The 68,013-nt window shown below is 61.6% G+C and overlaps 1 protein-coding gene across 14 annotated transcripts; it reads right to left on the bottom strand.

Moving 5' to 3' along the window:
- Positions 1–12,389: 12,389 nt before the first annotated feature.
- Positions 12,390–60,488, bottom strand: PMEPA1 (prostate transmembrane protein, androgen induced 1). 14 transcript variants are annotated; one of them, XM_089306967.1, is made up of 5 exons: positions 47,640–47,957; positions 47,108–47,260; positions 19,018–19,172; positions 16,178–16,231; positions 12,390–15,983 (listed from the first exon to the last, which is right to left on the bottom strand). In XM_089306967.1, exons 3-5 carry the CDS (start codon positions 19,129–19,131, stop codon positions 15,441–15,443), a joined length of 711 nt encoding a protein of 236 aa, XP_089163093.1. In that variant the 5' UTR covers positions 19,132–19,172; positions 47,108–47,260; positions 47,640–47,957; the 3' UTR covers positions 12,390–15,440. The 14 variants fall into 14 exon arrangements, with proteins under 14 accessions (XP_089163093.1, XP_069907488.1, XP_069907484.1 ...); XM_070051387.2 differs by having other exon boundaries at positions 12,390–16,019; positions 47,640–47,939; XM_070051383.2 differs by lacking the exons at positions 47,108–47,260; positions 47,640–47,957 and adding an exon at positions 60,471–60,488 and having other exon boundaries at positions 12,390–16,019.
- Between the last annotated feature and the right edge of the window lie 7,525 nt (positions 60,489–68,013).

The following is a 68,013-nucleotide window of genomic DNA, read 5'->3' as shown; positions in this document are numbered from 1 at the left end:
GGGAAACTGGAAGAAACTCCTGGCTCCTGGCTCCTGGCTTCAGCCTGACCCAGCCCTGGCCATTGCAGCCATTTGGAGACTTAACCAGCAGATGGAAGATCTCTCTCTCTCTCTGTAACTCTGCCTTTCAAATAAATCATTTTTATAAAGTATTTAAGCAAGGATCATTATGTAATCCAGTAACCAATTCCCCCTTAAGGGTGTATCCGAGAGGGCTGAAAAATGTGCGTGCAAAGCCTGACGTGAATGCTCACGGCGTACGATGCATCGAAGCCAGCAGCTGGAACCGCCCAAATGTCCAGCGGCTATGAGCGGATGGATGAGCAGAAGGCGATGTGGCCACAATGGGATCCTTGTCAGGAACCACAGGAAAGAGTGAAGCACGGGTTCATGCTACCACACGCATGGACCCTACAGCACTCCACGCTAAGTGAAACAGGGCAAATACAAAAGACCACAGACCACGTGACTCCCCTGGCCTGAAATGTCCAGCACAGGCAAATCTGGGAGACAGAAAGTAGATGGGTGGGGGCCCCTGCTGTGGCGCAGTGGGTTAAAACCCTGGCCTGAACCCGGAATCCCATATAGGCACCGGTTCTAGTCCTGGCTGCTCCTCTTCCAGTCCAGCTCTCTCTGTGGCCTGGAAAAGCAGTAGAAGACGGCCCAAGTCCTTGGGCCCCTGCACCTGCGTGGGAGGCCCAGAAGAAACTCCTGGCTCCTGGCTTCAGATCAGCACAGCTCCGGCCGTTGCGGCCATTTGGGGAGTGAACCAGTGGATGGAAGAGCTCTCTCTCTCTCTCTCTCTACCTCTCTCTGTGACTCTGTCTTTCAGATAAATAAAATAAATCTTTTTTTTTTTTTTGACAGGTAGAGTGGACAGTGAGAGAGAGAGACAGAGAGAAAGGTCTTCCTTTGCCGTTGGTTCACCCTCCAATGGCCGCCGGCGCACCGCGTTGATCCGATGGCAGGAGCCAGGTGCTTCTCCTGGTCTCCCATGGGGTGCAGGCCCAAGCACTTGGGCCATCCTCTACTGCACTCCCTGGCCACAGCAAAGAGCTGGCCTGGAAGAGGGGCAACCGGGACAGAATCCGGCGCCCCGACCGGGACTAGCACCCGGTGTGCAGGCACCACAGGTGGAGGATTAGCCTAGTGAGCCGCGGCGCTGGCCCAAATAAAATAAATCTTAAAAAAACAAAGTAGATGGGCAGTGGCAAGGGGCATGGAAAAGGAGGAAAAGAAGGGTGACTGCTACGGGAAGGGGCCGCACTCTGCAGGGATGAGACGTCTGGGAGGATCGTGGCGGCGGTTGTACAATCTTAGTTAGAGGCGAGCACCTGTAACACAGGGGTGTTTCACGATAGGGGAGCAGGCTCTCAATTTTTAGATTTTGAAATAAGGGCAGATGCAAGAGAATTTCCACGCTCAGCTCTGCTGTGCAAACAGCCTGGAAGCCAGAACGCTTGTCCTCCCGTGAGAAAAGCCTGGGCCTTCGCCCCATCAGGGAAGAGCCACAGGGCAGGCAGCTGCTCGAAGTCCACCGGGGGACAGAGCCCGTGTCGCTGTAGGGACGGGGACTCCCACCTGAGAGCCACTGCGGGGAAGCAGAGGCAGCATGGAAGCGGACCCGGGGGCGCCGTCCCTGGGGACCACACCCACCCAGGTCGGTGCAGTGAAGAACTGGGCAGTGGCCGCGGGAGAGGAGGAGCGGGCACCGGGGGGGACCCCTCTCATTCTCCAGGGGCCGAGCCCCCCCCCCAGACTCTCAGCTGAGGGGAGAGCGAAGGGAGCCGCAGGACCCTCGGGAGGGCCACCACTGCGCTGGGGCGGCTGGGGCGGCGGCAGTGGTGCTGAGCTGGAGGAGGACACAGTCTCTGTGGGAGAGGCCAGAGTGACAGGAGCCAGGAACTCCATCCGGGTCTCCCTCGTGGGTGGCAGGGGCCCAGGCACTTGAGCCGGCTCAGGTTATCAGGCAGCTGAAGCAGAAGTGGAGCGCCGGGATTGGAACTGGTGCCAGTGTGGGGTGCTGGCACCACAGGCGGGGTCTCTGTCTTCACACCACAACGCCAGCCCCTCCTCCATCCCTCTAACCTGGTTGCTAACCAAAAATCATCACACACATGCTAAAAAGTAAGTGAGAACATAGCCCGAAGAGACAGAGCGAGCAGCGGAACCGGGCTCAGCTGTGACACCGACTTTGGAATTATCGGACGGGAAATTGCAATAACCATGGTTGGTTTGTTAAATCCTCTAATGGGGGATAAAAAAGGGGAGAATGTTCTAGAACGGATGGGCGTGTGAGCCGAGCTGGAAACGCTCAGACAGACCCAAAAGGAGGGGCCAGAAACAAACAAACAAAACCGCCTTGTCGGGAGCTGGCGCTTGGCACTGTGGGTAGAGCACCCCGGGCGCTCCACTCCCCATCCAGCTCTCTGCTGTGGCCTGGGAAAGCAGCAGAATTTGGCCCCAGTGCTTGGGCCCCTGCACCCACGTGGGAGACCTGGAATAAGCTCCTGGCTCCTGGCTTCGGATCGGCCCAGCTCCGGCCGTTGTGGCCATTTGGGGACTGAACCAGTGGAGGGAAGATTCTCTCTCTCTCTCTCTCTCTCTCTCTCTCTCTCTCTCTCTCTCTCTTTGCCTCTGCCTCTCTGTAACTCTGCCTTTCGAATAAATAAATAAATCTTTAAAACAAAACTCTTGTACCTGAAATAAACAGTGTCTTTGACGGGCCCATCAGTGGACGGGACACAGCGGAGAGGGAGGTTAAGGCTGGAAACGCATCAACAGAAAATTCCCTCCTGAAAAGGCAGAAAGGGGAGGAAGCAGAGCAGACCCTCCGATCACCGGGGGCAGGAGGGACCACAGGCAGTGGATCACCGGGGGCAGGAGGGACCACAGGCACTGGGGATCCCAGGCGGGCATGGGCGAGAAAACAGACCGCAGGTGATGGGCTGGGAGTGACAGGCGCCAACTCTGGGACTCTGGAAGCTGAAGAACATTGAGCGGGATGATTGCCCCCGACAGATCATAGTCGAATGTGGAAAAACATCAGGGAAGAGATGAGCTTGAAAGAAGCCAGAGGAGGGGCCGGCACTGCGGCGCAGCGGGTGAACGCCCTGGCCTGAAGCGCCGGCATCCCATAAGGGCACTGGTTCGAGACCCGGCTGCTCCACTTCCGATCCAGCTCTCTGCTGTGGCCTGGGAGTGCAGTGGAGGATGGCCCAGGTGCTTGGGCCCTGCACCCCATGGGAGACCAGGAGAAGCTCCCGGCTCCTGGCTTTGGATCAGCGCAGCTCTGGCCATTGCAGCCAATTGGGGAGTGAACCAACAGATGGAAGACCTCTCTCTCTCTCTCTCTCTCTCTCTGTGTGTAACTGTTTCAAATAAGTAAATAAGTAAATTTAAAAAAAAAGAAAGAAGCCAGAGGGGGCAGCGCCCCCCTCCCTGTAGAGGGTAAGACTTCACCAGACTTCTCCGGAGGGAACTTTCCAGCGAGAAGAGGGTGGGAGGAAGTAATTAAAGTGCCAGGAGAGCTACCAACCTGGAATTCTATTTTCTTTCTTTTTTCAAGAGTTACTTATTTATTTGAAAGTCAGAGAGAGGCAGAGAAAGAGAGGGGTCTTCCTGGGCCAGGCCAAAGCTTCCAGGAGCCAGGAACTTCCTCCCAGTCCCCCACGCGGGTGACAGGGCCCAAGGGCTTGGGCCACCTGCTGCTGCTGTCCCGGGCCATGAGCAGGGAGCTGGATCGGAAGTGCAGCAGCCGGGACACGAACCGGAGCCCACGTGGGATGCCGGCATCACCTGCTACCCCTTGCAACTTTCTTTTGAGCTAACATTTTCTTCAAATGTGAAGAAGTAAAGACTTTCCCAAATAAACAGAAACTGCAGCAGTTATGGCCAAGCTACTCTGGGAGAATTCTTAAAGGAGTTCTTCAGAGAGAAGGCGGTTCCGCAAGCCAGCAACGCAGATCCACAGAGGCCGGGAGCGCTGGAGACAGAGAGGGTGGAACACAGCGCTGAAGTTTTCTTCCTGTAATTGGTCTGATGGGCAATCGTTCGAAATGACAGTGGAGACAATGGGCTTGGTTGATTATAACTGTGTCAGCCGCACGACACGGGGCAGGGGATGGGAATGGGATTCTCCGTGTCGTGGACTGCAGGTTTTGTCTTCCCCCACGTCCTAACCCCCAGGGCAGTCCTGTCTGGGAATGACGTCTTTGGGAGGTGATTAGGGTTAGATTAGGTCAAGGGGCGGGGCCTTCATGATGGAATTGGTGGCCCAGTAAGAAGAGAGAGAGGCGTGTCTCTGTCTCCTCCCACCCTCTGCCCTCCCCCAGAGCACACCCTAAGGTAAGTGCAGGTAAAGACAGAGCAGGAGGCCGGCGCCGGCGCCGCGGCTCACTAGGCTAATCCTCCGCCTTGTGTTCTAGTCCCGGTTGGGGCGCCGGATTCTGTCCCGGTTGCCCCTCTTCTAGGCCAGCTCTCTGCTGTGGCCTGCCGGGAGTGCAGTGGAGGATGGCCCAAGTGCTTGGGTCCTGCACCCCATGGGAGACCAGGAGAAGCACCTGGCTCCTGCCTTTGGATAGGCGCGGTGCGCCGGCTGCAGCGCACCGGCCGCGGCGGCCATTGGAGGGTGAACCAATGGCAAAGGAAGACCTTTCTCTCTGTCTCTCTGTCTCTCACTGTCCACTCTGCCTGTCAAAAAAGGCAAAAAAAAAAAAAAAAAAAAAAAAAAAAAAAAGAGCAGGAAGCTGACCATCTGCAATCCAAGAGAGAGCCCTCCCTCCCCAGGAGTGTAAGGAGGAAGCACCTTGACCCTGCCCCCCACCCTGAGAAAGCGTTTCTGGTGGGTCAGCCCCGTCCACGCTGTCTTGCAGCAGCAGCCTGACACTGCTAGAAGATCCATCAGTGTTCGTGCAGCAGGGCAGCGTTTTTAGAAACTGGACTAAGAATAAATGTAAATGATCTTGCAAACTCCAAGATTTTAGGACAAGCACTAGCATTTTTAAAAGAAGAGAAAGTGGCATCATGCATAGTGCTCAACTTAAACCAGAGCAGTCAGAAAGAGAGAGAGCAGACACACAAAGTAAAGACCAGCTACGAAGAGAGAGAGAGAGCAGGGGCCGGCGCCGGGGCGTGCTGGGCCAAGCCTCCACCTGCAGCGCCGCATCCCACATGGGCGCCAGTTCAAGTCCCGGCTGCTCCACTTCCAATCCAGCTCCCTGCTGTGGCCTGGGAAAGCAGTGGGAGATGGCCCAAGTCCTTGGGCCCCTGCACCCGTGTGGGAGACCTGGAAGAAACTCCTGGCTCCTGGCTTTGGATCAACTCAGCTCTGGCTATTGTGGCCATCTGGGGAGTGAACCAGCAGATGGAAGACCTCTCTCTCTCTAACTCTGCTTCTCAAATAAATTAATAAATCTTTAAAAAAAGAGAGAGTGAAAAAAAACAGTCATAAACATGGTGTCTGTTAGCCCAACTATACCCATAGCCACTTTAAATGTGAATAGTCTAAATATATCAAACAAAACAGCATGCAGGAATAGCCTTTTTGTTTTTTTCTGTTCTTGTTGCTGTTTGCTTTTTTTAAAGATTTATTTATTTGAAAGACAGAGTTATAGAGAGAGGTAGAGCCAGAAACAGAGGTCTTCCATCCACTGGTTCACTCCTTCGACGGCCACAACAGCTGGAGCTGCGCCCATCTGAAGCCAGGAGCCAGGAGCCAGGAGCTTCTTCTGGGTCTCCCACGTGGCTGCAGGGGCCCAAGGACTTGGGCCATCCTCCACTGCTTTCCCAGGCCACAGCAGAGAGCTGGATCAGAAATGGAGCAGCTGGGACTCAAATTGGCACCCATTTGGGATGCCGGCACTGTAGGCAGCAGCTCCTGCACCTGCCACAGTGCTGGCCCCAGGAATAGGTTTTTTGAATCAGCCTATTATATAGTATCTCTGCAAACCCCCTCTAGACTTAGAATCCACACAGGTTGTGAGCAGACTAACAAAGATGGACCATGCTTGCACTAATTAAGAGAAGGACGGGGCCAATACATTAATCTCAGAAAAGCAGACTTCAAAACAAGGCAAGATACCAGGGACAGACAGGCACTGCACACTGATGACAGGAGTGACTTCCCCAGAAGATGTGATAATAATAATAATCCTAAATTTGTATGCACCCAAGACAGCATCAAAATACACAGGGCATGGACCGGCACTGTGGTATAGCAGATTAAAGCCGCCTCCTGCAGTCCCGGCATCCCATATGGGCGCCGGTTCTAGTCTCGGCTGCTCCATTTCTGATCCAGCTCTCTGCTGTGGCCTGGGAAAGCAGTGGAAGATGGCCCAAGTCCTTGGGCCCCTGCACCCACATGGGAGACCTGGAAGAAGCTCCTGGCTCCTGGCTTGGGATCAGTGCAGCTCTGACCGTCACAGCTACCTGGGGAGTGAACCAGCGGATGGAAGACCTCTCTCTCTCTCTCTCTCTCTCTCTCTCTCTCTTTCTCTCTGCCTCTCCTTCTTTCTCCGTGTAACTCTGACTTTCAAGTAAAATAAATGCATCTTTAAAAAAATACACAGGGCAAAAAACTGATAGAGGTGTAACGAGAACTAGAGAACTCACTCCTGCAGTGGAAGTCTTCAAGGCCTTTCTGCAGGAATTTGTAGATCAAAGAGGTAGAAGCCAGCAAGGACTGAGTTGAGCTGAACTGCGCTATCAACGCCTTTGAAGGTATCGACATCTGTAGGAGACCCCACCCAATAGCAGCCGATCACACTCTCTGTTCAAGTCCATCTGGACGTTCTAGGCCCTGAAACACATCTTAACACATTCAAAATAATAGAAATCATACAACGCGTGGCCTTAGGCCACAGTAGAATTACACTAAACCAATCAAAGGAAGACAGTTGGAAACATCTCCAAATACCTGGACATAAACCACTCACTCCTAAATAACCAGTCAAAGAAGAAATGACAAGGACAGTTAGAAAATACATTCATGAGGGTGAAATCAGACAAAACCCCACACACTCACGCTTGTGGGGCGCAGTTACAGCAGTGCTGAGATCGAGCTTCGTCGCGGTAAAATGATCAGAAAAGAAGAAAAACCTGAAGGCTATGTCACACCGAAGGAAGCTAGAAAAAGAAGGGTAGTTTACACCTAAAACAAACAGATAGAAAGAAATTAAGAACATAGCAGAACCTAATAAAAATAAAAATATGCAGTAAAGAAAATCAACAAAACCAAAATCTGGCTCACATAATCCTTCAGTGAAGTTGACAGCCTTCAGCTAGGCTAAGCAAGCAAGAAAGAGAGAAGACATGAACTACCAGTGTCAGAGATCAAAGAGGAGAAAGGCGCTGTGGCGTAGCGGGCGAAGCCACCGTTCGCAGTGCCGGCATCCCTTATGGGCACGGGTTCGAGTCCCGGCTGCTCCTCTTCCAATCCAGCTCTCTGCTATGGCCTGGGAAAGCAGTGGAAGATGCCCGAGTCCTTGGGCCCCTGCACCCATGTGGGGAATTGGAAGGAAGTTCCTGGCTCCTGGAAGTTTTGGCCTGGCCCAGCCCTTTGTGGCTATCTGGGGAGTGAACCAGAGGATGGAAGACCTCTCTCTCTCTCTCTCTCTCTCTCTCTCTCTGCCTCTCTGTACCTTTTTCTTTCAAATAAATAAATCTTTAAATAGTAATAATAATTACAATAAGGAAGCTAAAAAAACTCTATGCCCGTGAATTTGATAATGTAGAGGAAATAGATGAATTCCTGAGATACATAAACTACAAAGACTCACATGATAGCAGGTGATCTGAATGCTTGTATCATGAAGGTAACCAATTATTAATTAATAACTTCCAATAACTTTCTTTAAGCATCAGGCCCAGATTGGGGAGTTGGGTGGGTGGGGGAGAGAGAGAGAGAGAGAGAGAGAGAGAGAGAAAGAGAAAGAGAGAGAGTTTCCATGCATTGTTTAACAACTAAAATGCCTGCAAAGGCCCCAGGACCAGGCCAGAGTCAAAGCTGGGTGTTAGAAGTCCAATCGGGTTTCCCACGTGGTGGCAGGAACCCAGTTACTTGAGTGATCACCCTGCGTCTCCAGGCCTGCAATGGTGGAGAGCTGGAGTCGGGAACCGGACTCAGGCGCTCGCTGGGCTACATGCCCACTCCCCAGGTGGATTCAACCAAAGACTCGAGGGAGAAATGATACCAATTCTCCAGGAACTCCAGAAAACAATCTGAAAAAACACCAGCCCACTCTATAAGGCTATGGTTAACCTATTACCAAAACCACAATGGAAAAAAAAAGACATTACAGGAACTAAAAGCTACAAGAAAGTATCTTTCATAAACATAGATGCAAAAATCTTCAACAAAATAATAGCAAATTAAGCCCAACTATAAATATATACACATATCTATCTATATCTATATCTATATCTATATCTATCTATCATCAAGAATTATATGGGGCCAGCGCTGTGGCATAGCAGGTAAAGCTGCTGCCTGCAGGGCCAGCATCCCATTTGGACACCGATTCGAGTCCCGGCTGCTCCACTTCCGATCCAGCTCTCTGCTGTGGCCTGGGAAAGCAGTGGAAGTAGCCTCAAGTCCTTGGGCCCCTGCACTCACATGGGAAACCTGGGAGAAGCTCCTGGCTCCTGGCTTTGGATTGGCACAGCTCTGGCTGTTGTGGCCATCTGGGGAGTGAACCAGCAGATGGTAGACCTCTCTCTCTCTCTCTCTCTCTCTCTCGCTCTCTCTGCCTCTGCCTCTATGTAACTCTGTCTTTCAAATAAATAAATAAATAAATAAATATTTAAAAAAAATTGGGGCCAGTGCTGTGGTGTAGGGGGTAAAGCTGCTGCCTGCAGTGCCAGCATCCCATATGGGTGCCAGTTCTAGTCCTGGCTGCTCCACTTCTGATCCAGCTCTCCACTATGGCCTGAGAAAGCAGTAGAAGATGGCCCAAGTCCTTGGGCCCCTGCACCCGTGTGAGAGATCCGGAAGAAGCTCCTGGCTTTGGATCTGCACAGCTCCAGCTGTTGCGGCCAATTGGGGAGTGAACAAGTGGATGGAAGACCTCTGTCTATGTCTCTATCTCTCTCTGTAACTCTGTCTTTCAAATAAATAAATAAATAAATCTTTAAAAAAAAAAGACAGTTGTGTGCCTCCTGAAACTGTCTTTAAAAAGTAAAATAAATAAATTAAAAAATAAAAAAAAAGTCTTGCAGCATGTGCAGGGTCAGCTACTCCAGGTGCACAGGGACGGTTGACCACGTCAACAGTCCAGCACCCAGATGAGCAGGCTGAAGCTGAGTCAGGACCAGGGCAGCGGTGCAGGACGTGTTTGACAGACCCATTCCTGACTCCCGATCAAAGGCAGTGGCGTGAAGGTGCAGTAGCCTGAGTGTTTGCGTTCTACCAAGTTCTCAGGTGAAAATCCTGGCCCTCCAGGCGCAGTGTTGGGAGGCCGGGCTGCGGGAGGTGATCAGTCCCAGGGCAGGGCCCGGGGGCTGTGGTTAGCACCCTCCAACCTGACGAAGAACGTTCTTGCAGAACCTGCCGGCCAGCATCGCGCCCCGTGACGGGAAGCTGCCTGCTCTCCCCTGAGAGAAACAAGCGGGGCCCCTCTCCCTGCACCAGTCCACAGCACACTCCACGCCCCGAGGGCTGCCGCGCCCCAAGCTATGAACAGGCGATGAAGTGCACACACATACAGAGAGCAAACAAACAAGACTGCTTCTGTTTACAGATGACGTGATTGTCCATGGAGAAAACCCCAAGAATCAGCGAAAACTCCGGGAACTAGCAAGTGATTTTAGTACTATAGTGTTGGGGCCGGCGCTGTGGCATAGAAGGTTAAGCACCAGCACCTCATATGGGCACCGGTTCGAGTCCCAGCTGCTCCACTTCCGGCTCCCTGCTAATGCGCCCGGGAAGGCAGTGGAGGATGACCCAAGCCCTTGGGCCCCTGCACCCACGTGGGAGACCTGGAAGACGCTCCAGGCAAGGACCTGGCCAGCCGTCGCCATTGTGGTCATTTGGGGACTGAATCGGTATATGGAAGATCTCTCTCTGTCTCTGTCTCTCTGTCTCTCTGCCTTTCAAAAAAGTAAAAATCTTAAAAAGAGATAAATTTCAAAAAGATGAAAATTAAGGAAAGTAAGCCAGTAGGTAAAAGGCAATTGTTTCTCTACATACCCAGTAACCCACAATGCGATCCTGAGAAAAACCCAGACGTGCCCCTTAGAGGGAGATTCTACAAGCTACCTGAGCGGCCTTTCTGCAGACTGTCAAGGTCATCAAAAGGGAGGGCCCCCGGGGGGGGGGGGTCCCTGGCCCGAGGACTTGTGGCAGATGCCGCATTAGGGCTCCTGGGCGTGCTCCCGGGACAGAAAGTGGGACCAGCTAAGGCGGCGTGAGTGAAGCTGAGGTAGGTGACCAGGTGTCCATGTGGGCTCCACTGTAACAAGCACATCCTACTCGCGTAGGTGGTATGATGGGCAGCCCTGGGTATGCAGAAATCAGTCTTCCCAATTTTCCCATAAACATAGAATTGTTCTGAAAATACAGATTTACTTATTTGAAAGGCAGAGTTACAGGGGGAGAGAGAGAGAGAGAGAGAGAGAGAGAGAGGTCTTTCACCTGCTGGTTCACTCCACAAAATGGATTCAATGACCAGGGCTGTGCCAGGCCAAGAACCAGGAATCTCGTCCAGGTCTCCCACGTGGGTGCAGGGCCCAGCACGTGGGCCATCTTCTGCTGCTCTCCCAGGTGCGTTGGCAGGGAGCTGGATCGGAAGTGGAGCAGCCGGGATATGTACCGGTGCTCCTATGGGACGCTGGAGCTGCAGGGGGCAGTGCAACCCCTGTGCCACCCCCACCCCCCTCGCCGTCCTGCTTTGCAGTGACCCGCATGGGACACACACTCCGCAGCCCACCAGGCCTTGTAGTGTGCACGTCTGAGTGTGCTGAGTGAGGCCCGGGCAGGCTTGGGATCCGAGTGTGTTCTCTGCTGGCAGAGGCTATCTGCATCTCGGGACTCAAGATCCAGCCCTGTGCAAAGCCCCCGCACACTGCTGGGGGCCGCCCGGGACTGCGGGAGCACCGAGGCCTGGGCCCGAGGCCTGGGGTCTCCCAGCACCCCGCATGCTCACAAGGATGAGAGCAGAGAAGGCGGGGGCCGCCCCGCATGAGGAGCTGCCGGCTTCGGGCGGGACGTAGCGCCTCACTTGGTGCAGTGGGTGCTCGCTGTCCTCCCCGGCTGACGCTGTGCCTGCTGGAGCCATCCTGGTGCAGGGGGCTCCCTTCTGCTGGGAACGGCTCTGCTCTGCCCTGACCACCGGGGGTAGGTGGGCCTGTCTCTGGGTCCAGCCCAGGGCTGCAAGGGGGCGCTTGGTTACGGTCAGGACACCCTGCAGGGCCCCTGCGTTATCTCAGGAGACACCAGGAGCACCCCTGCGGACCCCACTCCAGGCAGGCGGCTGAGGCTCTGCCAGCGCTGTGACCCAGGGAGAGGCGGGCTCCGGGGCACGGGCACACAGCTGGGGCCCCTGCTCCCACCAGCGAGGGGATGGCTCTCCCGGCCCCGTGTCACCCAGGATCCTCACCACCACGGAGGGGGAGGGAAGGCAGATGGGTGCCAAGCTCTGCCCCCCCCCAGGGGGCCACTGTGGAGCCTGAGCCGTTTCCAGGGCTCCACGACTCGGAGCCTGGGAGACCCCGGGGTCGAGGCCAAATGGCCACTGTTCCTGGGGGCGGCTTTCGCGGTGGCTCGCTTAAGCAGAATGGACCAGAAACCAGCGATGATTCCCTGTAGTGGGTGCTGGGGGACCCCAGCCCCAAGCCCCTTCGGATCCCCTCCTGCAGCTCCCACGGCCGCTGCTGCTGAGGGTCTGGCATCTGGGGGTCCACGCGGGGGCTTCCTGATTCCTGGACCGCTCACGGCTCCACTCCTAAGCAGCAAGAGCCGGGGGAATGCGGGGGCCCCTCTCACAGGTGCAAGGTACAGAGCCCCCCGCCCTGGGATCCGGTGTGGCTGGGAATTTACCTGGAGCCGCCCCCCTGGTCAGCTTCGACCCCTGCTTTGCCCCCCGCCCGGACTCCCTCAGCCACCCCCGGAGCCCCCCATCCCCCAACACAAGCCTGGTTTCAGGTTCACTTCTGGGGGAACCCCTGAGAAGGGAGGAGGAGCCAAGGTGAACAATGTGGTCCCAAGCAGGAAAGGGAGGAGATGTTTGCAAACCCTGCTGATCCCGCAGCCACCTGCTGGGCCCCCAGTGCGGGAGGCACTGAAACAGAGAGGCCCACGGGACTCCTCAGGGCTGCACAGCCGCTCAGGAAATGCATCCTGGGGTTGAGGCCGAGCAGAGGGGAGGGGCAACACAGCCAAGGAAGACGCCTGGTTCCAAAGAATTGTAAAATTTATTGGGTAAGTATTGCAGCTTTTCAGAAGTCATCATTGCCACTAACGATTACTGATACAACAAGCAATTCCTTCAGGCCTGGAGGCGGGCCTCCACGTACAGCGTCTGGGCCAGCCGCACACGGTTAAGGTGAACACAGCGCGGGAGACGGGCGGGGAAGCGTGGCCCCAGGGCGGGAGACAGGGCGGGGAAGCGTGGCCCCAGGGCCGGACGCAGCCTGGGCGCCGGGCGCCACCTCGGCGAGGTTCCCTGAAACACACAGCACAACGCGACTTCTTTCCTTATCGGCGGGTGCTCGGCGGTTCTGTTAGCTCGGCGTCGAACACAAGGAAAACATTTCTCTGAAAAGGTGCAATTCGTGTTCCGCGTGCCCCTCCCTGCGGAACGAGCTGCAAGGACAGGGAGCGGAGCTGGTCCTCACCCCGCCCTGCTGGGGAGAGGCCGCTGTGGATTTTGCAAAAACCCTGGGCTTTGGGGAACCTGGGCGGTGCTAGAGCGATCGGCTAAGTCTGCGGGCTCAGATCCAGGCTTTGAAGGGGAAAGGAAGAAACGTGGTGACTGACATGCGGGAGAGACTGACAAACGGGGGAGGGGAGAGAAAGCTCTGGAGCCTGGGTGAGCAGCGTCCCCCCAAACCAGTCTGGTCCCCCTCAAACCAGCCACTTCCAAGGACCCCACTGAACTGAGTGCAAGGTGGGGCCTCCCAAGAGGCACTGCAAAGACACAGACAGGACAACGACATCAAGGAACCGGGCGGCAGAGACCCCAGGGCTCTGGGTCCCACAGGGCAGCCAGGAGCTTGGCTCTGGCAGCGGCCCCCCACTCTGATCTGGGGGAATCGGCCCAGTCTTTGACGAGCGCCGCTCCCCTCCTACGCTTCTGCACCTGTCACGCAGTGGGCAGGGGTCTCAGGGGCACCAGACCACAGCCCTGCCCGTCACAGGGGCGGCTGTGCCCTCAAGCCAGCTGAGGCCAGCCCCCTTTCCGCCTCCCCCTCTCCACTCAGAGCAAAGCAAGCCAAGACGGCCACCCGCCGAGACCACCCCCCCCAATCCAGCTCAAGGGTGCCACTCATGCAAAGGAGCCTCACTTGTGGGCTTCCGGCCCAAGTGAGAGTGATCCAGGGTCCCTGACAAAAAGGGCCAGGAGGGGGCCTCTCGCCAAGCTGGGCACAATCCACTGCTGGGATGGGAGGGACACAGGGCGACAGGGAACAGCGGGCGTCCCTGCTGACCACGGGAAGGGATGCCAGTGCGGACGAGCAGGGCACCGGCCAGAAGTCCCTGCCCGAGACAAGGGGCCAGGGCCGCCTCAGTAAGGCACGGAGACGCTGGCCAGGAAGGAAAGACGGTGCACACCTCGCCGAGCGCTGCCCCACACCTCTCCCGACAAACCCAATGGGCTTCTGCGCACCGCTCCTGAGAGGAGAAGCACGCCCAGGCTGCCGAGCGCAGGGAGAGGCAGCCGCTGTGCAGGCACGAGGCCTCTGCCGGGGAGTGCAGGGGCACCCGCGACCCACGCGCCGCCGACTGCCACCTTCAACACCTGGGGACGTCTGTGGATAGAGCTCAAAGGGTCAGAACTCCAACACTGGGTTTCAAGTAATAAAAAAGCTGCTTTGCGACAACAGGTGCACCTCCTGCCTCATCTCTCCCGTGTTAGCCCACGTCAGCGTTCGGCCCCACGTGGGGAGACCCCTCCAGGGCACGGCGGGGGTGTCAGCGAGTCTGCAGTGGGCAGCAGAGACCCCAGGCCCGGGTCCTGGTCCCTGGCAGAGCCCAAGTGCCCTCGCGCGCACTCTCCTCCTGTCCTGACTCCTGCGTTCCCACCTGCCGGCCACCAGCCGGGGCTCCTGCCAACCCCGCAGGTCCTCAGGAACAAAACGCCAGGGAAACACGAAGCCACCAACGCCTCCGGGATGGCCGTCTCCACGGAGCTGCACAAGGCAGGAGCGCCTTTCCTTTGGGTCCTCGGCGTGCCGGCTTCTCGCGTGAGGACAGATACGTAAGGGGACAGACAGGGACGAGGTTAAACCTCGCCACCTCGCCAGCGCACGGCACCGACCCCGGCGGGCTGGACAGCCACCGGAGCGTTGCCAAGCCTCAGCCGCTGCCCTCTGGTGCGCCCCTGCCCCTGCCCTGCGTGGACCCTCATGGTTAAAAAAAGAGCAGGAAAGTAACTAGGACGCCTTCAACAACTGTTTATTTCATCTGGAGACACGCAGAAGCACCCCCTGGAACCGGGCACCCCACAACTTTCCTCCAAGGCCCAGAGCGGGGAAACGTATCCCTTCGGGAGGGAATGTGTGGCGTGGGGACCCCCGGACAGGGCATCGGTCGGGCGGCCCGGCGGCCCTCGGGATCCTGCCCGCTCCGCACCCCGGGGGCCAGCTCGCCCTCTGCCTGGCCTCTGAAACTCCAACATCTCTCCCTTAAAGTCTCAACAGACACAGTAGAAGTTGTCATCCAAAAAGCACTGACACATTTATATTAAAAAATAGTGCAAAATCTCAACATTTATATAAATAACTCTAGACCCCTGCTTTGTAACTGCTTAACACGGTAATACACGCTTCCCGAGTTGGCACTCAAAATTGCCTTTTTTTCCCCTCTTCTAGTTCAGAAAACAACTTTAATAGGACTCTTCTAATACAAAAATACTCCTGCCCTCGCACGTACAGCTCCTCTTATTTTATATATATTTATATATAATATTGCAGATTTTTAAAGGTTTTGTGCAAATACATCTTCAAAGTTAAGTGAAATAAACAAAAGGAAACAAGCATTCGCGCACGCAGCGTGGCTAGAAACACAAAGTTCTACTGCAGGTTTTCTCTTTTGCCTTCAAGACACAGCTCGACAAAGGAACGTGGGGGTTTTTTGTTGTTTTTGTTTTTTGCAAGCTTTCTCAGCTTGTGCATTCAGACCAGACAGAACACGGAGTATTTATACAGCGGGAGGCGGGAGGGGGCGCAGGCTGCGGTCCCCGCCCCTCGCTGCCCCCCTAGGCCCGCCCCCAGCTCCGGGGCTGCTAGAGGGGGTGCCCCTTCTGTTTATCCTTCTCCTTGCTCCAGACAGCCGCGCTCTGCAGGGGGGCGAGGTGCGTGTGCTGCAGCCGGGTCCCCTCCAGCAAGGGGGGCGGCCCACTGCTCTGCTGGTGCTGGAAGGAGCCGGGGTAGTGGCCGATGACCTCGCTGTAGGTGGGCGGCGGCCCCTCCATGCGCCCGCCGCTGCCGTAGCACGTGGCGCTGATGCCCGAGTTACTGCTGGGGGGGCAGGGGCCGCCCAGCAGGGCGCTGTCCATCAGGTCGCTGTCGAAGACGGTTCTGTTGGGGGGCGCACGCACCGACTCCCGGTTCAGCTCCAGCTGCTGCTCGGGGTCCCGCAGCTGGAGGGTGCAGGGGCCCTGGTAGGGCGGGGGCTCCTCGCCGTCCGACAGGGAGATGGTGGGCGGCAGGTCGATGTCGTGCTGCAGGTACGGGTAGGTGGGCTGGAAGCGGTGGAAGCGGCCCCGCTGCTCGAAGGGCGGCACGGCCAGGCGGTCAGCGGGCCGGGCCGGGGCGTAGACCTGCGGCTGGGGGCGGGGCAGGGCAGAGGCTGAGACCCTGCTCTGGGAGAGAGGGCAGCAGGGTGGGTGGCGTGTGGAAGAGGGGCAGGGACGTGGCCCCGCTGCCAGCCCGCTCCCACCCGTCCAGGGCAGCCAGGCCCGAGCTCGCAGCAGCCACAACTCCGACAAGGGAAGGGGGCCGGGCAGGCGCTGGCTCTCACCTCCGGGATTCCGCCTCCTGACACGGTGCTCTCCGAGGGCCAGAGGCAGCCTTCCTGTGTGGGAGGGAACAGGGACAGGCAGGTCAGTGCCATGCGCAGAGGGCCAGAGCTGCGGGGTTTCGCCCAGGAGTCGGCTCTCGGGCCCGCCCTGGCCTGGTCAGTTTCTCGAGGGCTGCGACCGCCTCCTTGCACTTGCCCTTGCCGAAACATGCACGCGACGCGTGGGTCCCCCCGGACGCTCGGCACCTTGGAACAAACCCTCCACCAGCGCCCATCGGCCTCCTGGCTTCGGCCACCTGCCTGCCGTGTGGCCTGGGGCCAGCCACTGAGCTCTGAGGCCCTCGACGTGCGTGCGAGCTTTGGCTAAGGCTGCCCGGCCGCTCCACTCCACTGCAGGCCTCCCTCCGCCTGACCGCACCCCCCAGGGCCTGCTGCCACCAGACAGCGACCACATTTCACCTGCGATCATCCTGTCCTTATTTATGTGCCTGTGCGGTATGAGCCAGCGATTACTCACGTCCCAGTTTATGACCAAGCAACGTCTCGCTCCCAGCCAGCGAGGCACTCGGTACCACTTCTGTCGCAAACTCTGGGGCGGGCACAGGGCCAGAGTCGCCACCTCACGAGGCTCAGGTCCTCTGCCCTGAGACTCCGCAGGGCCCTGCGGCTCCCTCCAGGAAAGCCGCATCCCCACGCTAGCACCGGCTGCTAAGTCGCCCCAGGTGTTTCTGGGAACAGCCCTGGGCCTAGGACAAGGGATGTCATTGAGTTTTACGGCTTCACTGGGATATAAACTCACACCTTCCAAGTACACAGCCTGATTACGTTTGGGCAAATGCCTATATTAAGAACCCGTCACTGGGGCTGGCACTGTGGTACAGCAGGTTAAGCCACCGTCTGCAACACCTGCATCCCATGAGGACGCTGGTTCAAGTCCCGGCTGCTCCACTTCCAGTCCAGCTTCCTGCTAATGGCCTGGGAAAGCAGTGGAGGACGGCCCAAGTGCCTGGGTGCCTGGGCCCCTGCACCCACGTGGGACCCCGGAAGAAGCTCCTGGCTTCAGCTTGGCCCAGCCCTAGCTGCTGCAGCCGTCCGGGGAGTGAATCAGCAGATGGAAATCTCTCTCTCTAATTCTTTAAAATACATCTATTTTTTTAAAAAAATAACTGTCATCACCACCAACATAATGAACGTATCTCTCGGCCCCAGAGCACATCTCACCCGCAGCCCTGGCCGAACTGCCAGAGGGCGGCAATTTCCCTTAGGGCCAGTAGGGGGCTCTGCAGCTCCCAGAACTGTTCCATGCCCCATGCGTTTGCCAGGTTGAGGTCAGGGGGGAGTCTAATCTAGGGAACAGCCTTGACATCGTTTAAGCTGCAAACGTCAGACCCCGGGGTCACTCCTGACAGCCCCCCTCCCCTCTAGATTCTCCCTCCAGTGCGCAGCTCAAGTGCACACAGCTCCCCCTGCATCTCGGCCAGAGCCGCCCAGACCATGGGCTGCAGACTCTGTCCCAGGAGGGCTGGGGCTGGACGGGGCTGGCCACACTGCCACCCTAACCCAGGAGGGACCTCCACCTGCACGAGAGACTAACAAGGCTCCCGCTTAGCAGCCGGCATCCCAGGGAAGGGCTCTCGCGGCCCCAGGTCACCAGGCAGCCCCAGCGGGAATCCTGCAGGTGCCACCCACAGGGGCAGCTTCCCCCTCCTCGACTGCGTGGGCACTGTCCCCACTGTCCCCCTCACAGCCTGACTGCCCCTCCTCCTTGTGCAGAGCCCCACGCCGAGGCGCACAGGGGCCAGACGGACAGCGGAGCGCGCGCTCCTGGGCTGCCAACTTCTCCCATGCGCCACACGCCTTCCTCCTCTGTAGCACAGGACGGGCTGTGACGGTGCCGGGGCCTCGGGCAGGTGCCCGTCCCAGCCTCTGCTCCGAAACGTGGGGAGTGCCCGAATGCAGCCCGACCGGCGACAGCACCAGCAAGCAAGCCCCGGACGAGCCCCGGGCTGGAGCAGCAGCAGAGTTTCAGGGGTCTCCAAACGGGCCTGGCCTCGGCTGCCCAGGCTCCTGCCGTAGGCACCACAGCGGACGCCCTCGGCCCAGTGACCCAGGCCTGACGCGAGCAGAGATGCCCCCACCCTGCTGGGCGCAGGCCCCCTGGCGCAGGCTGGGGCTGACACTCTGAGCCCGACTCGCCTCTGCCCAGGGGCTCGGGTGCCACTGCCGCCCCCAGGCATCCCCCAGAGCCAGGCGCCCACCAGGCACCGGCCGCTCGGTCACCACCCTCCCTGCACCCGGCGAAGGAACTGCGGTGACCGCGTGGCCGCCCCCCAGCACTGTCATCCTTAAGTCCCCTTCTCCAGCCCCACGCAGCAAGCGCCTGTCTGTGCCGTCACGGGCCCAGGGCGCAAGGCAGTGCCGGGCACACACTCAGGACACAGGACGCAGCATACAGCAAACGACACACACAGAACACACACACAGGACACAGCACAGGGCACACACAGAGCACACACACACAGAGCACACATAAGACACACAGCACACGCATAAGACACAGCACACAGAGCACACACACAGGACACAGCATAGGACACACACAGGACATACACACAGCACAGGGCACACACAGGACATACACACAGCACAAACAGAGCACACACACAGCACACAGCATAGGACACACACAGGACACAGGACGCAGCACACACACACAGAGCACACACACAGGACACAACACAGGGCACACACAGGACATACACACAGCACAAACAGCACAGAGCACACACACAGTACACACATAGCACATTCCCCCCGCTCTGCTCCGTTCCAGGCCTTACCGAGGCGAGGGTGTCGCCCCTCCGGCGGGCCTGGCTGTGCCGGCTGATGAGCGAGTGCGGTGACAGCCGGTAGTGGTTCAGCAGGCACGTGATCACCACCACCACCACCATCATCACCACCACGATGATGAGGATCTGCACGAACTCCAGCTCCGCTGTGGGGAGAAGGACGCGTGAGACGCGGGCGCAACGCAGGGCTTCACCCCTGCCCCACCCCAGGGGTCACAGAGGGGCACGTGAGACGCGGGCGCAACGCTGGGCTTCACCCCTGCCCCAGGGGGTCACAGAGGGGTGCAATGCAGGGCTTCCCCTCTGCCCCACCCCAGGGGGTCACAGAGGGGCGCAACACTGGACTTCACCCCTGCCCCAGGGGGTCATAGAGGGGCGTGTGAGACGTGGAGCGCAATGATGGGCTGCTGGGCTTCTCCCCTGCCCGTGTGGACAGGCAACGCTGGAGCCTGGCACATACATGTGGATGCACGGACACAAACCAACACACACACATGAGCTAAAGCTGCAGCACGCACACGGCACACCCCGCAGACCCACGAACACCAGGCATGCCACACACACACACACACACACACACACACACAGCTCCACCCCCAGGGACGCGGGGTGGGGAGGGCCGCACTGCCCTCGCCGATTCGGGAACGAGACCGTGCAGACGGCTGCAGACACTGCCCCTCTCGTGGCCTGGGCTCGGCTTGTTTTTCTCCTCGAAGGCAGAAAAACCCTCAAGTGCTGGAAAAGGAAGAGGGTTATTTTGATCCCGCCTGAGCTGGGCGGATTGTGCTGACCCAGCGGGCCTGTGCCTCGGCAGCTGGCTGCGGCTGTGCCAGCAGAGCCCCCAGCCACTGGGAGGCAGCACCGGGGGCTGAGTCCAGCAGCCTGGCCCCGCTCAGCGCGCCCAGCCCAGGCGCACAGGACGGTGCGTCCCGGGTCCCAGGGGACAGCGCGCCCAGCCCAGGCACACAGGACGGTGCGTCCCGGGTCCCAGGGGACAGCGTGCCCAGCCCAGGCACACAGGACGGTGCGTCCGGGGTCCCAGGGGACAGCGTGCCGAGCTCCAGGCACACAGGACAGTGCGTCCCGGGTCCCAGGGGACAGCGCGCCCAGCCCAGGCGCACAGGACGGTGCGTCCCGGGTCCCAGGGGACAGCGCCCAACCCTAGGCGCACAGGGGACTCCCCAGTGCTGCACCCAGCCACAGGGTCAAGCCCAGCAGACTGGGCTCCTCCTCCCCAGGCAGAGCAGCGGGGGTGGGGGAGGAAGCGGGAGCGGCCAGGCAGGTCTCGGCTGGGAATGACAGAGGACAGGCACGGGGGTGCCCGTGTGTCCATGCTTGGGCCACCAAGAGGGGACCCAAAGTCATACCTGGGCCCAAACCAGGCCAGCTTGTCCTCGGGGGAGAGGTGAGGTCAAGAATGCTTCCTGATGCACACACGCCTGTCCCTGGGACCACAGACCCGCGCCACGCCATCCGGCCTGTCCCTGGGACCACAGCCCCGCGCCACGCCACCCGGCCTGTCCCTGGGACCCATAGCCCCATGCCACGCCACCAGGCCTGTCCCTGGGACCACAGCCCCGCGCCACGCCACCCAGCCTGTCCTTGGGATCACAGCCCCGCGCCACGCCACCCGGCCTGTCCCTGGGACCCATAGCCCCGTGCCATGCCACCAGGCCTGTCCCTGGGATCACAGGCCTGTGCCACACCACCTGGCCTGTCCCTGGGACCCACACATACACAGAGCGACCGGGTCTTTCCTAGACGGCAGCGGGCCCTGCACAGGGCTGAGCACCTGCGTTCAGGTGCCCTGATCACACAGTTGGTACAGGAGCCCAGAGCTGGTGGCTCCAACCAGCTCAGCCCCAGGAATCCCATCTGAGCTGGATGGGCTGAGGAGGCACCCGGGCAGGACACAGCCCCACCTCGCCCTGGAGGGGCCGGGGGAGAGGCAGGAGAAGCTCTGACAGCCTGAGGCTCCCACCAGGAGGACCTCAGCCCGGGTCGCGGTGGCCACACCGCCTGCTCCCCGGGCGAGGGCCGTCTGGAGCCTGGCAGCCAGGCCTGACTCCACATGGCCCCGGTCTGCCCGTCGGGGCCGGGATAAAGCCGCGCATTCAGGGGACACACAGGGCCTGCTTTGTGCAACGCCCACGCCTGCTCCCCAGAGTGGCCTGCGAGGCCCGGCCCCCAGCCCCGTGCACGATTCACCCCGGCTGGCGGAGCCCCCTCCCACGGGTTGTCTCCAGGGGCCCTGAGGGAGCGGGTGGTGGCTGCCTTTGTCCCTTGACCCAGGTCCTGGCGCCTGTGGGACCCAAGCCAGCCACAGTGGTGGGGACGAGGCTGAGGAAGCAGGGCCAGCGGGGCCAGCAGGGTGTGGACAAGCCCCGGCGGCCTTCCTGACCTGCCACGGTCAGTGGCCATCGGGAGCGGCTCCAGCCATGGACAAGACCTCAGGGAACTCGAATGGGACACCCGAGGCAGGGGAAGGGAGACAACCCAGTCACTGCCTGGCCAGGCTTGGTGACCCCTGGTGACCCTACAGCCTGGAGGCCACTCAGAGGGTCTGAGAGTCACGAGGATTCTCTGCATGGGGGCGGGGACCTAAGTCACATGACCGAGGTCCTGGGCTGGCTCTGGGTGGCTCTTGCCACGTGCTCGGCCCACAGTGCTTCCTAAAGCTGAGCACGATGAACGGGGACCCCAGCTGCAGCGGCCCCAGGAGCTCAGAGAGCCGAGGAGGGCCAAGGTCAGGGCTCCGGCAGAGCAAGACAGGGAAGCCGGACCCTAGCGGCTACAGCCAGGCATGGAGGCGTCGACGGGGGCAGGACAGGCTCTCCCGCTGGCCCCAAGACCTCCACCCAAGTCCAAGCCCACCCACCCACTCCCTGCTGCGAGGAAGGAAGGAGAAGCACGCAGGACCCTCGAACATCACGGGGACCTCCCGAGGGGCCCGGCAAGGACTGCCGTGGCTGAGGGTGAGGGACGAGGGACTCCGGTCCTGCCAGCAACACACCCACCGCCACGCACGCCCACACCCAGGGGGCTGCCTGGAAACACAGCACACATGCACCTGCTGGTGGAGATCACAAACTGGAGGCCCGCGGACCTGAGTCCCCATCCCTGGCCCCAGCAGTGCTCACGCTCGGCATCACGGGAACGGAGCCCAGGCAGCCACACCCGGCACGGGCTGTGCCGGCAGCCACGCATGGCACACCTGGATGCTGCCTGCCTGGCCCCTGCCGGCACCCACGCCTCTACCACCTCCTCCTGTGCCCACGGCAGACAGAGCTAATCAAGCCCTGTGCCCACGGCAGACAGAGCTAATCAAGCATGAGCTCCCTGCCCTGCCGAGTGCACAAACCCCTCTATGAGGCTCCGGGAACCAGGAGGTGCCTCACCTCACCCCAGGGCCTCAGAGTCAACTTCAAAGCATGGGGGCTGGTGCTGTGGAGTAGCGGGTGAAGCCGGCGCCAGTTCGAGTCCTGGCTGCTCCTCTTCCGATCCAGCTCTCTGCTATGGCCTGGGAAAGCAGTGGAGGATGGCCCAAGTGCTCAGGCCTCTGCACCCATGTGGGAGACCCGGAAGAAGCTCCTGGCTCCTGGCTTCAGATTGGCGCAGCTCCGGCTGTTGCAGCCATCTGGGGAGTGAACCAGCAGATGGAAGCTCGCTCGCTCTCTCTCTCTCTCTCTCTCGAACTGCCTTTCAAATAAATAAATCTTAACAAAAAAAAAGTATACTTCAGGGCCAGTGCAATGGCGTAGAGGGTAAAGCCAGTGCCTGCAGTGCCAGTATCCCATATAGGTGCTGGTTCAAGTCCCAGCTGCTCCACTTCCGATCCAGCTCTCTGCCATGGCCTAGGAAAGCAGCAGAAGACGGCTCAAATCCTTGGGCCCCTGCACCTGTGTGGGAGACCTGGAGGAAGCTCCTGGCTCCTGGCCTCGGATCGGTGCAGCTCCAGCCGTTGTGGTCATCTGGGGAGTGAACCAGAGGATGGAAGACCCCTCTCTCTCTGCCTCTGCCTCTCTGTAACTTTCAAATAAATAAATATCTTAAAAAACAAAAAAGTTCAAAGCACGACAGGTGCACGCAGCAGCACCAAGGTGGACACATCTGCAGCCCCCGACAGCTCCCAACCCTCCCGCGCCCCCTCATCTGCAGCCCCCGACAGCTCCCAACCCTCCCGCGCCCCTCATCTGCAGCCCCCTACACCTCCCGCGCCCCCATCTCAGCCCCCAACCCTCCCGCGCCCCCATCTCAGCCCCCAACAGCTCCTAACCCTCCCGCGCCCCCATCTCAGCCCCCAACCCTCCCGCGCCCCCATCTCAGCCCCCGACAGCTCCCAACCCTCCCGCGCCCCTCATCTGCAGTCCCCGACACCTCCCATGCCCCTCGTTTGTCCCTGAGAATGCAGGGTGGCTGGCAGGCCCTGTGCTGCACACGGCTGAGCTCGTGTGGCTCAGCCCCCTGCCCCAGGACAGCACACAGGGCACGCGTGCAAGCGCAGCCCCCTCCCCGTCTCTCCGGGCATCTGTGAGCCTCAGGCAGCTCATCCACAAGCTCCGACAGCACCCAGCAGGCTGCACCCAGGGCACACGACCCTGCCTCAGTTTCCCTAAAGTGCCCAGGATGACATGCTGCCGGGGTCCTCCCACTGCCCTGTCCCAGGCTCTCAACTTTCCTGGGGACACAGGACGCAGCCGCTGGCCACAGACACGGTCTCGTCCTCGGCTCCAGCTCGCTGTGCGCACTGGCTGTGAGCCACGCGGGGCTCTGAGCCTCCCCCCTCGGCCCCAGCTCGCTGTGCGCACTGGTGTGAGCCACGCGGGGCTCTGAGCCTCCCCCCGCAGGGCCCTTCACCACGCCCCTTTTGCAGATGAGCAAACAAAGGCTTGGGGAGAAGCTGCCCCCGATCCTGCAACTAGGAAGAGCAGGGCTGGGTCCCCCCTCCCCGCCGCCACCACGGACCCCGCGTCTCCACCTGTGCTCGCCAGCGAGGCAGGCAGGGAGGCCCAGGGTTCCCTGCCTGACCTCTGTCCCCAGGGCCAGGGTCTGAGCTGAGGTCAGCCCAACACCAGGCCCTGCCCAGCACCCAGCCTGGGAACGGGAACCTCTGGGAGGCAAACGTCCCACCCTGTTCCCCCACTCTGCTCCGGGCAGGGCCCGGGCGTGGCGCCTGTCCGCTTTCCTTGTCATCTCCCCCTAGGGGTGAGTGGTGGAGGCGGCGGGCTCTGGAGACCACGCCCATCCCCCCCCCACGCTGTAATTTCACTTAGGCCTCTCCCCCTGCCTCGCTGGGGGTGCGTACTCACCCCTACTCCTCCCCCGGCCATCTCACACCAGGACAAATGGCTGCGTGCAAGGGCCCCTGACCACCCGGCCCTTCCACCCATCGGCTCACCGAGTCCAGTCATTCTCGAGAGTGTGGACCCCTCCCCCATATTATACAGGAAAATAATCAGACTGAGAGAGGCGAGGTGATCGGCCAATGACCCCACAGTCCAAGGGCCCAGAGCCCCGTTTCTCTGACCCCAAAGCCTCCATCTTCGCGGCAGGGTTAGAACGACCGGGTGGGCCCAGGGACGAGGGTCTGCAGTACCATAAATGGCATAGCTTCCAGGGAAGGACTGCACAGAAATGCCCAGAGCGGGGCCAGCGCTGTGGCGCAGCGGGTAAAGCCGCTGCCTGCAACAGACACCCCACGTGGAAACCGGTTCAAGTCCCGGCTGCTCCACTTCTGAGCCAGCTCCCTGCTAATGGCCTGGGAAAAGCAGCGGAAGATGGCCCCAGTGCTTGGGCCTGTGCACCCTCATGGGAGACCTGGGCGAGGCTCCTGGCTCCTGATTTGGCCTGGCCCAGCCCTGGCTGTCACACCCACTTGGGGAGTGAATCAGCTCCACCTCTCTGTCATTCTTTCAAATAAATAAATCTTTAAACAAGGAAACCAAGGCCCAGAGCAACGCCCTCCGCGGGGTCCACAGAGCCGGTGTTGGTGGCTGGCGAGACCACGGCACACATTCCTGGAGGGGTCAGGCGGAGTTCTGGGCACCGGCCGACAGCTTCCTGCCACCTCCCGTATGCGGGACACCCCGCGAGAACTTCCTCCTCCTCACTCTCACAGCCCTGGATCACAGCCAAACTTCCAGGCTGAGCTCCGTGCCTGCTCCCGGCCGGGCAGCCAGGGAGAACACAGCTGGCTAAAAAGGAAGCTGATCGCGCTGCGAGCCAGCGACCCACCTCCCCCCAGACCCGTGACCCAGAAGCAGCACGCACAGCCGCACGTGTGCTACCAGACGACGGCCACATGAAAGACGACCTGGCCCTGAGTTTTACAGGGGTCGGGGCCCGTGGTTTCCACCAGTTCAGGTTCAGTCCCTGTTCTTGGCAACGGAGCTGGAGCCGCCCTCAAGCCCAGCCAGAGTCCCCCCAGGGCGCACGAGAGAGAGCAAGCGTAGAACCGGTTAACGGGCGACGCCCCTGCCCAGCCCCGGTCTGCCACTAATAACCGGAACGGCAGCGGTGCTGGGCTGGAGAGCTGGGCAGAGTCCACCTGGCTCCTGCCAGCGCGAGGGAGGTCTCCAGACAAATGACCGCCGCCGCCGCCCCCCTGCCTCCTGGCTGCCGGCCGGCGCACGCGGCCCTGTCTGGCCTCCTGGCCGCACACCGAGGAATTAGGAATTGGCACTGTCTGAAATTTATGAAAATCTAATCTTGTTAGGCCTGCCTGCATGAGACCTGCCAGGAGCGCCTCATTGTTAGTCGGCACAGCCCCAGCCGGCCTGGGCTCCAGCCACTTCCTGTGCTGTGCCCCCCACCCCCTCGGCGACAGGCTAAGAGCCCAGCCCCCACTCACCCTGAGTTTCAAGTCAAAGGGATATCTTGCTGATTGTTCTTGGTGCCATTTCAACCCTCTCCCTCCCTCCGCCCCCGACAGCCCGTTTCCTTCTTAGAGTCAGACCTTGCGTGGATTAAAACACAAAAATCCCGCTCCCTTTCTCTTGAGGTTTGGGGGCGACCTGCCAATCTAGGCCAGCGTTCTCGCTCTGAGGAACAGCCGTGGCTGCTTTGAGAGTGGGGGCCTGGCTTCGGGCCAGGGGAACCCTGAGAGGCGGCTGGGTGCTGGGAGGGCAGAGGGACTCAGGTTAGGGGCCCCACGCCCCGCTCCCTGCCCTGCGCTCATGCAGAACCTGGGGCACAGGTGGGAAGTGGAAGCGAGGCCTTGGGGTCCAGGACCCCTGTGCAGGCTCAGCTGCTCGCTGGGGCCTGGGGCAAACCGCACAGCGGCCTCCTCCTCTGGGAAACAGGGGAGCGGACCTGCCCCCCACCGCCCGGGCTGCGGCAGGAACAGGCCAGGGAACGCCAGGAGGCTGCCTGGCGGGCGAAGCCTGCACTTGGGATCAGAGCGCTGGGTCCCAGCTTGCTGGCCAGCACCCGGGAGGCAGCAGGTGATGGCCCAAGTACCTGGGTCCCTCCCACCCAAGTGGGAGACGGGGTGGGGCTCCTGGCCCTTGGTTTTGGACTGGCCCAGTTCTGGTTGTTACAGGCATTTAGGGAGTGAGCCAGTGGATGGAAGCACTCTCTCTCTGCCTTTCAAATGAATAAGTGAAAAAAAAATCTAAACTATGAAACAAGAAGCCTTCCAGGAGGGGACGTCTGGCCACCCAAGCAGGCCACGGACAGCTCCACTCGGAGGCCCCCCACCCCTTCCCGACACGGTCAGCTGGGCCCCAGCACATGCTGACCACCTCCGGGGGCTGCCCTCCCCAGCCTCTTCCCTGGGCCTCTGCCTGTGCTCACGCTAACCACCCCCTGCTTTCTGGTCTCTCAAAGCACTAGCCGCCGCCCCACCAGCCCCGAGGACCTCTGCACGTGTCCACATGGCTCCCTCCAGCGTCACTGGGACGTCCCCGGGGCACCCCGTCTGAAACGGCCCTCTGCTCCCAAGCCCCAGGCCCCATTCCCTGTCCATCAAGGAGTTCCCGCCTCTCCCCCCGGAGTGGACGCAGCTTAGCCTCCAGGGCAGGCACAAACTCATTCCCTAACAAACGAGCGTGTCCGTCGTTATGTGCAGGTGCCGAAGCCCCCGCAAGCTGACAACAGACCCAAGCCAACCAGGATCCACCTCAGCGTCGCCCCAGGGGCTGACAACACAGAGGGGCGGGACATCAGGCCACCTGTGTGTCCTGACAGGAAGCCGCCAGGTAGGACGGACTCGTCTGGGGTTTAAGAAGAACAAGCGCACATTTCTCTTAAAAGGAAAGGCGGGATCTGCCGATACACACCTGTGTGGTGGGTAACTCTGTGCCCGCCAGACCAGGGGCCAGCAGGGGGCACAGGGACCCGCTGGTCGTGGGTATCGGGGGAGGGGGAGAGAGGGGGCGGTCCCTTCCGTGTGACACACGTCTGCATTGCAGCACCTCCAGGCACACGCAGGTGCATTTATGGTGGAACCGGGGACCCGAGCTCCGTGCTCCCCGTGATGAAGCCTCCCGCGTGGTCCCCGCAGAGGCGCTGTCACCCTGCTGTGACGAGGAGGCTGGAGGGGCCTGGGGTTGGCGGGAGGCACGCGCAGAGGCTTCCGACTGCCCCGGGAGCAGCAGGTGCGGCAGGGAGTGTGCCCACTGGGCAGCAGGGCACCTGTCCACTCCTGCAGGCTCCCCTGACCCAGAACCCAGGGTGGCGTCCAGGCACCCAACAGTCCTGTCTCCTTCCCCGGGCCGTGGCCACCCATGGAAGCTGCCCTGTGACGCAGGGGCTGGCTGCCCGTCCCAGGCACCAGGCCACTCCTGGGAAGTGGTGTCCTGTCTGGACCCTGACGCGGCGGCACGGCACAGGGGATGACAGCAGGTTCCGAGGGCACTGTCCCATCTCCTGCTTCGTGCCCCAGGAACCACACGCACGCCTCTGCCGGCATCACTCCCCGTCGCTCCTTACCTGGCTGGCTCTCAACAGGCATCCCACCCCTCCAGCCACCATCCATCCACCCACCCACTCACCCACCCATCACCTACCCACCCACCCATCTATCCATCTACCCCTCCAGCCACCATCCACCCCCTCACCTACCACCCATCCACCATCATCCATCCATCTACCCATCATCTATCCACCATCCACCCACTCACCTACCACCCATCTACCCAACATCCACCATCCACCCATCACCCATCCATCCACCCACTCACCTATCCACCTATATCCACCCATCTATCCAGCTATACCCCTCCATCCACCATCCACCCATCCACCCCCTCACCTACCACCCATCTACCCATCATCCATCCATCCACCCACTCTCCTATCCACCCACTCACCTACCACCCATCATTCACCCATCCATCCATCTACCCATCATCCACCCACTCACCTATCCATCCACCTCTCTCCTCCATCCACCCATCCACCCACTCTCCTACCGACGTATCCATCCATCTTCCCATCATCCACCCATCCATCCTCCTTCCCTACCAGGCACTGGACCTGAGACACACACCTCCTGACCCAAACCTCCACCCTCGGGTCTCAGCACTGGACCTGAGACACACACCTCCTGACCCAAACCTCCACCCTCGGGTCTCAGGCGCACGCACACCCACATCTCGGTGCTGCCTGGCCCTCCCTGTCCAGGCTCCCACAGTAACTAGCATTCGGCCCACCACCCTGGGGTGTGAGTGCTGCAGAGTGGGGGTCCTGCTCAGTGCTGCAGATCCTTCCAGCCCAGACTGGGCCTAGCGTGGGGCTTAACAGAGAAGGCTCCACATGAGAGTGTCCCAGCGGGAAACCCCGAGGGACTACACGTGCACACACACACACACACACACACACGCACACACAGCCAAGGCGCGTCAATTAGGCAATAAATACAGGTCTGGCTTTAAAGGATTCCAAAGACAGCTTAGCCCCACAGCTGTGTGAGCGTCCCCTTTAACTGTGCCTGTGTTGGTTGGCAAAGGGCTGGGGGTGAGCTGACTTCCGATACCCTGGTGACAGCAGCTCGGGAGCCTGCACTGCTGGGGCGCCGCGTCGGGCGCTCAGAGGTCGTGTTGCAGGAGGCAGCCGGGGCGGAAGCTGCACCTGCAGCCCCGAGCCGGACCCTGCTTGTGGGGGACAGGAGGTGGAGTGAGAGCCCAGGGCCCTGCGATCATTCTGGAACCTCATGCTTAAACGTTCCTTCTACAAGAAAAGACAAAGCCGCGCCTTTTATCTTCCTAGCTATTATCCAAATGGAAAAGACTAATGAGATTTTTTCCCCTATTATCACCAACATTGAACATCTTTAAACACCCGCTGTCAGCAAAGTATCAATCACCGCTCCAGAGGTATTGGCAAATGGAGGGAACTCACGGCGGGGGGCTGGCCCCGCCGAGGGCCACGTCGGAGGGCCACGTCTTGTGGACTGAGGGTGGGGAGAGGGCTGCCCCCGCTGAGGGCCACGTCTTGTGGACTGAGGGTGGGGACACAGCGGGAATGCGTCTGTCTGCGGTGAAGGTGCCACCGCCTTCTCAGAGGGCATCTACTGCCACCCAGCGAACGCTGGCCCAGCACAGCGTGGGACACAAGTACCTCCGACCGTGGCGGGCCCGGCCAGTCTCAGCACGGAGGGCGCTCGGAGCTGGAGGGCGTGTGTCGGGGGCCGCCCTGGGCAGAGCAGGACGCACGGTGACGTCCTCGGGTTCCTCCCACCGGACGCTAGGAGCTCCACATCCTCTCCACTGTGACAGCCACAAAGGCCCCGCCACTGCCCAGTGTCCCCTGGCTGAGAAGCCCCGGGCCACCACGCTGACGGGGCACAGGTGCTGGCAATCACGGCTGGGCAGAAAGAGTGAACTGGGCGGTGTGGACCGTGGGCCCAATCTCACAGCCAACCCGACAGGGAACCTGCACCACACTGCCCTGGACGGCCACCTCGGAAAGGGGGGGGCTCCTTTAAGACTTTCTGGGTGTCTGTCTATTGTTTGTGTATTTAATCCAAGACCATTCGTGTCCTTCACAGAAGCGATGCACACATGTGCTCCGAGGAGAGACCCCGGGAGGGTGCAGACCGGAGGCGGTCACCCGGAGGCGGTCACCCAGGCAAACCCTCACCAGAGCACACAACCGCAGGCATCTTGATCTCAAACTTGACCTCAAACGCCCAAGTGTTCATTCTTGGGGCCGTGGAGTCCGTGTATTTCATTACCGCAGCGCAAGTGAACAATACCCCTCGTGCAGACGGACGAGGCTGACGGGGGGGGGGGGACCTGGCTGTGGGCAGTGGATGCAGGAGCCCTGCACTGGGAGATGGACCCACAGCAGCCCAGGTGCCTTCCAGCTCCACGCGTGGATGCCCGGGTGGGCGGCAGGGAGTCTAAGTTTATTTTCCACGGCTGAATCTGTCGCGAGGGACTCTGCAGTCCGATGCACCTGTCTGAGCAACACCTGTTCAGCGGGCACCTGCTTCACGCCAGGCCCTGCACCTGCTGGAGGTGTCGGGCGACCAAGGCCAGGCCCCGGGAGCTGGGATTCCCGGAGCGGCCACGGCCCTTCCTGTTGGGACTGTGCGCTGTCTCCCGGGGAACAGAGGGATTCGAACCTGAGCCCCCAGCAACCTGGACTTATTTCTGGAGACCAGTGTGGACATCTGATCAATCACCTGGCCTCTCCCACAGCTGTCTCCAACAGGACACGTGTGACAGGTGCAGGGGCCCTCGCGAGTCCTGCGCCCGTCCGAGGGGGTTTCTGGCGTCTCATGTAACTTTGCCAGCAGCGCCCAGGAACAGTCCCGGCCTGCTGATCGCCCTGTGTTAGGGGCAGGGAATCGGACACGCAGAGAGGCACAAAGATACGCCCGAGAGGGCAGGGCCAGGCTCTCGTGACCAGGGACGCGGGAGCTGCTGTCACCACCACGGCTCCCCCTCGTCACACAAAGCCCCCGCAAGCACAGCCCGGACCCCCAGCCAGCAGCAACCCCCGAGGCCGTGCACGTCCCAGCTTCACAAAGCAGAAGTTACTTCTGTCACCTCGGGGCCCCTCCCCCGCGCCACCTGCAGCCGGGCTCACCCAGCTCTGCGGGACTTGAGTGCCGAGGGGACCCCAGGCCACACAGCCTCCTTGCTGCACGTTTATCTGACCGCGTTCTGGAGGAAGGTTCCAGCGCACAGGCTGGTCCCACCGACGAGGCCACTGATGGACGGCTGGGCCCGGGAGGAGTCTGGCAGGGAGGGCGACCTGGCACCGAGGGGTAGGGGAAGCGGGGAGGACCACCTGCCCACTCTGCATCCTCTGAGTGTCCTCCTTCACGGGGAGGCGGGGTGCCCGTCTCGCACAGGGGCCTGTCCCGGGTGTGCACCTGCCGAGCCCATGGCAGCAGCTCTGTCTGTATGGCCTCCTCCATTTCCTCTTTCAGGCAACAAGGAACGCAGATCCCAGAGAGAGACGCTTCCAGACGCAGGCACCGCGGCCTCTCTCTGCCTGCACTCCAAGGGTGAAGCTGCCCTAGGCCTGGGTGTCACCTGCCCCCAAGGACAGCGACGGGGACAGAGCGGAGTGTGGGACGCCGGTCCGGCTCTGGATTCGAATTCTGCCTTGGAGTCCTCACTGCGTGGCACAGGTCTGCCTCGGTTTGACCCCCGTGGGGCTGCGGAAGGCCTGACTGAGCAGGCAGGAAGGTCCCACTCCCCAAACAGCAGCTGGTATACAGCAAGCGCACCCTAAGTGGTGACCACCGTTAGATCACACAGCAGGCGGCCCTGATGGATGTAACAAGGACATCAGCCGGACACTGGCTAATGATCTGGAGTGACGGATACTAAGCAGGTAAATTCAATTTACGGGAGAATCGGCAGAAAGAGAAAATGCGAGAAAAATGGAGAAAGCAGAAAAATCCATCACAGGACAGAGCTCAGGGGCGTTGCCTCTCCTGCCCTGGAAGGCAGAGCCAGGGGACAGCTGCTCAGAGGCGGACCCGCCTGACTGCACCCTCTACTGCTGCCCCCTGCGCCACGGCCCAAACTCGGGGAGCCCGGGAGAGACCCCTCAAGAACAAGTGGTCTCAGGGCCGGCGCTGTGGCACAGCGGGTTAACGCCCTGGCCTGAAGCACCGGCATCCCATATGGGCGCCGGTTCAAGTCCCGGCTGCTCCACTTCCGATCCAGCTCTCTGCTATGGCCTGGGAAAGCAGTAGAGGATGGCCCAAGTCCTTGGGCCCCTGCACCCACGTGGCAGACCTGGAAGAAGCTCCTGGCTCCTGGCTTCAGATCGGTGCAGTTCCGGCTGTTGCGGCCAACTGGGGAGTGAACCATCGAATGGACGACTTTTCTCTCTCTCTACCCTCTCTGTAATTCTGACTTTCAAATAAATAAATCTTAAAAAAAAAAAAAAAAGAAAAAAAAAGAACAAGCGGTCCTGCATGTCACTCTAGCCTCCCTGCTCTGCCACTGCAGGCCCCCCCCCCCAGTATTCTGCACCCACCCAGCAGAGCAGATAAAAAACCTCACCCATCGAATCAGTGCCTCCTCGTCACGCTCAGATTAAAGCCGCAAGAGGCCCAGCTGACCTCACTGTCCCACCGCCCATCTCCTGTCTTGTTCACTGCGCTTTAGCTATGCTGCTTCTCTCTTCCCACCCCAGGGCCTTTGCACACACAGTTTGGTTTCTCCTAGGTCCCTCATCCCGAATGCATTCTCCTTTGCCACCTGCCGGTGAACCATCAGGGCCACAGGAACACACGGAGCAGCAGAGGGTCAGGGGCTCGGACTGTCCCAGCTGTCACAGTTTGGTGGTGGGATCAGCTCTGTGCCTCTGCCTGCTTGTCTGTGGAGGGGGTGAGGCCCTGCCCCACTGAAGACCAGCCAAGCCACGTGAGCTCCTGGGAGAGACTTCCGGATTCACATGCTTGCCTGATTACCGTTGGTCCCATTTCACTGTGAACATGAGAGGGCTGCGCTGTGGTGCAGGTAAAGCCGCCGCCTGCATCCCACATGGGCGCCAGTTCGAGTCCCGGCTGCTCCACTTCCTATCTGGCTCTTTGCTAATGTGTCTGGGAAAACGGGAAGACGGCCCAAGTGCTTGGGGCCCTGCACCACGTCAGAGACCTGGGGGAAGCTCCTGGCTCCTGACTTCCACTTGCTTGCAGCATTTGGGGGGTGAACCAGTGGACGGAAGACCTCTCTCTGTCACCTGCCTGCTCACTCTCTCTCTCTCTCTCTCCTCTCTAACTCTGCCTTTCAAATAAATACATCTTAAAAAAACAAATAAAGACAATGCGGCTCCACTGACGCGTCACTCCTGAAATGACAAAACGTGGGCCCTGAGCTAACCCCCGCACGCGCGGGCCCTGAGCTAACCCCTGCACACACGCGGGCCCTGAGCTAACCCCCGCACACACGTGGGCCCTGAGCTAACCCCTGCACACACGTGGGCCCTGAGCTAACCCCTGCACACACATGGGCCCTGAGCTAACCCCTGCACACACGTGGGCCCTGAGCTAACCCCCGCACACGTGGGCCCTGAGCTGACCCCCGCACACACGTGGGCCCTGAGCTAACCCCCGCACGCGTGGTCCCTGAGCTAACCCCTGCACACGTGGGCCCTGAGCTAACCCCTGCACACGTGGGCCCTGAGCTAACCCCTGCACACACGTGGGCCCTGAGCTAACCCCCGCACACGTGGGCCCTGAGCTAACCCCTGCACACACGTGGGCCCTGAGCTAACCCCCGCACGCGTGGTCCCTGAGCTAACCCCTGCACACACGTGGGCCCTGAGCTAACCCCCGCACACGTGGGCCCTGAGCTAACCCCCGCACACACGTGGGCCCTGAGCTAACCCCCACACACGTGGGCCCTGAGCTGATCCCCGCACACATGGGGGCCCTGAGCTAACCCCCGCATGTGTGGGCCCTGAGCTAACCCCTGCACACACATGGGCCCTGAGCTAACCCCCGAGCACGTGGGCCCTGAGCTACCCCCCGCACACGCGGGCCGTGAGCTAATCCCTGCACACGTGGGCCTTGAGCTAACCCCTGCACACACGTGGGCCCTGAGCTGACCCCCGCACACGTGGGCCCTGAGCTAACCCCTGCACACACGTGGGCCCTGAGCTAACCCCCGCACACGTGGGCCCTGAGCTAACCCCCGCACACGCGGGCCGTGAGCTAATCCCTGCACACGTGGGCCCTGAGCTAACCCCTGCACACACGTGGGCCCTGAGCTGACCCCCGCACACGTGGGCCCTGAGCTAACCCCTGCACACACGTGGGCCCTGAGCTAACCCCCGCACACGTGGGCCCTGAGCTAACCCCCGCACACGCGGGCCGTGAGCTAATCCCTGCACACGTGGGCCCTGAGCTAACCCCTGCACACACGTGGGCCCTGAGCTGACCCCCGCACACGTGGGCCCTGAGCTGATCCCCGCACACATGGGGGCCCTGAGCTAACCCCCGCATGTGTGGGCCCTGAGCTAACCCCCGCACACACCCACAGGGTGCCAGGTCGGGGGACGGGCCCCAGGGCCCCAGGGATGGACCCGGCTGTGGCACTGGGCTCACGTAAGACGTCGTCACCTCAGGGGAAGCCGGAGCAGGTGTTCGGATCGCGCTCTGTCATTTCTCACAAGCGCACACTGAGGGCAACTACCTCAAAGGAAAAGTTGTTAGAAAGAAACGGGGGGCCCGGTGTCGTGGCACACTTGGTTAATCCTCCGCCTGCGGCACCGGCATCCCATATGGGTGCCAGTTCTAGTCCTGGTTGCTCCTCTTCCAGTCCAGCTCTCTGCTGTGGCCAGGGAGTGCAGTGGAGGATGGCCCAAGTGCTTGGGCCCCTGCACCCCATGGGAGACCAGGAGGAAGCACCTGGCTCCTGGCTTCGGATCAGCGCAGCGTGCCAGCTGTGGCGGCCATTTTGGGAGTAAACCAACAGAAGGAAGACCTTTCTCTCTGTCTCTCTATCTCACTGTCTAACCCTACCTGTCAAATAAATAAAAAAATTAAAAAAAAAAAAAAGAAGAAGAAAGAAACGGCACACTCTGGGAGTCTGGCACACCCTGGGAGGCCGGGTCCCTCAGCCTCACCTGGACCACAAAGTATCAGCCCACACCAGCAGCCTTTAGCGACCCTTGGGACCGGACCTGGGCACCTCCCCTGGCCCCGGGGAGGGCAGGGGCCAACTCAGAAGCCACTTCCCATCTCCAGGCCCCCCCAGCTCCTGCTCATGGCACCTGCCATCTGGTGCCGCAGCCAACCACATGAGGCCATCTCATGGCTGTCACCCTTCAACTTCCAGGTCTGCCTCCCAGGTTTAAAGAAGAAATTCTAAACATTTATATTGTTTCTCTTTCTTAAAGGCAGAGTTACAGAGGGGCAGAGGGAGAGAGAGAGAGAGAGAGAGAGAGAGAGGTCTTCCATCCGCTGGTTCACTCCTCAGATGGCCACAACGGCCAGAACTGGGCTGACTGGAAGCCAGGAGCCAGGAGCTTCTTCCAGGTCTCCCGCTCGGATGCAGGGCCCAGGGAGTAGGGCATCTTCTACTGCTCTCCCAGGCCACAGCAGAGAGCTGGTCGAAGTGGAGCAGACACTTGAGCTAGCGGCCATATGGGATGGGGGACTGCAGGCGGCGGCTTTACCCACTAGGCCACAGCGCCAGCCCTAAGACAAGCATTATTGACACGTATTTAACACTGAGAACCGGGGACGGAAGCCTTTCCGGGCTGTGGAAGCCTCGGCTCCTGCTGTGGTCCCCACAGCCCGAGCAAAGAACCACCAACCTCTTCCTGCCAGTGGACAAGAGCCAGGGCAGGAGGCACAGCCTGCCGTATCCAGCAACTGGCAAGCAGCCCAGCCCAGAGCATCGAGTGCAGAGGCGTGGCCAAGGTCAAGTAGCACTGTACGCAGGGGGGGGGGTCCCCACACAACGCATCAAACCAGGGCCACAGCCCCCAGGTGAAGGCTCGGGGTTCCCAAGGTCAAGCACCACTACAAACTCCTCTGCCAGCGGCCACTTCCGGCCTGCCATCAGGACGTGCGGGCTGCTCCGAGCCAGGCAGTGCGCTGGGGGCGCAGGGTCCCCCGCCGCCTCAGGACACCTGGACCCAGCTGGAAGGGGTCCAGTGCACTGAGCCCCTGGGAGAGAGACCGCCCCAGACTGCGTGGCCGGGGACCACCTCTCGCTGCAGGTGGCGCTAGGCTAAGAAGAGGAAGGCTGGGCAGAGGGCGTGAACAGCAGACGCACGCACCCTGAGGGGGGAGCCTCTGTCCCACTCCAGGACAAGCAGACACCCGGGGCCTGGGCTCAGAGCCCCGAAAAGCTGCAGAGACTTCCCGGAGGATGGGCGTGGGGCGAAGCCACCACTCGGGTGCCCGGCATGGGTCCCGGCTCCTCTGCTTCTGACCCGGCTTCCTCCTCATGTGCACCCTGGGAGGCGGCAGGTGATGGCCCAAGTCCCTGCCCCCCACAGCAGAGCCTGCCCCAGCCCCGGCTCCTGTAGACATCTGGGGAGTGAACCAGTGGATAGATCTCTCCGTCTGTTTTCCTGCCTCTCTGTCTTTCAGATAAAATCACACACAGGGCGAGTCCCCAGGTGTCACCTTACACCAGCACTGCTGTGGGCTGCGCCTCTCCCAGGCTTTCGCTCCTTAGAAGGGCGGGGGAGGGGGGGGCAGAGGCATTAATCCAAACACCAAATAAACCCTTTGTTGAAGCCCAGCTGTGGAAGCAAGTGCCGGAGCCTGATCTTGAAACTGGTTACGGTGGAAAGGGGCGGCCCCCCAGGCATATTGAGTGGCTCAGATCACGGAGGCACGGGGACTGCGGAAGACCCAAGGACAGACCTGGGAAGAACCAGGGGCTGGGTCTAGGGCAGAAGGGACGGACAGGAGAGGGGGAGGAAGTCCACGTCACAGAGCAAAGCTGGGGAGAGCGGGAGCCTCTGCCTTCCAGTCTCCTGGGCACAGGGAGCCCTGGTCAGGCTGAGCCAGGCTGAGCTGGCCGTGAGCTCGCTCATCTGCAAGGTGCGGTGAACAGGAGGCAGGAGCCTGGCTCACGCTGCAAGCCCCAGGGAACCGGGATGGAAATTACGGCTGGGGCCCATCAGACACCGTGGGGAGCTACAGCCGCGACAGCCCCGCCAGGCTGTGCTGGGGGCCCATCAGACACCGTGGGGACAGCTACAGACGCGACAGCCCCACCAGGCTGTGCTGGGGGCCCATCAGACACCGTGGGGACAGCTACTGCCGCAACGGCCCCACCAGGCTGTGCTGGGGGCCCATCAGACACCGTGGGGACAGCTACAGCCATGACAGCCCCGCCAGGCTGTGCTGGGGGCCCATTAGACACCGTGGGGACAGCTACAGACGCGACAGCCCCACCAGGCTGTGCTGGGGGCCCATCAGACACCGTGGGGACAGCTACAGCTGGGACAGCCCCGCCAGGCTGTGCTGGGGGCCCATTAGACACACCGTGGGGACAGCCACAGCTGCGACAGCCCCGCCAGGCTGTGCTGAGAGGAAGAAGCACACCAGATCACTCACGGCTCCCAGATTCCCCGACACCCCATGTGTGACAGAGAAGAGACGGAGGCAAGAGCGTCAACCAGTCTGGCCCGGCTACGGCTGCTTCTCACTGGGGGGATTTCACCTGGCACCCGACACCTGGCAACAGTTGGGGGGGGTGCTGGCATCCAGTGGTTAGAGGGGACATGGCTGAGTCACGCAATGGGCAAACAAGCCCCCCAGAGAAAAGAGTGACCCAGCCCAGGGTCCACAGCACCAGGTCCACGAGACCAGTTAGTGCCCAGAGCGCGGTGCCTGGAGACGTGGAAGCTGCTCGGTGAACATCGATCCTGACGGCGCACCACACGCAGACAGCAAGCAAGCGAGGGACCGGCTCCCGGCGTAAGGAGTCGTAACAGCAGCCCTGCCCCAAAAAGACGCCTGAGACGGTGAACTTGGCAATGCCAGGGCCAGGCCCGCAGACACACGTCGGAAAAAAATCAGTGAGCAAGAAGAAGTGCAGGAGAGAGAAAAGCAGGCCAAGGGCAGCGCAGGAAACGCCACGGTGTGCAGCTTCCGCCTTTCCCACCGAGGGCCTGCGCCCCAGCACACAGGAGACTCCAGGCTCCGGAGCAGAGCTGCGCTCGGGCCGTTCTCCCGGGCCTGGGAGCTCCGTCCTCCCACTTGGATGCCACCCCAGCACGTCTGTCTCACACACCAGGAGTGCTGCCGAGAGCTGCGTGCTGAGAAGGGATCTAGGGCTGTGTCTGGGCCAGCAGCAGAGCGTGCTGTGATGGATTGGTGATGTCTGCTCTGAGTGCCAGCAGGGATGTGAGGCAGGCATCCCAGTCCGGTCCCTGTCTTCTCCGGGGCAGAGGAGGGAACCAGAAACCCCACCTGCAGCCTGGCCTCCAGGAGCTCCCCCCTCCCCCAGCCAGCCCTCGGGGTCTTCCCTTCCTGGGGGTGGCTCGTGGCCCCTTTGCAGGGGTCCCAGCAAGGAGAAAGGAGCCCCCCACTCCACCAGACCTTTTACTTAAGAAAAAACATCTTTAATTGGATTATCTCGTGTTTTTGTTACTGAGCTTTTTTAGTTACGCGGGAGCAGCATAGCTAGATCATACGGAAGATCTATTTTTAGTGTTTGAGGGGAAAAAAAACCCTTTTCATCTTAGGATAATTGTAGGCTCACACACAAGCGTGAACAGTGACAGAGTCTCCACACCCCCTGCACCCAACCCCCCGGTGGGGGCAGCTGGCAGGGGGACCAGGAGCCGCTGCCCACTTCAGCCTCTCACTGGGAGCCTGGGGAGCCCCAGGGGAGGCAGCCAGCTGGGAGCACCCCCCACCCACACCCCAGCTCTGCCGCTGCCGATTCTGCCCACCCTTCAAGTCTCAAAGGGTACTTTCCAGACAGCCCCCCGGCAAGCAGCCTAGGCCTGGTCCCACCCACTCCTGCTTCCCCTCAGCTCACCACCTGCCTCCCAGTGGCTCCCTGCGGCAGGTGCAGGCCTGCCCCTTCTCCAGGGTCCCCCCCAGCTCACACGGTAGGGGCACAGCCACCGCGGAAAGGAACAGGCAAAGCCAGTTCCCTGGAGCACCAGGCCCACCCCCCTCGGGCGAGGCGACATCACCATGTCCTCTCGTCCAGGGCCACACTAGCAAAGGCCTCGGTCTGGACTGAGGGCTCGGCCCTATGAACAGGGCTCAGCGGGAGTCCAGCTCCACCTCCGCTCTCTGAGCCTCAGTGTTCTCATCCATAAAATGGGGTCCCTGCTGACTGGGGTCCAGCATCCTGGGACTACCTGGAGCGTCACGGCCACCTACTGCTTTCCTAGAGGACTGTCCCCCTAATCCAGCCTCCGACAGTCCAGCAGTGCAAGCCTTAAGCTCACAGCCCCCCAGCGGGAAGACAGCGAGACCGGCAGGCGCGAGGCACCTCTGTACCCACCGAGCGGCTGCGACAGCTCCCACTCTCGGTCTCAAGTCTGTGTCCCCAGTGCCAGCAGCCACCAGCGCTTCCTGGGGGAAGGCAAGTTCAATGGGCGAGCTATAAATATTTCTGCTGAACAGTGCCGGGAGTCGGGCTTTCTGCATGAGCAGGCCCCACGAAGGCAGGCGGCGCGCCAGGTCTGTCTGGAATTATGGAAATAGATGTTGTCTCCCGCTGCATCTGTTTTGCCTGACAAATGAACGGCAATTCGCCTCCTAAATAAGGCAGCGCACCAAGACCGGCGCAAACTCCTGCTCCTCCAGCTCTCCAGAAAAGAAGAAAAACGTCCAGGCGTGCCTCCCGACCGGAGCCGTGGAAACCAGACATTCCTCGGGGCACAGCCTTGGGCTCCGCTCTCTGCGAGCGCGCCCCAGCGCTCCCCGAAGGGGGACGCGAGGAACCACTGCTCCCCACAAAGAGACGACCAGGAGGCACGGGATGGACTCACAACATCCCCAGGACCCCACACTCGGCCAAGGGCGCGCGCACCCACCCACGATCGCAGTGTCCCTGGGTTCTCCACGCCAGCACAACACTGCCTTTAATCACCCCAGGACACACACATCTGCCAGCCCAGGGAGCCAAGGCTTCTAGCCGACGGGCCCCTGTTAAGGCACATCCCTGCTCTGGGGTGGCAGCCCACTGGGCTGCACCACACAAAACTTGTCTTCCCCTCAAAATATGCTACTTTGCGTTTCAAAGAACGACACCCACCAGCAAGGCGTAGACCCCAGCACTTCTGAGTCCCCGGGCTCCGCAGTGCAAGGTGCAGCCGGCGCCGGGAACCTGGACGACGGAGCGGCAGCTGAGCAGGTGCAGTGCGCAGCCCCCACCCTGGGGGAAGGGGACTCCCCCGGCTCCCTGAGCTGCAGGTTGGAAACCCCAGGAGCTACCTGGTCTGGAGCCCACCCCCCACCAGTGTGCCCCGTAAGTGGAGCCCAAGGCAGACTGCAGACAGCGGTGGCTGAGGGCGCTTCTGCTTTTTTTTAAAGGGGGGGAGGGTGGTGAGGACCTGGCTGGGTGGGGGCAGCGCAAGGCCAGCTCGCCTTCCGGAAGCCCTCTCGCAGGGTCTCTGCCCTCCCCATCCCCCGTACATACACCTCGGCTGTCACTCAAGTTCCCAGGTCCCTCCTGGGCGGGGCGGTGGGACTCCCCTCCATCACCACTGGGCCCACTTGTGCGGTCACCGCAGGACAATGCATTCTGCTCCGGGGTGGGGGGCTTGGAGACCCTCCAATCCCCCCACCCCGTTCCCCTTTCACTCAGGCAACAATGACCTAGTTGCTATGGCAATTAATGTATCTGTTCCTCAGAACTGCAGCCTCGGAGCCACCGAGCAGCGCTGACAGTTTGATCCTCGAAAAGCCAACCCCAGGGCGGGCAACTGGCCTGCTGGTTAGGATGCCCTGGGCCCACGTCGGAGCGCCTGGCTTCCGCTCCCAGCTCCGGCTCCCGACGCCAGCGTCCTGCTAACGCCCGCCCAGGGAGGCCGCGGTGCTGGCCCAGCAGCAGTTGGCTTCCCGCCACCCACGTGGGAGACCTGGATGAGATCCTCGCTCCCAGCTTGCCACCTCTTCCAGCCCTGGCCGTTGTGGGCAAACCACGGGATGGGGTTCCCTCTCTCTCTCTCTCTCTCCGCCTGTCTAAAACAAAAGCCAACCACTGGAGGTTTTACTGTATTAGTCTATGCATGCTAACCAAAAAACTCCCCCAGAACAAAAGCAAACCCCAAAAATGCAAAAAGAAGTCAAGTTGCGGAGAAGGGCCGGGTCTCTGTGTCCCCCCTCTGCTTCCCTGACGACGGCACAGGGTGGGCACAGGCCAGCAGGAGGCTCGGGGAGCGAGGAGCGGTCTGGGGCGGTGCGGCCGCCGGGGAGGACGTCTAGACGGTCATCAAGAGGACAAAGCGCCGGCCGCAGTCACTCCCATGCCAGGGCACCCGCCCGGCCGTCGCCTCCCGCTCACAGCCCCACAGGCAAAAAATGCGAAAAACAAGACAGGTCGTTGTGGCCCGGGGAGGCCGGCACAGCTTATGAGCGCATGAGCGCGGGTTCTGAAATCCCGCTTCAACTACGCGGGGAGATGAATCTGGCCCCGTCGGGTCTCTCTCGGCTCGGCAGGCCCAGCATTCCGCTGGCGCGCTGTCTAGACACCGATAACAAAGGACTTTACAGCACGCAGAGAGTGGCCATTTAAGGATGCGGCATTGCCTTCCCCGTCTGAGGCGATTTGTCAGATGCACTTAAATGAAAGTGCTAAGTTGTGCCGCTTCAGGGTCGGCCGGCGGGCGGGGGCGGGCAGGGGCCCGGCGCAGCGGTGGAGCGCTGGGAATTCCCTCCCCTACGAAGCTGACTGCGACGCTGTTTCTAAGCCCGGGAGCAGCCACTGGGCTAGGGGCTACCTGGGGACCCAGAGCAGCCGACAAGGCAGGGGAGGAACCCGGAGTCACTTCCAACCTGGCTACAGGGTGTGCCCCTGGGGCTCCCTCGGGGAGACACCTGCACCCTCTAAGCCAGGGAGTGTTTCCACCAATCCGGGGTGGCCGGACAGGGCCAGGTCTCCTAATCAGGAGACTGTCAGCTTGTAGGGCGAGGCGTGAGCCCAGCAGGTGCCCAGAGAGAGGTCATTTACTCCACCAACCTACGCCACCCTCTCGGTCCGGGTACAGCCACCCGGCCCTTCCTTAGGCCGGCCCTGAGGTCAGAGGCGGCTGCTTCTTCCTGAGTCTTGTCTGCCCGCCTTGCTACCTCCCTCTCCAACCTCACAGCCAACGGCAGACACACCCAGCTCCGACACGGTCTCTGAACCTGTCTCCGCCTCTGTGACACGGGGTCCCGGCCCCCGTCCTGAAAGACGTGAGGATTACAAGTGCCCGCTCTGGGGCAGGCATCGGCTCTTTCAACACCACCCCCCCACACACACACACAGAGTGGGGTGAGGGTCCCGGCCTGGGCTCCGGCTTCCACTCTCTCATCCCCGATGATCACCTCCGGAAGGCTGCTCCTCACCGGGTTCCTCCAGCACCAACAGCCCGCAGTCTCTGCTGCCCGTGGACGAAGCCTCCGGTCCCCCACCCCACCCCGACGCGGATGTACAGGTTCCGGAAGACTCCGGCGACTCCGGATCCGAGTGCAGGCCTTGGAACAGTGCTCCCTTTTGTCGAGGGTTTGCTGGAGTCATTTCCTTCTTCCCAGATGGTCTCCCCGGCCAGGGGCAGCGCTGACCAGGGCTGAGGTCCTCCAGCAACAGGAAGTCACAGCGTAGGAGGCGCTGACCCAGCTCTGCCGCTTGACAGACAAGGCCAGAAGGGACGTGACCTGGCCAAGGTGACCCAGCCGGGACGAGGAAGGGCCCTGTTATTTCTTGCACTTTCCACTCCCCTGCACACACCTACCACCACTCCTGAGGCTTGGAACCACAGCAGACATTACTAATCAATTACCACGCTCTCTCTGCAGGAGCCTAGCCTTGGCCTCGAGAGCTTCCTCTCCCCAGCACCCCATCAGGCAAATCAAACTTTTTTGCCAATTCTTCCCCAAATATAGCCATGGTGGGGGGTCTTCTGACTTTAAGGGGAATGAGAGGGGCTGGCGCTGTGGCACAGAGGGCAAAGCTGTTGCTTACGGTGCCAGCATCCCATGTGGGCGCCAGTTCAAAACCCAGCTGCTCCACTGTCAATCCAGCCCTCTGCTACGGCCTGGGAAAACTGGAAGATGGCCCAAGTCCTTGGGCCCCAGCACCCATGTGGGAGACCCGAAAGAAGCTCCTAGCTCTGGATCAGCACAGCTCCAGCCGTTGCAGCCATTTGGGGAGTGAGCCAACGGATGGAAGACCTCTCTCTCTCTGCCTCTGCCTCACTGTAACTCTGCCTTTCTAAAAAATTAATAAATATTTAAAAAAAGGAAATGAGAAAACATTTAGAGGAGGCACAAGGAACCCAGTGGGTCAAGACCAAGGATATCAGCAGGCGCTGTGACATAGCGGGTAAAGCTACCACCTGCAGCACCCGCATCCCATATGGGCACCAGTTCGAATCCCGGCTGCTCCACTTCCGATCAGATTCCTGTTAATGCACCTGGGAAAGCAGAGGAATAAGGCCCAAGTACTTGGGCTTCTGCGGCCCGGCCCAGCCCTGGTCTTTGCGGCCACTTGGGGAGTGAATCAGCAGATAGAATTCTCTCTCTCTCTGTTACTCTGCCTTTTAAATAAATAAAATCTTTCTAAAAATAAAAAATTCAACATTAAAAAAAAAAAGACCAGGGACGCCTGGGAGCAAGCAAAGCAGCAGGTGCCAGACTCACGGCCCAGCTCTGAAACCCAGAGGGGCTCCCGATGCCCCCTCCTCCCGACATGGCAGCGGCTGCCTCAGCTCCCTGGGTTCCTGTCCGGGACACGCTCCGACCCTGGGTGTGGAGTTCCCCCATCAGACTCCGGGACACCCCCTGCGTGCACCCACCCAAGGCTCTGTGTCTCCATCTCCCCCTCCCCGTGATCACAAGGCCACGAGACCTCAGCCTCCATCGCCATGTCCTGGAGCTCACCAGGAACTCCCTCCCCCAATCACGGCTCTCCCTGCCCCCAACCCATCCTGCATGGTGCCAAGTGGACTCTGCCACCTCCCCGGCTCCAAACGCTGCCAGGGCTCCCCAGAACCCCAGAGTCACCAGCTCCCAGGCCCTCCGGGCCCTGGGCATCAGGCTGTCCCCGCACCCCTGGCTCTAACCTCCTGTCTTCACCCAGCCCGCGGCCGTGGCCTGCAATCTTCCTGAGCTGCCACCGCCCCCCCCACCCAAGGCTGGACCCACAGGTACCCCAGAGCTGAGAGGGGACAGAGAGGGAGAGCGACGGGCACGCCACACAGCAGGAAGGCACGGGCGAGGGCCACCCGCCCAACTCCCACCACGGAGCACCACCCCACCACCGCTGCCAGGGCCCCAGCCCACGCCCTGCTGGCTCGGAATTCAGCAGGGGAGGGGGCACCTGGACGTTCCTCCCGCCCCCTCCCTGCCCAGGTTTCTGTGGAGCTGCACCGGGATGACTGTGTGGGGGGATCAGGCTGACGGAGGGGGTCTCGGGGGCCTGCCCACGTTAAGCCGGGGTCCCCAACCTCAACCTGGGCATGGACACTGCTCTGAGAAGTGGACGGCAACACCCCAGCTTCACCCACTGGGTGCCAGCGGCAGCAGCCCCCCACCAGGGCTTCAGCTGTAACCACCAAAACCATGTCCCCAAGGGACGGCTGAGAACTTTGGGTCCTGACAGGAAGAGCTGAACAGCGAGCACAGGCGACCACTCGGCGCCCCCTGAGGACGCACGATGACCATTCATGTTCCCATTTTACTGACACAGCAACTGAGGCTCACTGAGGTACAGGCCCGGGACAGAGCCACACAGACTACAGACTCCACATCTCTCTTTGGCCAGCTCCAGCTCGCGGGCAGCACCAGCAGGTCTGGTCACCACGGCTTTGGGGTCCCCGCCTGCACCCCTGCCCTCCCACCATGCACATCCCCCAGCGGGCAGAGGCCGGGGAGTGTGGCTTGGCTGCCTATCCCTGCAGGGGTTTCTCCGGCTCAGCCCCGGCGGAGCGCGGTGCCCCAGCCTTCGATTCCGGCTGGCAGCCTGCCCCAGACTGGCACGGGCCACGGGGCTCCATTCAGACACTGTCGGCCGAGCAGCTCCGGGAGCTTGGCCGTCTACTCCGTGGGGCGCTGCCTCCACCATGCTAAGCAGGTGCACGGCTAGAGGCTGGGGCTGCCCACTCGCAGGGCAGGTGGAAGGGAAGGCTGTGTCCTCTGAAGCCAGCTTTCCCAAGCCCAGTGCCCACCCCTCCTTACGTCTCGGCCCGAGGCCCTCTGGTCAGATTGGTGCGTTGGCGGACCCAACGGAGGCAGGGTGCAGGGGCAGGTGCACAGGGCAGCCAGGGTGGAGGAGCAGAGGCCCCCGAGCTCCTGGTCGCCTGGTCGCTGAGGCCCAGTACCCTGGGAGGCCTGTGGCTAGCGAGGGATGAGCAGGGGCACCCGTGGCCCCGGGAGGAATTCCTCAAGGCCAAGGCCACCAGCTGGGAAAAGCGCAATGGTGCTGGCGCGGCGGCATCTGCGGAAGGGCCCCTGCAGGAGCTGAGCCCTCCTGGGCCTGGGGCCTCACCTGCTCCTGGCCAGTCCCCAGGGAGGAGCGGCAAGGCAGAGCCCCAAGTCTGGAGCCTGGCGGGTCTTAGGCCTCCTGGCACTCTCTCCCCTCCCCCGCAGAGCCCAGGCCACCACCTATCCCAGCCGCTGACCCTCCAGGCTGCTCAGACCCTAAAAGGGCCACAGCTGCCCCCCGACCAAGCACACGGCCCCACGCCCCAATCAAAGTGGCCAGGTGCTCTGCCCCTCCCCTGCCCAGATCCTCGATGTCCACATCTGTGCAATGGGGCTGCTGACTGCATGGCCCAGGGCGCTCACAGCGGGGCTGCCCAGTTAGGAGCCTTTGCCAGGCTCTCCCTCAATCTGGCTTGCGTCAGGGTCTCCCCGGAAGTGGGCAAAACCAAAGCCAAAACTGAACTGGGATGAACGGGGCAGAGTCAAACACAGAATCTCAGCAAAAGCCAGACAAACGCCCAGGCAGCGGCAAGGATGCCCGCGGGCCACCCACATCCTGTGGGCCTCAGGGCTCCCACCCAGCGGCCCGCCCCCCCCCCCACTCCCAGGCCAGGAGCGCCCACATTCCAGCCGCCGCGGCAATAAAAATACCTAGACTGGTAGTCAGGGAGGAGGCAGGCCCAGGACGCGCCGGGGCAGGGGAGAGCGTGGTGCCCCCCGCCCGGGGCCCGGCCTCCCTGACCCCCTCTGGACTCTGCCAGTCCCGAGTGCTGGTGGAGGAAGGGCCGCCAACCCCAAGCCGGGCTGCCCCATGCACTTCCCGCCAATGCTGTCCCCCAGTGGGAGGGAGGCACCAGCCGCGACCCTGCAGTCTCCCCTCCCCCCAGAGCTAACCAGGCCCCTGGAGCGCGAGCCAAGTTCACGGCCCTACACAGCAAACGCTTCTCGGTGTCCAAGACAGAACGCAGAGATCTTGGTTAAGGCAGAGACGAGGACGTCAGAGCCAAGGCCGGCTGTGGACACACAGCTCGGTGCCGAGTGCAGGGAGGGGACCGTGAGGCCCAGTGGGGGGGGGATGCACCCCTCCCCCCCGGTGCACCCAGCACAGGGCTGGCTTCTCCATCCCCAGGGTTGTCCTGCCACTGACGCTGATGTCACCCACCAGGAGCTCCTTCGAGGATGGCAGGTCCCTCACCCCCACACCTGCCCGCCGCCCCACCCCCCACAGCAGCTTGACCCCGTGACCTTAATCTCCCGGGACCTTCAGCCAGGTCAGGTCAGGTGACCTTAGAAGACCAGAGGGCCGAGTGCCTCCATGCTGCGATCACTCCCTGAAGACCCCAAGGGCCCCAGGGACTGACACGGCGCCCGGCACCACGCTCAGCCTCCCTGACCCTCACCCCCTCCGAACGCCCTGCGGAAGGAATGAAATGAATACCCAATTGATTCCTTTTATTACTTGGGCTCGCCTTAAACAATAACACTCATAAAATCAGTAATGTGCTTATTGTAACACACATCAGCGCAAAGACACAACCTTTACACGGCTACCTGCAATTTTCTCACGGCTCACGGTCTGCTCTGGGTCTGCAGGTGTCCTGGGACTCACGGGGGCAAGGTGGTGATGGCCCAGGGGCGTTCAACAGGTTTTATATCCAGCTCAGCCACTGATCCGTCGTGGGCCCTGAGACCCGGTCTCTCCATCTGTAAAATGGGTTTAGCAGCTCGCACAGGGGCTGCATGTCGCACAGGGCCTGGTGCACCCGGCGGGCAGGCAGACAACAAGAATAGGAACGTGTTTTCCTCACAACAACCCCCAGAACAGAGCTGCTCGTTAGCACGCCCATTCTACAGATGACAAACTGAGGCCTGCGAGGTACAAAGCCAGGATGCTGAGCTTGCACCCCACCGGGGGGGGGGGCTCTCCTGCAGACCCTGCGACTGTTGAGGGGCCAGGGCCTGCAGGCCGCCAGGCCCACTCACCGCAAGCAGACAATGCCGGCCCTCACTGCCTGGCCCCGTGCCAAGGTCCCGGCTGGCCGGTCACCGTCTCTGAGTAACCATCCCAAGACATGATTCATACCTGTCTGGGTCAGCCACATCCTCCTCGCCCGTGGAGCGAGGCAGGCCAGGTGAGCGGGCAGGCAGCGGCTCTGGGCTGGGACCTGCCGCGGGCTCCGGCACTGCGGGCGCTGGGCCAGACGCCCAGGAATCCGCACCCATTCCTGAGGCTCCGCTCCAGTTACCGAACGTCCTCCCCGCGGCGCTGCCCGGCGCCCCAGCCTCAGACGCTGCTCCGGGCTCTCAGACCTGCCCCGCTGAAAATGCCAACTCGGTCAGGGCCCCAAGTCCTGAGACTGGAGAGGAACAGGGCACACACAGCACGAGCCCACTGACCCGGTCCACGCTAGGACAGAGTCCACGGGGGCGGGGAGGGGCGGTGGCAGGTGCAGGCAGGAAGGGAGGGGCGGGGCTTTCTCGGGAGTCGGCGATCTCTTGGCTGGACCTGGGCAGCTGCTGCAGCGTCCCTGGAAGTCACCCCCAGCCTGCCGGGAAAGGACACCTCAGTCAGCACAGAGCAGGTGGGCAGGCGGGCTCCCGGGAACGGAGACCACACCTGCAGCTCCCGTGGGGGCTGGGCGGCGTCTTCCTGGCTCTGAAGAGGCCCCCTTACAGAGAGGAAAATCATGAAGCGAGGAAGGAGACGGCGTGAGCCAGCCGTCACAACACCCCTGTCTTCCTAACTGCACTGGTCAGGGCCCGGTCCCTGCGTCTCCGCGAAGCCCCTGCCCCCGGGACCAGCACAGGAACCCCGGACCCGTCCTGCCCCCAGCCCCATGGTCAGGGTCACCGCTGCCCGATGACCCCTGCAGGAGGGGTGTGTGTGGCCGGGGAGGGGGACGGCCACGGCCTTCAACCCGAGTGACAGGTGTTTCTGAGGCTCAGGGAAGGTGGGCCCAGCCCCGCAGCCCACGATCAAGCCCTGGCTGCTCGGTGCCAAGCGGCTCAGCCCCGCCCCTGACACGTGAGCGACACAGCCACGAGGATTAACGGGACAAGCATCTGTTGCTGTCAGTGGGGACGGCTGAAGATCAAAACGCCACGACGCCGCAGAGGTGAGAAAAGCGATCAAGGAGGGAAACCCGCGGGCACTGGGCTCAGTCCCTAAATCCTGGCTGCCTCCCCCGCTGGTTCCTCCTGAGCCCGGGGAGACGGTCCGCTGCCCCCCGAGCTGCAGGTGGAGCTCACGGCGCCTGGGGGAAGAGGCTGTCGCGCACACACGGCGGAGCTGTGACCCTGGTTTTGTTTAAAGACAAGTGGGGCACCGGCCACGAGGGGGGGTCCAGCCAGCACCTTGGGAGATCCCTGCTGCTGCACTGCACTTGGCTGCCTCCCCGAGGGTGGAGACCTCTGCCGGCCGGGGGGCTTGGCAAGCAGCCCAGCGGGATGCCACGGTGACAGAAGGAACAGATGGGGAGGTGGTCCTGAGGACCCTGTGTGGGAGCAGCCTCCCTCCACACCTGTGCAGCCCTGCTCTCTCCCGCCCAGCAAAGTCTCTGCACACACAACTTCCGGTTCTCCTTGGAAGGTTCGTCTGCAGCCCAGAGATGATCACTGAAGAGCACTGGGAGACTTGACAGGGAGCAGGCGTCCGGAGCAAGTACCACGGGGGCCGGGCTCTGAGCCCAGCAAGCACAGACACTGCAATCGATTAGTGATGCCTGTCACGGGCAAGAACAGAAGTGCTGGGTTGAACGTCACGCACTCCACGTCCCTCGAAAGTCCCCAGCTGGGTTCTGCTCTAACTCAGGAGTCACCAGCGACGTTCTCCTCCAGCGAACTTCCTCACCAGCCGGACCACGCTCTGCTCCTGGCCTGGGGCTGGAAATCCCTGAGCCAGGGCCTCCCCAGGCGCGGGGTCCAGCAGCGTGGGCTCCGCGGGGCAGACGCGCTCAACTGAACCACCGTGACTGCCCGGTCACGCGCCCACAGGCCGAGCCTAGCTGTGCGCCCACGGCTGGAAGCAGGACCCGTAATGACACCTCGGGCACGCAGGCCGGCGGCTGCAGCTGCCCCAGGTGGGAGGATGATGGCCGTTTTATTTAGGGCCCAAAGCAACTAATAAAACATGCGGAAGCTCCGAACAACACCAACACCTGTCAATTACACGCACACAGCCAGTAACTGTCGCTGCTGGAGGCATGACCGGGCCGGCGATCCCCTTACACGCAAGCGTGGACATTCCAAAGGTTCCACAGTGCACCCACCAGGTATTCTTAAAAAAAAGGCAGCGGGGCCGGCGCTGTGGCTCACTAGGTTAATCCTCCGCCCTCAGCGCCGGCATCCTATATGGGTGCCGGTTCTAGTCCCGGCTGCTCCTCTTCCATTCCAGCTCTCTGCTGTGGCCCAGGAGGGCAGTGGAGGATGGCCCAGATGCTTGGGCCCCTGCACCCGCATGGGAAACCAGGAGAAACAACTGGCTCATGGTTTTGGATCGGCGTAGTGGCCATTTGGGGAGTGAACTCATGGAAGACCTTTCTCTGTGTGTCTCTCTCTCACTGTCTAACTCTATCTGTCAAATAAGAAAAAAAAAAAAAAAAAGGCAGCGTCTTCTGCATGGGGGGCTATGACGTGGGCAGGTTTGGATGGGGGCCGCCCCGCACGGCAGCGGCGCAGGGACCAGGGCCAGACCCTCCTGGGACACGAGTGGGTTCTGCTGTGATCCGTCCTAACAGTCAGCTGCAGGCGGGGTGGCGTGCCAGCAGGGGCTGGTGCCCATGTAACCGATACCTCTCTGCCACCTCACTACTTCCACCTCTGTCTCCCACACCATAAATAGGTTGGAAAAATCGTTTCCTCCTGCGGCCGTGACCCCAGCGGCTGGCAAGCCGAGCCCGGCATGAATCACCCGGCTCCCCGCGCCGGCGTTCTGAAATGACTGAATGATAACGAGGCGGCGCAGACACCATAAATGAATCACGCCTTCCGGGAGCCCGGCCCTGTGGCTTTCACAGACACCAGTTACAAAGTAGAGAGGAGAACAAAGAAATTACTCAGGGTGTTTGCGCAAAGTTGATTCATAGGTTTACAGAATTATCACCGACTAAATTGTTTTTAGCGAGGCAATTAGAGCCGTGGCCAGCTACGGCCCATCAGCCCAGGGAGGTGGCTCTGCAGACCGGAGGCTTGGGAGCCTTGGGCCAACCGCCCCTTCTGCAGGGTCACCGCAGCCCTGGGGACCCCTGAGGGGGTGTGAAGAAGGGAGCGCAGGTACCTGGGGCCCAGCCAGTCTCAGCACTAACTTTCTCACTTCTTAAGGGCAGCAGCCGGCATCAGCCGAGCCCCTGCTCCTCTGAACGGACTTCCACCAGACTCGGATCAAAGCCGCTTTACAACTGTTGTGGCCACACACGAACGCTGATGGAGGTGCCGCCTCGGGATGAATCACACTGCAGGGCCTGGGCTGGACCACGTTGCGGGGGCAGACGACCACCTGTGCAGCTTCCACAAAGCCTGTGAGTGACCCCCACGTCAGGGACGCTCAGCCCCCGGGACAGAGAAGGGTACAAAACTGACCCCAGGCCTGGCTCAGGCTCCCAGGCTCGTCCCACTTGCCACCGGCTATCGGCCACCACCCAGGTGCTCAGGAAGGTCTTCCCTCACGTCAGGGCGGCGTCTCGAACCCGGGCCAGTAAGATCGGGGAGAGAACTTGCTCACGGCAGGGCTGCGTTAGCACGGCGACTCCCTGCGCCACAAAGCCTGCTGCCCTGCCGGAGGCCGGTGGCCCGCACCGAGCCCGCAAGGCAAGCGGCGTCCCCAGCAGTGCTCTGGGAACCTGCACAGGGCCTGGAATCCTGATTTCATCAGCCCGTGGGAACTCAAAACTGGGAAAGACGCCGTCCAGCCTTGGGGGTGGAATTCACACGTAACACACACATGCAGACGGTAAATAACATCCATGTGCTGTACTGCACGGATGTAACAAGGCGGGGATCTAAACGTAAAAGCAGTCGCCCCTCAGTGATGGATGGGGTCCTTGCAGACACCGAAACCGGCAGATGCTCAAGTCCGGCGTCAACGGCACAGAACCTCCGCACCGCACCCCCTCCCAGCCACTTCAAATCACTCCTCTCTGACTTGCAAGCCCTAAGACGACATGAATGCTGCGTGGATACTTGTGCTGCGTGTTATCTTGGGAATGACCACCGGGGAGACGCCCCTAGGGACTCAGGACAGGGTGGGTTTTCCCCTCGGACTGTCTTGGGTCAGCAGATCGGATCCCGTGGACGCAGAGGGGGACTCCACGTTCTGAGCCTCTGACACCCTGACAAACCCACAGCTGCCACATTCGCCCCCCTCCCCGCCACGCTCCCAAGGCTGGGGGAGGAAACACCACCTCGTGGAGACCGTACCGACCAACCGGGACGCTGCCATCCCTGGTACCTACGCGACCTGCACACTGGGGACCAGGGAGACCCCGTCAGTGACAGCGAAGGGTGGCGGTGCCAGCGACCCACCGCGTGCCCGCCCCTGCAACAACCACCCCCGCCCGCCACAACCACCCCCGCCCCCGCCCCCACAACCACCCCTGCAACAACCGCCCCCGCCCCTGCAACAACCACCCACGCCCCCGCCCCTACAACCACCCCTACAACAACCACCCCCGCCCCCACCCCTGCAACAACCACCCCCGCCGCCGCCCCTACAACCACCCCCGCCCCCGCCCCGCCACAACCACCCACGCCCCCGCCCCTACAACAACCACCGCTGCCCCCAGCCGCTCAGGAACAGGGACGCCTACGCGCACTCACTCCCACCGCCCAGCGGCTCAGCCTCCACTTCTCAGCGCACACCAGAGCCGACACAGCCGCCCCTTCAGGGACCAGAGGACGTGGGACAATTCCCAGAACTTGGAAGGCAGGGAAACATCTTGAGCCCACAAGACGGCTGAGGCGTGGCTGTCTCCATCCAGCCTGCGGGAGCCCCTGGCTCTCAGGGTCGGGCCTCACCCAGAGCTCACAACGCAGAGCTAAGGGGTCTTTTAAAATTGTTACCAAATAACTGAAGCCCCCTTCTGCCAGGAAAGCCGTTTCCCAAACCCACGGATACGATCAAAGATGATCGGAGTTAAAAATCTACGTGAAGGGGAAAGAATGGGACCACAGGTTTCCCGTGTTTCTATTTTTTTAATAATTCTGGTCTTTTGTTTCTTTTGGCTCTCTTTAAAAAATTTTATTTATTTACTTGAGGGACAGAGTTACGGGGAGAGAGAGAGAGCGAGCGAGCGAGCCTTCTATCCACTGGTTCACTTTCCAAATGACTACAACAGCTGGGGCTGGGCCAGGCCGAAGCCAGGAGCCAGGAGCTTCTTCTAGGACCACGCACCTGGGCCTCTCCCTCTGCTTTCCCAGGCCACTGGCAGAGAGCTGGATCGGAGGAGGAGCAGCCAGGCCAGAACCGCGCCCATGTGGGATGCCGGTGCCGCAGGGCAGGCTCAGCCCACTCCGCCACAGCGCCGTTCCTCCCTGTGTTTCTGACACCTTCACCAGCTTACGGAAGGTGTGGGCTCAAAGCCACCCTTGTTCCTCCGCCCCCAGCCCAGTGCACAGCAAACACACCCCAGAGCTCGCCTGCCCACCAGGAAGGTGGGACGGTGACCGAACGGCTCACCATCACGTCTGAGAAGGCCCCACCCGAGCTGCCAGGCGGCTCAAGACTAACCAAACACAGGCGCGTGCGGGGAACCGCCCTAGACGCTCTCCTTCTGGGGCGCGGGGCAGGCCTGGCAAGGCGCTTTTGTCATCTGGGCGCCCTCGGAAGATGAAGGCGATGGCTGAGAGGCCCTGACCCCGCCACCACCCGCCACGCAGGTGGGGCTGGAGCAGGACGAGGCGCACCTGCACGGCCACCTGCACCTGCCGCTTTGTGGGGCTCTGACGTCTCCAGAGGGTGGGGAGGAGGCTGTGCCCAGCACAGCGCGTCCTCCTAGGGCCATGACGGGTCATCTTCCATGCAGCCGCGTGCTCACAGCGCAGGCGACCGTCTCGTCACCCCCGGGCCGGCGCGCTGTCCTGCGGGTCCAGTTCACGGGGGGCAGGCGGAGCCTCGGCGTGGGGGGAGGGGATTCTGAGCTTGCTTCAGAATGAACGTGTGCAAAGCCTTCTTGACAATTTCTTGACAGCGTCCCAGCCTGCCTGGAACCTTCTAGAAACCTGCCAGCCCACTTCCTGCCTTCCTCCAACACATACCACCTGCCTGCTCCGCTGGGGGGCACAGCAAACAAAAGACGTCCCCAACCTCTGAGGACACCACTATTGGATAATCAGACAGGCGGGACAGGAGAAAGCTGTGGTGGGGGGTCCCAGAGCACCCCCAGGATGAGTGGCCTGGGGGGGGGTTCCTGTATGAAGCTCCGTGAGTGTCCTCTCTGCTGCCCGCTCTGAAATGAACTCGGGCTTTCTGTGCACCTGCTGGCACCAGAGGCCACTCCAGGCGGCCGGGGCCTGTCTGCTATCCCCTGAGGCCCACGGGTGACGACCGCTGCTGAGTGCCCAAGCACCAAGGGCACTCTGACCAGTCTCTCCTGCACACCCCGGCCACTCTGCGGCTCCTGCCCCCACAGCTGCTGGTGCGGGCGCGGGGGCTGCACAAGGAGCTGGGGCCGAGGCACGGGGCACTTCCCAGGAGATCAGAGCAAAAGGGAGCCGACCACCGCTTGCTGGGACAGCTCCCTGACCATCAGCCTTCTTACAGGAGCGAGCGACTTGGGAGCTCAGGGGTCCCCGTGGGGCCGTGGGATCAGGAGCTTGGGTGCGAATCCCCACGAAGCATCATTCCCAGCTGTGTGACCCAGAGCGGGTGCCTTACCCTCTCTGATCCCTTATTTTGCATCTGCACATTGGTGACTGCATGAGCTCTCTGAGTTGTTTTCAAGATTGGGAAGAATGTGTCACTAGCGCCTGGCACGTAAGAACCACTCCACATCCAACCAGGAGAAGCAGCGGAAGCGAAAGTCTACCAGTCCCCGGGGAAGGGAAGAGACGGCCCAGGGATGCCCCAGGCCCGGCCGGGAGTGCTGGAGGCTCTGCCGATCCTGAGGTCCCTCTCAGCTCGGCGACACACACCTCTGCCGGTCCCCGGGGCGGCAGGTGCGGCTTGGCAGCGTCACGCAGTGAGGCTGTCGGGGCTTCAGGGAGGGGCAGGGGTTTGGCCCAACCCCCACACTCACTCGGTAAAAACTGAAGCTCGTGTTCATAACCGGGAGGCTCAAACCAGCCCGGTTTCTGGGCTTTCGCTCACACGGCGGGTGCCTGCAGCCAGGGTGATGCCGGCTCCGTGGCCCAAGCTCTGTGCCTCTCACCCCGTCCCCAGCCTCCGTACGCCCATGCTGGCAGGCCTGAGAGCCGACTGGGCCGGGGCGGGCACGCCAGGCTTTTGCCAGCTCGGCCCGCAGTGGGCCTGGCACAGACGGGGAATGTGACCCAAATATTCAGTTACCTCCGCATTCAAGGTCACAATCCCCGGAAGGCCCTGTTGGTGCCGGCATTCCCAGCCAGGCCCCAGTGGGGAAACGCTGTTTAGGCAAAGGCATCCTCACCGGGCACGGTGCCAGATGCGACACTGGGGGACCGGGCAGAGTCGGACCTACCTTCCACCGTAGGCACACAGCCTCCGCGCCTCTGGCCCTCGGCCACGGCAGGGCAGGTGACTTGTGGGGACACGTGCCAGCACAGAGAAGCCAGGAGCTTTCTTTCCATCAACATCTGGCCGTCCAAGCTCCTTGGAGTACGGCAGAGCTGGCCACACGGGGCCCGTGTGGTGCTGGGACGCCCTTTGGTCGGCTCCCTGATGAGACCAGAGGCTTTGCCAGCCCAGGAAGCCCCCAGCGCGCCCGGCTGCCAACCGCAGGGCACACGGAGGGCGGGCGCCCGCACACACGGCTCCCGGAACACGCCCCAGCCCCGCCTGCGTTACACAACACCTTCGAAAGAGCAAGACGGGGGGGGGGGGCACGCCGTGATCTCCCCCTCAGCACGTGCCCCACACGGGAACCTGAGGCTGGCAGGTGCGCAGCCTCCATCACTCACCCCAGAGGCTGGGGTGCCCCTGTGTCGACCACACCTGAGGAGACAGCGCCACTCGGCCCCTCGGCCTGGGGCCCTGCCACCAGCACCCGTCTGCCAAGAGTTCTCACACTTTTAGACAATGGACAAAGCAAAGCCTGGGTGGAGGTGGGGAGCAGGTGCCAGGGCACCCCTGGGCCAGAGACTCAGGGGCTACTTGGAGGCAGCTGCCCCTTGCAGTGTGGAGGCTGTGGGGGCTTCCGGAAGCAAGACACTGCACACAGTGCTTGCCCTGCATCGTCTGCACAATGTAGGGAGGACAACAGGCAGAAGGGGCGGGAGCTGCGTGTGCATGCGTGCGTGTGTGTGTGCATGGACCAGCACAAGCACACGTGCCTGCAGGAACGATCACTTGGGTGTTCGTCTCGACTCACCCCTGACCCCGGTCACGCTGCGCTTAACCCAGTTCTCCCAGCAAGCTCCTGCCAAGTGTCTGGTCTCAGACTGCAGCCGCCAAACGCCAAGGTCTGAGTTGAACCAAGTTCAACAACGTCTGATTGCAGCAACCTAAAGCCCAGATGGTCACTAACCCTGCAGGGGGAAAAGTCCCAGCCCGGACAGCCCACAGCAGAGAAGAGCCAGTACCTAGTGTCGGTGTTTTAACCCGAACCCCAAAATATCAGCTTTCCCTGACGCCAGAGTCTCTCCCTATAAATGCGCACCCAAGATAAAAGCCAGGGCTTCGTCTCGACGGGGGGAGGGGGCACCTCCATCTTTCCTTCACAGCACATGACAGCTCAGGTAAGGTCGAGAAGACGAGGTGGCAGGTGCAACTCCAAGCGTGAACACCCCCAAACCTTTAAAGAGATTGACTTCTGAAGGGAAGTGAGGATCTCCTGGGGGTGCCCCACTTCCCCCTCCCCCCACCCCGACCCCAAAGCCCTGCGGTGCTCAGTGGGGGCATTCGGCTGCATCTGGAGATATCTAGGGGAGACACAGCTGGGAGCCAGGTAATGGAAGCCAGGTACCAGCATCGGGGGTAGAGGCCAGAGATGTGGCTCGGTCCCAGCTCCAAGCCCTGCCGAATCCTGGGGCCCAGACAGCTGCCGAACAGCAGGACACACCCATGGAAAACTGGGAGCCCTGGGAGTTTCCAATATTTGGAATATTTGCTAGGAACAGGCTGGTGAGGAGGGGAGGCCCAGGACCCTGTCCCCTGTAGATGCCACCGCAGCCACAAACCGGCGCTCCCCTTGGCTTCAGGCGAAAGTCGGAGGAGAGAGACGGGGTAAGTTCTGAGAGACGGGCTAAGCTCAGAGCCGCAGGGGTCAAAAGGGCCAGCAAAGACGGACGTCAGGAGGAGTCGCTCGGGTCAAGGGCTTTCCACCCCAAGGCCCCAGCTGTCGACAAGAACCACGCACGCTTCCACTGTGTCTGGGGAAGAGGGAGTTCCTCCCAGGCGGCACCCTCACCCCTGACTCTCACAGAAGATGCCGCCCCAGGAGGGTCTTGCTTGAGTCAAGGCCATCCCATCTGGCTTCCTGGGGGCAGACCCAGCCCCACCCTCCCAGATACAAGCGATGCCAATGAGCTTCTCCAGAACCCAAGTTCGAGGTGGACCTGTTCTGCGGCCCAAACTCCAAAAACAAAAGGCAGCGTGTGCAGTCCCTGAGACACAGCCCACGCCGGGTCTGGGCAGAGCTGGGGGCTGTGGGCAAAGCTTCCCAGCACCCACTTTCCCCGTCTCTAAAGCCAAGGGTGTGAACCCCAAGTTCACCAAGGTCTGAAGTTGGGGCCAATGAAGACCACACAGGGGAGACCCAGGCATCCGTGGGCGGAGAGCCACACCCAGCAGCCGGGCCTCTGGAGAGCAGACTTCTCTGGTCTCCATGTTCAGATGTGGCAATGTAGGCGGGGGTGGGGGTGGGGGGTGGGGGGTGAGGGGTGGTTAGGGCCCTAACTAACAAGGTCAGTCTTCTGCCAGGAGAGTCGTCCTGGTGCCCACACCGCCCTGCGGCCCACTCCATCCCAGCCCAGCGCTGCAGTGGCCAAGGGCTCCCAGCAGGTGGTCAGCCCATTCCCTTCCTGCCTTCCTTCCTACATATCCACTCAGGAAACACGTGGCCTTAGGGCTCCCTCATCTCAGTCTCTTTCAAGGAAATCTGATTAACACTTGCAACAAACTGTGACATTGTACCCATGCTTTCAGCCCCGGCAGCTTGCTCCAGGCTGCTTCCTCCCGCAGGTAGGGAACGCAGCAGGCCAAGTGCACGGGGCCAAACCAAGCCGGGCTGGAGCCAGGTGCTCACCTCCACATCTCAGCTGCATCGGTGGAGCAGATGCCTCGGTGTCAGCCAAAGCGTGAGGGCTGATCAGCTCAAGCAGGGAAAGAAGTTAAAAAAAAAAAAAAAAAACTGCGAGGTGTAAATGTTTAAAAAGTCTTGCCTAGCCCTTGGAAGGAAGGGGATGGGACCCAGTGGGTCCTCTGGGAGGGAGGCCCCTGGGGCAGCGTCCCCCAGCCTGCCCCGGAACAAGTGCCGACATATTCCGATGACATCCTCGCGCGTTTCATCACCAGGGGCCTTTGGGAAGCAATCCTGTTTAATGCAAGTCAATTCTGCAAACCCTGGCCCTGGGCTCTCCGGGCGCCTCCCCACCTGGCTCTGGGCAGCTGAGGGAGGAGGGTGGGGGAGGTGGGGAAGCAGTGGGGTGTAGGGACTGGGGACCCCCCACCACCGAAGCCTGGGCTGGCGGGGCTGGTCACCTCACTGTAAGGGCTCGGGGGCCACAAACCATGGCAGCCGCCTGCGGAAACTGGCTCATGAGTCACCCAGACGTGGCTGGAGGAAAGGCAGGCAGGGCGACTGAGAGCCACGGCCTCTTCCCCTTGGGCGACTGCCGACAAGGACACGACGCTAGAGCTGAGAAAGGCAAAGGTCCCCCCAGACAGGCGGGCCAGTCTGGGAGAGGGTTCCCTTCCCCATCCACGCAAACACCCACCAGGACGGGCCCGGTGCAGAAGGAAGCAGGGGTCACTTGTCTCAACTTCTGCCTGTGCAGGGCTTGGGCGCCGGCCATGAGCTTCAAACACCCACTCTCCACCCTGGGTCCAGCTGCCCCACCGTGGGGCAAGGCAGTCCCAACCACAAACAGCCCCAAACTTGGACTCCTCTCCAAGCACGGTCCCAGCCAGACCCAGCCAGGCCGTCCAGACAGGCGCTATTTATAGGTGCGTCGGGGACTCGCTGGCACCATGACACACACACACACGCAGGACCCACGCTGGGCCAGCCGCACCAGCGCTGAGCCCCCGAGTCAGATCCCTGGACACCGCTCCCGGAGCCCAGACCCCGGGGCAGACGCGCCGAGTGCGGGACTCGGACGCCGGCATCCTCGGGGGACGGACCGCACAGCCCCGCAGACACCCGGGGCGACACGCCGAGAGCCAGACAGAGACACGCAGGCACGCACACTCCGCAGACGCACGGAAATCCACTCCCAGAGAACGAGACACAGCGCCACACTCCCCAGACACACGCGCGGGGCCGACACCTCGCGGGCCAGACAGAGTCTCCCAGCCGGCCACCCTCCCCCCGCCCCAAGTTGATACCGCGCCGGCCTAATTGCTCCTTCGTGACGGCCCCTCAGGGAAATAAAACTGTAACTTCCCGGCTCCAGACGCCCAGGCCCTCCCGCGCCGGGCGCAGCCGCGGGGCCCCGGGTCCGAGCCCGGCGGGCGGGGCGCGGGCAGCGGGGGCCGCGCCAAGCTCCAAGCGCCGCGGGACAAAGCCGGGCCGGCCGCCAGCCGCCGCGAGCCGGGAGGGCGCGCCCGGGGCGCGGCGGGCGCAGCCGGGGCGCAGGGCGCGCGGCCCGGGCCCCTGCCCGCGGCTGCGCCGGGACATGGGGTCCGCGTCGGACGGGGCCTCCGGGGAGGGGCGCGGGTCACTCACTGATCTCCATGCTCTGGAACAAAGAGCGCCTGCAGTTGCACGTGCAGGAGACATTGGGCTGCCCCGCGGCGGCGGCGGCGGTGCTGTTGGCCCCCATCAAGCGGTGCATGGACGGCGCGGCGCGGCGGCGCGCGGCTCTGGGGGCGCGGGGGCGGCCGGGGGGCGCTCCGGCCGGCGCCCGGGGCGCGGGCCCTGCATGCAGGAGGCGCGCGGCGGGGGAGGCGCGCCCCGGCTCGCCGGGCTCGGGGCGCCGCCAAGTTCCCGGGGCGCCTCGGGGCTCAGCGCGCGGGGCCGCGCGGCTCTGCGCCCCCCGGCCGCCCCTCGGCAGCCCCAGCAGCGGCGGCGGTGCCCGCGTGTGGCGTCCGGGAAATGGGCCCGCAGCCGGGGCGCGCGCTGCCGCCGGGGCTGAGCCTCCGCCGCTGGCTTCCCCCAGCCGAGCGCCGCCGCCGCCGCCGCCTCCTCATTCAAGTCCAAGGAGATCGGGTTTCGCTCCGAGACCGCGGTCCGAGGCAGGCAGACGGTCTGACGTCAGCGCTAGACGGGGCTGCCGGTTCCCACCGCGCGGGGGCCGGGGAGGGGGCGCGCGCTGCGCCAATCCCCGCCGAGGTTCCCCCGCACCCCCTGCCCGGGCCGGGGGGCGGGGTGACGGGAAACGGGGCGGCCTCTTAAAGGGCCAGAGCCGGCGGCCCGCGTAGACCCGGGACGCGCGCCGCGGAGGAGGGGCGCTGCGCACCCTCGTCCGGGGAGTCGGCGCGCTCACCCCGGCCCGCACCCGCCGGGCAGTGGCCGGCACTCCCTGCCCACGCTGCCACCGCCGGGGGCCCGAGCCCGGGTTGTCGGGGGGGGGGGCACCCTGTCTCTCAAGGAGCGCGATGTCCCGGGGGGCCCGGGGGCGGGACCTTGGAGAAGGGAGGGGGCGCTCCCAGCTCAGTCACCCATTGCCGAATTCCGCAAGAGGCTCTCTCCGCCTTCGGCTCCGCGGCGCCCCCTCCCAACGCACTTTTACCCGCTCCCGCGGAGGCGGACTTGGGAAGCCGGGAGCTCGCGTAGACACGCCCGGGAGCGTTGTCATGTAAATGCGTGTCCCGGACGGGTGCATTGTCCGGCCCCAGCCGGCGGGCCCCGGGCGAATCCACACCCATTGTCTGCTGCCCCGGGGGCCGCCGGCTGGGGGGCGCGGCTCCCGAGTTCAGAAGGGGGAAGGCGGGGGTGTAATTTTATTTCATTAACTTTTAATTACCCAAGTGCTACGAGAACACACTCTCATGGGGTAAAAAAAAAAAAAAGATATTAAAATATTACATAAGAGGCTGTCCTCCCGGGCGCCACGCCAGCGTCTCCAGAAATCGGTGTATCCGCTCCGGGAACCTGGCTTCACCAGCACTTACGGAGCGCCGGCTGTAAGCCCCAGCACTCGAACAGGGCAGGAGGACAGGGCCCGCGGGGTACCTGGCCTTCCCCCTCCCACGCACGCGCGCTGAAGTATCCACGTTTTCCTGCAGTGCCCGGAGTTTTGGTAATGAGCAGGCACTGCTTTGCTTTTTTTTTTTTTCTTTTCAAAGCAGAAAAAACTTCTGGACGTTACTGTTGTTTTATTTTATTTTAAATAGATTGCAAGGAGGAGGACAAGTAAGGAATTTGGGCAGTGGAGGTGGAGCCCAGAGTGTTGATCCTGCAGAGCCGCACACGCACGTGCACACACACATGCATACACACACACACACACACACACACACACGGGAGACTTGCCGAGCTCAGGGATGGCTGGTGGGACCCAAGGATGGGCCGGAGAGAGGTCCAGCGGTGCCAGAGACGCTGCGGCGTAGAGCCCCGGCCAGCCCGGGGTCAGGGCATCAGCTCCCCGAGGAGGGGGAGGCGGGCACTGCTGCCCCAGGTCCTCACACCAGGTGTTCCCCGAGCAGCGCTGGCTGCTACCTGGAAGAAAGGCGTGGTGGGGGGGGTGGATTCCTGGGCACTGCCCTAGGGGTGGGGGCGGGGGTCGCCCAGGGTCCCCTCCTTTCAGCCGCCCTTCCTGCCTTCAATCAACAAACTTTCACTAAGCTTCCAGCCCAGAGCTGGAATTCAGGGGCGCAGTGCACAGCCCTGGGGCTGGGGGGAGCCTCACTGGGGAGACCTGGCCCGTCCGGCAGGGAGAATCACACATTGATTGTCTTGGGAATGAGGCAACGTTTACACACCCCAGGTGGAAAGCCAAGGGCAGAAAGAAGCAGTTAATCCAGTGGATTGAGGAGAAAGAACCCGGCTTGCCGCCCAGACCCTCCCATCGATCCGTCTGGGTCAACAGGAAGGCCACTGTTGATTGAGTGCTCCAACGACCGTGCTGTGCTGACGGCGTCACCTGGGATCGGCTCTGTGGTCTCCCAACCTGTCCCCAAGCTGGAGGGCTGCAGGCTCAGTGGTCAGCAGTGGGCCCTCCAAAGTGAGTGGCGCACAGCTGTGTGAGCTGGCCAAGTGCCTTTGCCTCTCTCTGCTTCTGCACAGCTTGGGGGGGGGGGGTCTCACGGTGCCTCTGCGGTGCCGCTGGGGCGTGCAGCAGGAGGTTGGTGCCTAGGATGTGAGAGCAGAGAACTGCGCATGCAGGTTTTTGCCGTCCTGGCAATCCCAGGAGGGGAGGAGCTGCCGTCGCTCCATGGCCCTTTTACAGGGATGGACTTCTGCTCTCAGACAGGGCCCGGCGAACGTGGGCAGCAGGACATGACAAGGTGGCCTTGGGAGAGGCGTGGCCTGACCAGGCCTGCACCCACAGGAGGCCCTCTGTGTGCCGAGGGCTGCCAGATAAACTATGGGACGCGTGAACGTGTGTGGTGTAAGTATACCCCAGGCAGTGCTTGGGACACACTTGCACTAAACACTGATCTATTGCTTATCTGAAATTCAAATTTAATCAGATGTCCGTATTTTCATTTGCTAAATCCGGCGAACCTGCGTGCCCGGGCACTGTGCTGTGTCCAGGGTCAGGCTCCGCGTATGCAAATCACTCACAACTCCAAATTCTGTTCAGGGTGAGTGGGCCAGGGCAGAGGGTGACAGCTGTCCCTGCGGGGCGTGGGGGAGGAGGAGGAAGACCACAAGCCAGGGAAGAAGCTTCCTTCCCGCATTCCAGCTGCTCTCGGGCAGCCACGTGCCATCGTGGAGGACAGGTGGAGCCAAGGACTTGTGTGCTCTCCAGGGCTCAGTGAGGGCTTTTTAGATACAGTGAGGATGACCCCCAGGCCCCGGGCAGGGAGAGATCGGGGATGCCTTCCTGGAGGAAGCGGCAGCTCATTCAACTTGTGCTTACTGAGCACCCACTGAAGGCCAGGGCCAAGTCCCTGACCTCCTGGGGCTCATTTTCTCCAAGGCAAGACAGACCTCCTGGGTCAACAGACGGCCCCGGGACCGTTTCAGAGGACAGAGCTGGAACAGCACAAAGAGAGGGTCTGGGAGTGACCTGGGCTGGTGACCTCTTTGGGAAGGTGGCAACCAGACCAGGGAGGAAGAAGTCCCAGGTGGGGAGGAAGAAGTCCCAGGTGGGGAGGCAGCAGGTGTCAAGGCCAGCCAAGCTGCTGGAAGAAGAACAAAGAAATCCCCGTCATCCCAGGAAGTCTGGAATCGGGGAGAAATTTCCCAGCCCACACATGGCCACAGGACCACGAAACGGCTGTGTGTCCCCAAGCCACAGGCCTTTCGGGGACTCCAGACAGCGTGCGCCGCCGCCCGCCCCTGCCCTGGGTCGAAGCCACTGCCGAGGTTGCTTAGAGGGAAAAGGTCCTTCCCAAGCCAGCAGGAAGGCTTCCCAGCCGAGGGAGCAAACAGCCAGGGGGCAAGGCTGGCAGCTGGGGGGAGACCACCCCCCACGAACCCCAGGCTCCCCTAAGAGCCCCCTTGCTTAGTGTAATGCCCTCTTTCGCCATCCGCAAATTCATAATAGCTAACAGTTTTTGAACAAGGGGCCCTGACAAGGGGCCCAGACTGTAGACAGTCCTGCTCAGATGCCAGACCGCCCCGGCTGCCAGCTGGGAGCCCGTGGGAGCCAGCGTGGGCTTGGCCAAGGCCGAGGTGGCTGGCAGTGTCCCGACCGTGCCCGGCGGCCTGGGGTGGCCGGGCGCTGTGGAAATCGCCTGGCTGAGCCAACAAAGGGCCTGCTTTGAGTGTGGCCGTGGGACAAGGCAGGGAGGCCTTCCTGGGGCCAGCCCTGCCCCTCACCTCCCCTACCCCAGGCCATGGCAGACAGAACCGCCTTTCAGAAGTGGGCCGGAGCTGCTTCGAGTGACATCACCACCCGGGCACCTTCTGCCAGCTGAGTCACTTTCTCCCCCAAGTCCTTCCTGTGGTTCTCGGCCGCCGACTTAACCAGGTCAGCATCTTCTTTACTTTTGAGACGCTAAGAAGAGCTCGGGGCTGTTGGGGATCTCCGGGCTCTACCAACTTCACATTCTTCCGTTTAGTCACTCAACAAATATGCGTCAGGCTCCTCAGTGAGCCGGGCCCTCCCACAGCAGCCTGGGCAGACGAACTAAAATCATTCCCATTTGTCAGAGGGGAATACTGAGGCCGGGGATCCTGAGACGGAGCCAGGATGTGAATGCAGGTGTTCGGGCCCCAAAGCCCCTGAGCTGTGGCTTCAGCAAGTGGATTCTGCACCCCCTGACCCCCGCCCCCGCCTCTGCGCAGCCACCCTGCTCAGCCCTAGGGGCCTCAGGCGACTGCAGCCCCGGAATCCTCCAGTGCCCTCCAGAGACACAGAGCAGCTGCAGGGGGTGGAGAGCACCTCCCGCAGGCGCCTGCTGCAGAACCCCCGTGGCTGACCTTGGCCAGCGCCTCACCTCGCTGCACCTGGCCCTCCACCATGAGCGGGGGTGGGGGGGCACTTGGCAGCAGGAGGGGGGTGTCGGGGGCTCAGTTCGCACAAGCAGCATTGGACGGACTTTCAGCTCCAAGAGGCTGCAGCCTCAGACGGGGTCTGGCGCAGTGGGGGCTGGGCAGGAGGCGCTTGGGTGGCCCCTACAGGCATGAACCTGTGGGTGGCGCCTTTGGGGACCCCCGCTGCTCACTAACATCTTTCCTCCCGCTGTCCCCCTCCCCCTCCAAGTATAGGCTCCTAACCAGTGCCAGGAGCCAGAAAGATGCATGGTGTGTGTGCACGCGTGAGTGCTGTGTGCGTGTGTGCACACGTGTGTGCATGTGTGCGTGTGTGTGCGTGTGGTCTGGATGGCGCGTTTGTGGAGTGTATCTGCACACATATGCTGTGTGTATGCGTGTGTGTGCATGTGTGTGCGTGTGGTCTCGATGGTGCGTTTGTGGAGCGTATCTGCACACTCATATGCTGCGTGTGTGCGTGTGTGCACGCGTGTGTGCATGTGCGCATGTGTGTGTGCGTGTGTGTGCGTGCGTGTGATCTGGATGGTGCATTTGTGGAGTGTATCTGCACACTCATGCTGCGTGTGTGCGTGTGTGTGCGTGTGTGCGTGTGGACTGGATGGCGCATTTGTGGAGTGTCTCTGCACACTCATATGCTGCGTGTGTGCGTGTGTGCGTGTGTGTGCGTGTGGTCTGGATGGCGCGTTTGTGGAGTGTCTCTGCACACTCATATGCTGCGTGTGTGCGTGTGTGGTGTGTTTCCTTGGCTGTGTCCTGTGTGTTTCAGTTGTTGGTACAGGACCTCACGTGGTTGGGGTCCCCAACAACAAGCCCCTCCCAGGACCCCCCGCTGGCAGCTCTCCTGGGGCCTTCTGTCTCTGGCGGGGAACCTGTCTGCTCTCTGGGGCCCCGGCAGGGAGGTGCAGGGGCGTGGAGGGAGAGGGGACAGGCGTACCGCTCTCGTGTCCTGGCAGACAGCTACACAGGGAGAACCGAGACTCCCAGTGAAGGCAGTGCCAGCTGGGGGCCCGCCCTGACTCCTGGCCCAGGACCCCCAGGGCCTGTGCTCCCTGAAGTGGTTATGGCTACTCTCGCCTGAAAGGGGTCTGGAAGATTCCAGGTGTTGAACTCATGTCTGAAACACTTCTCGAAATAACTGTCATTCACGCCAACTTCCTGGAGGAGAAACCAGGCCTTCCGCCTGGGAGCCGTGAATAAGGCCCGGGAGGCAGGGGGTGGGGACACTGGTGGGCGGGGCGTAAAGCACTGGGCAGGGCCAGCTTGTTGCTGGGTCTGGGGAGGGGCAGGTGGAGGGCTCAGGGAGAGCGCGCGAGGCCGAGTAATGAGAAGACACGGGAGTCTGGGCCGAGCGGGCGCCGGGCAGCTCCCCGGGCACAGAGAGGCGCCAGGCTCTGCGCCCGGGAGTTTGCCCTTGGCAGTGGGGGAGCTCTCTCATCCGTCAGACCTGGGCCCTGCACGCCAGCAGCCGTGAGGTCACACGTGTCTATCACAGCTTCCAGTTACGTGACCTCGTCTGCGGCCTCAGCTTCCCGACCTTTGAAAGGCCCATCAGGAAGGCACCTGCTTACTGGGCCCGGGGAGCACGGCGTGGGGGGCTCCCGTCGGGCACTGAACGCTGGTGGGGCACAGGCTCCTGAGACCAGGGGCTGAGCGCATCACCGTGCGCTCCGTGCTCCGGGGGCTGCGACCCGGTTCCAGACACAGGCGAGCCCCAGGTCCCGCTTCTGCCCTTTGGAGAACGTCTCTCGTCACTGCTTCACGAGTTTGTCACCTGCACTGTGCAGCGGGTGCTGTCTGGCCCGGCCCCAGTGTGTCCAGGGGAATGGGTCCCGGCTGCCCTCGGGAGTCCCCACAAGGGGTGGCCGGGGAAGGCGCTCTCCCCTTCCTCCACACACCCCTTTCCTGCCCCTGGAGCCCCTGTCTGGGCGCAGCTGTCCCCAGGCTTGAGGCCCGGAGGGTGTCCAGAAGATGGTGAGGGCGGCACCGTCTCGGTCTGTGTTCTTGTCAGCCGCATCCCCGGCTCCCAGCAGCTCCTGGGGAGTGCACGGCGTGTACTCCCCGCACAGCCGCTGAAGGAACGGAAGCAGCGTGGATTCGGCCCTCAGAAGTCTGTGTTCAGAGGCCGCGCTGTGGCGCAGCGGGTAAAGCTGCCGTCGGCAGTGCCGGCATCCCATATGGGCGCCAGTTCAAGATGTGGCTGCTCCACTTCCGGTCCAGCTCTCAGCTATGGCCTGGGAGAGCAATGGAAGGTGGCCCAAGTCCTTGGGCCCCTGCACCCGCGTGGGAGACCTGGAAGAAGCTCCTGGCTCCTGGCTTCAGATCGGCGCAGCTCCAGCCAACTGGGGAATGAACTGGCGAATGGAAGACCTCTCTCTTTCTCTCTCTCTCTCTCTCTCTCTCTCTCTCTCTCTCTCTGCCTCTCTGAAACTCTGCCTTTCAAATAAATAAGCCTTAAAAAAAAGTATGTGTGTTCTCAGGCAGCAGTTCCATTTCTATGACACAGTTTAAGGAGATAATCAGAGAACTATGGGAAGATTTAAGGACAAAAATGTTGACTCCATCTTCATTTGTAAAAGCAAAAGTGCAGTGAAGTTAAGGAAAGAATACCTGATGGCTGCAGATGATGTAACTCCTCAAAAGATTATCTGATGCTATTTTAAAAGTCCTTTATAAATTAAAAAAAAAAAAAGCTACCGAACTGGCCCCAATTTTGTGCACGGTTATTAGAAAAGAGACTGAAATAACGGTGCCAGACGTCCACGGTGATCACCTCCGTGCGACGCCACGCACTTCTGCGGTGTCGCCCTGCGCGCGGCGGCGATGAGGCTGGAAACTCACCAAGCCTCCGCGCAGCTCCTTTAAGGAGAGTCAAGACACCCGGGAGGCGGGGGTGCCAGACAGGCTGACGTCACAGGCAGCCCGAAATGACACCGCGGAGACACCAACCCCAAGTTCGGATGCCGGGAGAAGCCAGTTTGATTGGATGCAAGTGCTGGCGGCCTCGGCCAATGGCAGAAGAGGGGCAGGAGCCCGGCGGCCGCGTGGGTTTTAAATCCACGTGGTGGCGAGGGGGCGGGGCGCGGGGGGCCAGGGCCGCTTAAAGGCGCAGGGCTTGGCGGGGGCTGTGGCTTTGGGGCTCCGTTTCTGGGTGTGCGTGGGTGCGATTCCTCCACCACCTGCTGGGCTCTTGGGCAAGCGACTTAGCCTTGCTGAGCCTGTCGTACCAGGATCCATGCATGAGACAGATCTGTGCTGGGCATCGTCTGTGTCCAAACGGGGCCTGCAGTGGAGGGGGACACACGGACCCCCACTGCGCTGGTCCTGGTGGTCCTTGTAGTCTTTCTTGGAGGATGTGAGCTCCCCGGGGGCAGCCCCCGCGTGCCTGGGCAGAGTCTGCCGCACAGTTCACTAATTCAGTGTGCACCTGCTGAATGGCTGTGACCAGTTCTCCGTTCAGGAGGTGTTTGAGGAACCGCAAGAGTGACACCTGGCACCCAGGAACTGCCTACTGTGCACCAGGTGTTGGTGCTGTCTGGGCGTGTCACCCGTCTCACCTGATTT

The sequence above is a fragment of the Oryctolagus cuniculus genome, chromosome 11 (assembly GCF_051225735.1).
Source record: "Oryctolagus cuniculus isolate XC-2025 breed Fujian yellow rabbit chromosome 11, ASM5122573v1, whole genome shotgun sequence".
Taxonomy (NCBI): Eukaryota; Metazoa; Chordata; class Mammalia; order Lagomorpha; family Leporidae; genus Oryctolagus; species Oryctolagus cuniculus.
The sequence above is the reverse complement of the archived record's forward strand: the minus strand, read 5'-3'. Positions and strand labels throughout refer to the sequence as shown.

Bases quoted from the DNA above. Each gene is read 5' to 3' on its own strand.
- PMEPA1 (XM_070051380.2), bottom strand. From the start codon at position 59,680: ATGCACCGCTTGATGGGGGCCAACAGCACCGCCGCCGCCGCCGCGGGG. The intron at 19,173-59,571 runs GTGAGTGACCCG...TTCTCCCCACAG, and splicing joins GTTCCAGAGCATGGAGATCA to CGGAGCTGGAGTTCGTGCAG. The intron at 16,020-16,177 runs GTGAGAGCCAGC...CCTCTCTCCCAG, and splicing joins CAGGAGGCGGAATCCCGGAG to AGCAGGGTCTCAGCCTCTGC.